Source organism: Miscanthus floridulus, unplaced genomic scaffold, assembly GCF_019320115.1.
Source record: "Miscanthus floridulus cultivar M001 unplaced genomic scaffold, ASM1932011v1 os_2339_1_2, whole genome shotgun sequence".
Classification (NCBI taxonomy): domain Eukaryota; kingdom Viridiplantae; phylum Streptophyta; class Magnoliopsida; order Poales; family Poaceae; genus Miscanthus; species Miscanthus floridulus.
In genome coordinates, this window is record NW_027098244.1 from 1 (window position 1) to 60,000 (window position 60,000).

General features: G+C 45.7%; 5 protein-coding genes, 1 long non-coding RNA gene and 1 pseudogene across 9 annotated transcripts; 3 read left to right on the forward strand and 4 right to left on the reverse strand.

The window, feature by feature from the left end:
• The first annotated feature begins 6 nt into the window (after nucleotides 1–6).
• Nucleotides 7–6,990, forward strand: LOC136534831 (putative 1-phosphatidylinositol-3-phosphate 5-kinase FAB1D). Of its 3 annotated transcripts, XM_066527197.1 has the most exons (9): nucleotides 7–1,285; nucleotides 1,641–2,139; nucleotides 2,653–3,513; nucleotides 3,710–4,044; nucleotides 4,167–4,293; nucleotides 4,385–4,546; nucleotides 4,656–5,912; nucleotides 6,001–6,261; nucleotides 6,357–6,989. In XM_066527197.1, exons 2-9 carry the CDS (start codon nucleotides 1,690–1,692, stop codon nucleotides 6,717–6,719), a joined length of 3,816 nt encoding a protein of 1,271 aa, XP_066383294.1. In that variant the 5' UTR covers nucleotides 7–1,285; nucleotides 1,641–1,689; the 3' UTR covers nucleotides 6,720–6,989. The 3 variants fall into 3 exon arrangements, with proteins under 3 accessions (XP_066383294.1, XP_066383292.1, XP_066383293.1); XM_066527195.1 differs by lacking the exon at nucleotides 7–1,285 and having other exon boundaries at nucleotides 1,458–2,139; nucleotides 6,357–6,990; XM_066527196.1 differs by lacking the exon at nucleotides 7–1,285 and having other exon boundaries at nucleotides 1,458–2,139; nucleotides 4,167–4,284; nucleotides 6,357–6,990.
• Nucleotides 6,991–7,094: 104 nt separating this feature from the next.
• LOC136534832 (UDP-galactose transporter 1-like) lies at nucleotides 7,095–9,628 on the reverse strand. Its single transcript, XM_066527198.1, has 5 exons — nucleotides 9,333–9,628; nucleotides 8,444–8,693; nucleotides 8,135–8,342; nucleotides 7,709–7,940; nucleotides 7,095–7,623 (listed from the first exon to the last, which is right to left on the reverse strand). The coding sequence occupies exons 1-5, from the start codon at nucleotides 9,447–9,449 to the stop codon at nucleotides 7,390–7,392; spliced, it is 1,041 nt and encodes a 346-aa protein (XP_066383295.1). The 5' UTR covers nucleotides 9,450–9,628; the 3' UTR covers nucleotides 7,095–7,389.
• Nucleotides 9,629–10,492: 864 nt separating this feature from the next.
• Nucleotides 10,493–13,355, reverse strand: LOC136534835 (tubulin-folding cofactor B-like). Its single transcript, XM_066527203.1, has 7 exons — nucleotides 13,156–13,355; nucleotides 12,812–13,082; nucleotides 12,625–12,686; nucleotides 12,512–12,553; nucleotides 11,977–12,110; nucleotides 11,447–11,516; nucleotides 10,493–10,786 (listed from the first exon to the last, which is right to left on the reverse strand). Exons 1-7 carry the CDS (start codon nucleotides 13,258–13,260, stop codon nucleotides 10,739–10,741), a joined length of 732 nt encoding a protein of 243 aa, XP_066383300.1. The 5' UTR covers nucleotides 13,261–13,355; the 3' UTR covers nucleotides 10,493–10,738.
• Nucleotides 13,356–13,501: 146 nt separating this feature from the next.
• Nucleotides 13,502–16,227, forward strand: LOC136534834 (uncharacterized). Its single transcript, XM_066527202.1, has 10 exons — nucleotides 13,502–14,020; nucleotides 14,171–14,268; nucleotides 14,352–14,397; nucleotides 14,537–14,619; nucleotides 14,713–14,774; nucleotides 15,147–15,208; nucleotides 15,425–15,484; nucleotides 15,564–15,596; nucleotides 15,698–15,763; nucleotides 15,862–16,227. Exons 1-10 carry the CDS (start codon nucleotides 13,625–13,627, stop codon nucleotides 15,904–15,906), a joined length of 951 nt encoding a protein of 316 aa, XP_066383299.1. The 5' UTR covers nucleotides 13,502–13,624; the 3' UTR covers nucleotides 15,907–16,227.
• Nucleotides 16,228–16,926: 699 nt separating this feature from the next.
• Nucleotides 16,927–19,877, reverse strand: LOC136534833 (uncharacterized). Of its 2 annotated transcripts, none has more exons than XM_066527201.1 (5): nucleotides 19,535–19,877; nucleotides 19,351–19,405; nucleotides 18,246–19,211; nucleotides 17,433–17,507; nucleotides 16,927–17,297 (listed from the first exon to the last, which is right to left on the reverse strand). In XM_066527201.1, exons 3-5 carry the CDS (start codon nucleotides 19,158–19,160, stop codon nucleotides 17,184–17,186), a joined length of 1,104 nt encoding a protein of 367 aa, XP_066383298.1. In that variant the 5' UTR covers nucleotides 19,161–19,211; nucleotides 19,351–19,405; nucleotides 19,535–19,877; the 3' UTR covers nucleotides 16,927–17,183. The 2 variants fall into 2 exon arrangements, with proteins under 2 accessions (XP_066383298.1, XP_066383297.1); XM_066527200.1 differs by having other exon boundaries at nucleotides 19,351–19,419.
• Nucleotides 19,878–24,565: 4,688 nt separating this feature from the next.
• LOC136534836 (uncharacterized) lies at nucleotides 24,566–26,457 on the forward strand. The gene is made up of 3 exons (XR_010778824.1): nucleotides 24,566–24,872; nucleotides 25,807–25,962; nucleotides 26,184–26,457. It is a non-coding gene; the product is annotated as an uncharacterized lncRNA (long non-coding RNA).
• Nucleotides 26,458–26,552: 95 nt separating this feature from the next.
• Nucleotides 26,553–31,923, reverse strand: LOC136534830 (DDB1- and CUL4-associated factor homolog 1-like; annotated as a pseudogene).
• Between the last annotated feature and the right edge of the window lie 28,077 nt (nucleotides 31,924–60,000).

Consider the following 60,000-nt stretch of genomic DNA (forward strand, 5'->3'; position numbering starts at 1 on the left):
GGAATGAGGAACTCATGCTCGGTCAGAGCCCGTATGCCTCCAAGCTGTTGGAGAGGAGCGGCATGGCTGAGTGCAAGCCATGCGTGACTTCGATGGAGGAGCGGCTGAAGCTAACGAAGGCCAGCACCGCGACAAAGGTGGATGCAACACTCTACCGGAGCATTATCGGCGGTCTGCGCTACCTAGTCCACACGAGGCCGGACATTGCGTTCGTCATGGGCTACGTCAGTTGCTTCATGGAGGATCCTAGAGAGGATCACTGGGCTACGGTGAAGCGGCTACTGCGCTACATCAAGGGGACGGTGGATCATGGGATCATCTTCCCAAAGACAGGCGGGAGTAGGCTGCAGCTCACTGTGTTCAGCGATGCAGACATGGCGGTGGACATCAACGGACGACGGAGCACCTCTGGCGTGCTCGTCTTCCTCGGGTCGGCCCAAATCTCATGGCTGTCGCTGAAACAAAAGGTGGTGGCGCTATCTACGTGCGAGGCAGAGTACGTAGCGACGGCCACAGCGGCGTGCCAAGTTGTGTGGCTGCGCCGGCTGCTGGGCGATCTGACCGGCGTGGAAGCTCACCCACCAGCACTTATGGTGGACAACCAGCCTGCCATCGCCCTCGCGAAGAATCCGGTTCTGCATGACCAGAGCAAACACATCGACGTGAAGTTCCACTTCCTCAGGAACTGTGTCGATGGAGGGCAGATCGTCATCGAGTTCGTCGAAACTGGTCGGCAACTCGCGGACGTCCTCACCAAGCCGCTCGGACGTCTTCGACTCACGAAGCTGAAGGAGATTATCGGCATGGAGGGGGTACAAGGGATAACAGTAGGTTTAGGGGAAGAATTGTTAGAATAAACTACTGCTTTCCTTGTGTGAACACAACAAGGAAAGGCGGCGCCAAAAGGCCCCCTGCTATGATACTGTAGCTGCTGCAGGTGCAGGCGTCGCACGGCTCACCTGCAGCACTGTAGCCACATGCAGAGGCTGGCGCAGAGTCAGCCCTGTATGTTATCTAGTTACTGTTACAGCATGTGCACTGTACTAGGATTAGATGGATACAGTTGTATAAATAGACTACCACGACAACTTAGTAAAGAGAGTTCAGATTTGCCATCTTACAAATAGGGCTTTGATCAACGCTGGTGTCTTGTATTGTGCGTGCATGCTCTGTTTTCCCTTCTTCCTCTAGCTCCAGCCATAGCGTGTGGGGACAGACAACGCCTGTTCGTGGTTGCCACGGCTAGTGGGTGCTCGGCAACACTAGCGGGTGCTCGGCAAGACTGGTAAGTGATTCACTCACCTGAGCCGGTGATCCTGTGGACCAACATCTATTATTATTATTATTATTATTATTATTATTATTATTATTATTATTATTGTTATTATTATTGTTATTGTTGTTATTATTATTATTATTATTATTATTATTATTATTATTATTGTTATTGTTATTGTTGTTGTTATTGTTATTGTTATTGTTATTGTTATTGTTATTGTTATTATTGTTATTATTATTGTTATTATTATTGTTATTATTATTGTTATTATTATTATTATTATTATTATTATTAAACACCACATGTCAAGAATATATATAATGTGCATGCATGTCTTGTCTTCCACTGCATCTGCATGCAGTGAGGTCGTCAAGGGCTTAGTCTTCAGGAAGAATGTGGCTCATAAGCACATGCCCACCAAGTGTCACAATCCCAGGCTGCTGCTGCTTAGCGGAGTCCTCGGCCATTCCCATGTTGGCTTCTCATCATTCAGTTCCATAGAGCAGGAGAAAGACCATCTAGACAAGTCTGTCAGCAAAATGATGGAGATTTGCCGCCCAAATGTCATCATGGTCGAGAAAACGGTTTCACGCGACATACAGGAGCTTCTTCTCAAGGAAGGAGTCACTCTAGTGCTTGACATGAAGCTCAGCCGGCTGCAGAGGGTTGCTCTCTGTTCCGGCGCTCCCATACTCTCGTTTTCGGAGGTTCTCAGCAAGCCAAAGCTGAAGCAGTGTGACTACTTCCACATTGAAAAAGTGACGGAGGAGCACAACCTTACCTGCAGCACTGGAGTTGGAAAGAGGCCATCTAAAACATTAATGTTCCTGGAAGGCTTTCAGAAGCCATTGGGATGCACGGTAGGTCTGCTACTTCCTTTCTAATTAATCATACTAAGATTCATGCATGATCATACCTTTCACAGCCCACCACTGATGCTGCATTATACTAAGACAAGATCCATGCATGAGCATGGGCATACCTTTCTAATGAAATCTCTGCTTTATGTATATGTTCACAGCAGAATATATACCTGCCTTGACAGCAGGATGCGTTTTTCTTCTTTATAATTTGACACGCTTTTGCTTCTTTTAAAATAAAGCACTGTCATGCATGATTCTGGCCTAGCTTACACGCATATAGATTAAGACTAATTGATGAACCACTATAATCTATACTATAATGAGATACTAGCAGGAATTAATGATGTAGCTGCATCGAGAAGTATGAAAGTACATAGATGGAATAGATGTCTTCTTCCCTTCTTTGTGCTGACAACACCAAGTGCTAATTTTGTGCAATTATTATAAATCATTAGTAAATTAACAGCTCACTGTGAATGATAGACAATGGTGATTCTTTTCGTCATGCAGATATTGCTAAGGGGAGCAAATACTGAAGAACTGAAGAAAATCAAGCAAGTCATGAACTACACAGTGTTTGCAGCATACCGCCTCGTTCTTGAGACGTCCTTCTTCGAAGATCAGAGACTAATCTTGAACAATAAGAATTCTTCCAAAGAAGTTTCTGTCACTAGGAAGGCGGGACCATCGCCACTAGGATCAGTACAGGAATCTACTGATGGGGTGCCAGTTACCATTTCTTCTACAAATTTCAATGCTCTAAATCCACTCGAGAAGAACTTCCCTAATGAGCTCCAAGAGGGTTCAGTAATCTATTATGATTCTAATCAAGCACTCCCTTCTGAAGGACTAGCATCAGCAGTCCCAGAATCACCGAGAAGATTCATTGATATATTCCATTATCATAACATTTATTTACCGGTCACTGCTTCTCAAGAGGCAACTGATCATCAGATAGAAGACAGGCCTCAATACAATGAAGGCATGGCAAGTAACGGTATCCATGTCAGCCCAAACGTTGGAGTACCAATTGGTTCTGGTGAGAATGTGGATCATTTAAGGGATCCCCGGGAACAAGCATCCTCTGAAACCAATCAACAAATGACATTGGATGACACTTCGGTTAGTGAAAAACATGAGCAGTCATTGGAAAATATTAAACACAGCACCAGTTACAATAACGGAGACAAGACATCTGATATAGATGAGGTGGATGATGTCTTGGAGTCTCAGAGCATACTTATTTTGCTGTCCAGCCAGTGTATCACAAAGCAGGTTATCTGCGAGCAGAGCCGTCTATCCCGTATAAGATACTATGGAAATTTTGATGTTTCCTTAGGACGCTATTTGCAAGACATTTTGCAGAAGCAGGTAACATTGTTATCATTCTAGTTATGTTTACCGATCTACTTCTGTCAGCTGAATATGAATTCGATACCTCCAAGCAAATGAATTCGATACCTCCAAGCAAATGACTTCTTGCTTCCATTCTTTTTGGCTGATACAGAACCTTGCCAAGTCAATTTGAAGAATATGCTCACGACTCATGATTGTGTCTTTTTCGCAGAACCTCAGCTGTTCCTCATGTGGAGAGCCTCCAGAAGCTCACATGTATTCCTACACTCACCGCAACGGGAATCTGACTGTTCTTGTGAAGCGCTTGCTGCCTAAATATCGTTTACCTGGTGAATCAGTAGGAAAGATTTGGATGTGGACTAGATGTCTAAGATGTGAACATGAAAATGGGATCTCCAGATCATCACGAAGGGTGATAATGTCAACTGAAGCACACTACCTTTCATTTGGGAAGTTCCTTGAACTCAGTTTTTCAAGCCACTCAACTGCTAGAAGGCTGTCAATATGCGGGCATTCACTCAATAGGGATTGTCTGCGCTTTTTTGGGTAAGCTCAAGAGTCAAGAACCTTATAACATCAGCTGCATATGATTTCATAAATTATTTTGCTTCCATTGTATATTGGACTGAACCTTTTCTATTCATTTATTTGGGATCTGTCAACTTCAGGTTGGGCTCCAAAGTAGCAATGTTCCAGTATTCCTCGGTCGAAATTTACAATGCCTGCAAACCACAGACTACTCTTGAGTTTCACAATCCCAATATGCATGACTGGTACGGGCAAGAGGTAAGAAATGTATGTATCATTCTCAATTGTCGTTTCCATCTCATGCTTCGTTTGTGAACATCCATAGTGGAGCCTAATGCCTCTGCTGCACTTCTTTAAGGTTCTTGCTACAGGAGTTACACTTTTCTCTGAAGTCACAGGCGTACTACAGAAGCTGAAGGATCAATTTCCTGAGCTGGCAATCTATTGTGGTGCCTTCTTTCCTGTTAAAGACTTTTCTCAACTTGAAGAGATGTTGATTAAAGAGAAGGCTGAGTTCATGGTAAAAATTCCCGTCCTCTTTTAGATGAACCTTCCATCGGTCGCACTGATTAATGTACTCTGCATTTCTGGTAATCATTATTTCATGGCTTATCTTTATCATCATCCAGGATTCTCTAGAAAAGGTTGTTGATCGAAATAGGGAATCAAGCTCTGTGGATGATATCCTTAATGTAAATTGGCTCTATCAGGATCTTCTGCTGGAACTTTATGTGTGGGACCACCGGCTGCATCAACTTCTAGACTGTACATCTGCTGAAAATGCAATAGTCGGAAATGGCATCGCGGAAACCTCTGAATTTACAGGTGACCAAACTGCAGTAGTTGCTCAAGCAGGCGGGATCGGTGAGCGCATGAGCAGCAAAGCATCCTTTGAGAATAGATGTATCGAGCCAGAGAAGTTCAGTGAACCAGGGACGTACAGACATGCATCAACCTTGCTTGATGATGCATGGAATAAGCATTACAATGATCAGCATAGCACAAAAGTGCCATCTTCCGGGACCTCAAATTGCTTGGGCGTTCAGAGCAATATTCCGCAACGGTGTGACGGGGAAAAATGGGTTTGGAACCCACTGAATGAGTCCAGATTGGCTTACAGGCAGGAAGTGAAAGCTGGATGTTTGGAAAGGTTTCAAGTCGTTAACCACTACTGTCCAACTCATTTAGCCCCCTTGCACAAACACAGACAATCTGCCGAGGAGATAAGCTCTCCACAGTTCACAGTAGGTCCAGGTGGCAGTATCCTGTGTGTATCAGAGGATGAGATATCCAGTATAATATCCCGAGCTCTTGCTATATCTGAGGAACGTCGCCACTTACTGATGGATGCTATCGCTGAGACTGAAACAGCAGATATCAGGGGTAGAGAGTATGCTAAAACAATAGAGAAGTCTTACAGCTCGGTATCTGAAAGTTCCTCTGCTTCTTTGTCCTGGTCGTTGTCTTTTGGATCTTCAGATTCTGAGGCAAGCATTTCATCTGACGACCTCTCCAGCTATGATAGCTCACTTCTATCATCCTCTCTCCATCCAGAAATATCTGTCAACGGGAGAATAGCTCTCAAAGGGAAGTACTCAGTCATCTGTGTACACTCTAACCAGTTCTACAACCTCCGAAAGAAATGCTGCCCATCGGAGCTTGCATATATTACTTCCTTGAGCCGTTGCAAGAAGTGGGATGCTCAAGGCGGAAAGAGTAAGGCATTCTTTGCAAAAACAATGGATGACAGGCTCATCATAAAGCAAATAAAGAAGACAGAGTTTGAGTCCTTCATCAAATTTGCGCCTGGTTTCTTCAAACATGTCAACCATTCTCTGGACACGGGAAGCCAAACTTGCCTTGCCAAAATCTTAGGAATCTATCAGGTAGTTATTTCAAATGGTTGTTGCAGGACTTCCTCCTTCCCACTGCTGTCTTACTTTATTAAACCGTGAGCATCATGTTTTGTTTCAGGTCAAGCAAATAAGACATGGCAAGGAGATTAAGATGGATCTGATGGTGATGGAAAACATCCTGTTTGGACACAATGTGTCGCGGACATATGATCTGAAAGGCGCCATATTTTCGCGATATGTCTCCGACTCAAATGACCATGGCACCGTCTACTTGGACCAAAACTTTGTGGATGACATGCGTGTTTCTCCAATCTATATTGGTGGAAGAGCAAAGCATCTCTTGGAGCGGGCAATCTGGAATGATACGTCCTTTCTCACAGTATGTATGACTTCCATTTGTGCTGCCATATCATAATTCATAGATAGATGGAATTGAAGACGTGCTCACAATCACAAAAAAACCTGTGCTTGCAGTCGATCAATGTTATGGACTACTCTTTGCTGGTTGGAGTGGACAGGCAGAAGCATGAGCTCGTATTCGGCATCATCGACTACCTGAGGCAGTATACATGGGACAAGCAGCTGGAGACAATGGTGAAAGCGTCCCTGGTGGTGCCCAGGAATGAATCGCCAACAGTGATTTCCCCCAGGGATTACAAGAAGAGGTTCAGGAAGTTCATGAGCAAGCACTTCCTGACCGTTCCAGATGACTGGAGCACGGAGAATCTGCCGTCGGTGGCCTGCGAGTCCTGTGCCCACGCCGGCAACACCACCAAGTTGCCGGGACTGATCGATGAGAAACCTCAGCATCCAAGCCCAATCCTGGCGTGCGCTTAATTCTCTTCACATCAAAAACCAATTTCTTCTGCCTCATTCTCGAAGGTTGTACATACATAGCAGAAGCTGTCAAAGTTTCCAGCTTATAGATTAGGCAAAAATTGAATGTGCTGACTGCTGAGGTCAACGACCACAATGCATGTCTATCTGTTTATCTAGGAGTGCCGGACCGGGCAACATTGACTCTAGGCGCCTGGCTTTATTCCTTGCATGACAGCATATCGTTCGCAGCCATGGGCCATGGCAACGTTGCACGCAACTTTGGAAAATGCTGTAGCATCTGGCACGCCATCACCCATCAGAGCACGCTGCAGCTTTCGAGCAGAGCACACGCTAAATTCCCAGGTCAGCAGTCCAGTATGTAGGATAAGCATAGACACCACAGCAAATCAACCTTCCTAATAACGAATTGAATTCTGATACTGGAGATTAATATCACAAATGGAAGGAGGAAACGATGCTATAAGAAGTTCCAATTTACTTGTCTCTGACCAACCTCACCACACACACATGAGTACATATATAATTCTCTCTTCAAGAAGTGAAGAAACTACTGCGAGCCCTAGCTTATGCAGAGCCTTGAACCCAGCACTATGTCACCGCTGTCAGTCTTCTCTGGGCATACCATCTGTTTGTATTGTACCTCTTCCACTGCAGAAATGCTAACTTGCTAAACCTTTTCTTGCTTGTCGTCCACAAGGGGAAGCATCTCCATCTGATTTCTTGACAGGTTCGCGTGCGCTGTTCCTGGACTCCCTGGGGCTGCAGCCTGCCGTTGCGAGATCAGATGCCTCACGTAGCCATAGAAAGTGCAACCAACCAGGGTGATTCCACATCCAATTGCATTCATCGCAGAGATTGGATTCCGGAAGATCAACCATGACACTAACACTGCCACCGCGACCTACAGAAGCATGCCCATTAAGATGTCAATGTCGAGCAGAGGGAGTAGGGAGAAGAACATGGCCCAGAATATAGTCATGCCTTACTTTGAGGTTGCCAGCAACGTTGAAAGTCACTGCTGTTGTTGAATGGATGACGTAGAAGATGGAGAAGTTAAGGCAAAACGCAAGCACCCCTGAACCTAGGATGATAATCAGCGCAGAAACGATTGAATCATGTGTGTAGAACCAGTTGATTACACCGCCTCCTTCAAGCAACATTGCTGGTAGAGCCAGTATCATGGTGGCAAAGGGTGCCATGTAGTACACCGTGTTAATGCTGCAGAAAATAGAATAAATCATCTTACTACAGTAAATAATTAGCAGTTCCAACCTCCATTGAGCAGGAAAAATGGTCTCGAAGAACAGATTGATTTCGGAAGAAGATGAAATGTTTTTAACATTGTTATTGGCAGAGCACACAGCTGCTAATAAATAAGCACCAGGGCACCATAGCATAAGACAAGTGTGTACCTGTCAAATTTGTATCCATGGAGCAGGGACTCTGCCAAGATGGTCTTTGTAGATGTAGCCAGGCAGCCAACCATGGCAGCACAAAAACCAAAAATATTGAAGCTAAGCTCTGTCACCGAGGTCAGGAGTATTCCCCCGACTATGGGGACCAGCGAAGCCCATATGCGCCACTCAAAATGCTTATTCCAGACTAGCCACTGCAGAATAACTGCATGGCATGAAACCAGCGTATCATCTTCTCTTCTCATACCACAGCAAGGTAACAAGTGGAAGATTGAACGACCAGCGAGGGTAGCATAATCAAGGTACCTGTGGTTGCAGGAGTGAAAGATTTGATCGTCTGCATGAAGGAGACTGGAATGTAGCGCAGGCTCACATTTCCCAGCACAATGTTTATACAGAAGACGAACGACATTGGGAATATCCGTTTCCAGCGGTCCTCCGGTTCAACTTCAATTAGCGGTTTCGCCTTAAGCACATGGATTGCGATGTAGGCTCCGATTGAAGAGCAGATGAAGTGGACACAGGACACGCTGAGAGGAAACTTGAAATCCAGTTTCTGCAGAGAAGAGCATCTTATATCAAGGGCACAACTTTTGATAGAGGGAGGTTACCACCCACCACCCACCACTCATAAGATGATAGACAGTTGGCTTGCACAGTGAATGGACTGCATTAGTGTAGGCAGTATATGGAAGAAAGGGAGCACGAGGAGCAACTTGGAAAGTCACTGCAATAACCTCCTATTACATGTCTATCACTACCCAATTTTTTACCCAAACATACAAAAGAGAGATTGCTGAATGCATACGAGCAGCAACTCTCCTGGACTAGACAGTAAAATCGAGATAAAACACGGTGTGACTAGGCTGCTGAACCCTGCTTGACTAAGCACCAAAGTAATAAACTAGTAGAGTACTAATAATCCAAGCCCCAATGGCCAAGTCCATTTGACCCTGTCTGTTTCCCACCCAAACTAATCTGGGAGAGGGCGGGGAACCGCAAATAATGAAATGGTAAGCTGTATGGACGAATTCAGTTAGATATTGGAAAGTAGAAGAGTCGTTCTCCTACAAGGCTACAACTAGAATGGGCGGCAGCAGGGCAGTAGAAGCATCTGGCATCCAGATCCGCGGCGGGGGATGGAAGATGGATGGGGAAGCTAGAATCCATAGAATGCGGGTGGGAAGGAGGAAACCTGGAAGATCCACTTGTTCATGATGATGACGGTGACGTTGAAGCCCCACCACTGGAGGATGGCGAGCACCGCGCGCAGGGTGCCCAGGCTGGCCGGCGCCTTGCCGCCGTCCTCCATCTCTTCCACAACTAGTGTATTGTGGACGAGAAAGACGAGATGGCGGGATGGAGCAAGCTGCTCGTCGGCGTCGGCCACGGCCCGGAGAGTAGGCCTCGCCTCGCCTCACCTCATCGTCATGGTGGGTCGGTCGGTGGAAGGGGAGGAGGAGGAATGGGTAAGGAAGGAAGGAAGGGGAAGGCAGCAGGCAAGGCAGGCCACGCCAGGTCTAGTCTAGTCAGTGTAGGCAGGCAGGCGGGCCAGTTTGGTTGCTGAAAAATTTGGCAAAACTCTACTGTACTGTTTTTGTTGTTATTTAATAATTAATGTCTAATCATAATCTAATTAGCCTTAAAAGATTCGTCTCGTGGATTTCGTCTAAACTGTATAATTAGTTTTATTTTTTATTTATATTTAATGTTTCATGTATGCGTCCAAAAATTCGATGTGATGAAAAATCTTAAAAAATTTAGCATTTTGGGAGGGAACTAAACAGGACCTGAGTGAGAGAGATCGGAAATCTTGGACTTGAAAATTCCTTGGACCAGTCAACTGCAAACATTTTTTTGCTTTCTTTTTCTTTGTTTTTTTTTTGTTTGGTTAGCGCCCCTGTTGTTGCTGGAATTGCGGCCTAATGTTGTACTATCTTTCACAAGTGTTTTCTTTTTCCTCTTTATAATGACCCACGTACTCCCTCCATCTTTTAACGTAAATTTCCTTTGTTTGATGAATCAATCAATTAATCTTAAGTTTAATTGATATATATAGATCGATAGATGACTAATTACATTTGTGAATCACTAGATTAATCATAAAATACATTTTTTATGATAAAACTATTTGTAGATACAAATAACTATTCTCAAAATTTTATTTAAAAAAAAAACTTTCTCGAATTCTTTTGGATAAACAATTTCAAAAAGTGTTTTAAAACTTTTATGCATAAGTTGACAAAATTCTCTATCTTTTCCTCCGCTTTTTTGAAGGGGGCAGGGGGCAGGGAACACGGAATAAAAGGTTCTACCATCTACATTTTCTAGTAGAGAAGCACCCACATGTATATGTAATGTAACAGAAGTCGGCAGAGATCAGGCACGCCTGCGCATGGACTGCATGTCTTGCGATGTGACCAGTTAGAATCGCTTAACAAGATAGTAACAGCAAGCGCGCACACTCAAATCTCCAAATTAATTGTACACACGTTTCAAATGCAACTCAACAAGGACCTCCCACCCTTTTCAAATGGAACTCAACAAGGGCCTCCCACCCTTTTCAAATGCACACGCACCCCTCCTCGGTTGCCTATATGGCTATATCTCGTCGTCTTCAAATGGGTCTCTCTCCGGGAAGTCCCCAACCTGCGAAAAAGAAAACGAGAAAAAAAACTGTTGAGAAACATTTTCGTACTCCCTCCATTCCAAATTGTAAGTCGTCCTTACTTTTCTACATACATGGCTTTTACTATATATCTAGATAATAATGTATATCTAGTCGCGTAGCAAAAACTACATATCTAAAGAAACTAGAACGGCTTACAATTTGGAATGGATGGAGTATTAAAGAAAGAGAGAGAGAGAGAGAGACAGAGGAAAGAATCCCATACAAGGCAACCTCTTAGCTCATCTAGGAGATAATAATGGTTGCAAAAACACACACCAGAAATCGCCTGTTATACTATTACAACGACCCATACAGAGCAAAGGCTCTGCCACGGTTAACTGTTTCATCCTTATCAATAGGCAACCCAACTCGAAAAGGTTATGTCACAAAGAAACATGCTCACAATTGTTCCTTTAGAAAAACTCAATACCTTACAATGCAAACACTCACTCATGTCACATGACCCGCTACTACAAAAAGGTTGTGTTACTCCTCATGTTCCCAAACGATATTTGAAGAAACACTAGGCGCCTCTAAATTTCAGCAATCCGCTGCAGAGATAACGTCTAACCAAAACTCGCTCCAAAGTACACAAGGTAAAGAGCTAGGAATCTAGCAACGAAAATACCTTTACTTACCTTTACTTTTTCTGGCCTCACAATTGCCCCATGACCTTGAGGGCACTCAAAGAAGCGAATGCCTTTCACCCTGCAGTATCCACGAAGCACAAGGAAATGTTATCAAGAGCTACTGCCATTTATTAATGAAAATAGCAGGTTACCCATCACAAAATCAAGGGATATGACATAAGCAGCAATTAGCATTACATAACAACAACAACAACAACATAGCTTTTCAGTCCCAAGCAAGTTGGGGTAGGCTAGAGTTGAAACCCACCAAGAGCCCCAAGTCACGGTTTAGGCACTTCAATAGCTGCTTTCCAAGTACTCCTATTCAAACATAGATCTCTAGGTATATCCCAAGCTTTCAAATATCTTTTTATTGCCTCCCCCCATGTCAATTTCGGTCTTCCTCTACCTCTCCTCATATTATTAGCTTGGCTTAGGACTCCACAATGCACTAGCATTACATAACAAAAATGACTAATAACAAAATCTACACAAAAGCTTATCATTTTCTATTTTTCATAGTTTAGGACTCAACATACATGCCATCATGTTTTCCAAGTGGCTCATCATATTGCAGTCCAACCCAGAATCCACGTCCAAGGGCTTCAGCTCTACCAACAAATTTTACAGTGCCCCTCTTGGCACCAGGCTCGACTTCACATCTATCTCCCACCTGTGACACACTTGTTAGATCACTTGCTGCAGTTGGCAACAATGGTCCATGAAGAGTACCAGTTTAAAATCAATCCTAAGGATGTTCACATATTCCTTGGGGAAAAAAGGTTCAGTGGGAAGAGGAAAGTGACATCAGGCAATGAAAGAGGTTAGCATGCTGATTTGGTAATATATTGTTAGCTCAAATTAGGCTATTTGTAATTATAGCAAGGATGGTAATTGGTACATATATATCGTGATTGTGCCAGCCACTAAAGATGTAATTGAAAGGAGGTTCTGACAGGGTGTGTCTTTGGTTGCTAAATCATCAGCACTAAAAATCTGACACTGATTTTGGACCATTTGCCGGTCTTAGTGCAACTTAATGGAATGCACATGGGAAGAACCAAAGTAACTGACCTTGATTTTGGAGCACAGATCCTCCATATGCTTTTCTGATTGCTGAAGAAATAGAGTAAGTGAGATGAAAAATGAAAGAAGACGGTCCAAAACTTCAGTAAGCAGTAATTTACTTCTTTATCCTCTGACGGAGAGTTCTTCGGGACCATATTTTCTTTGAATTTTCGAAAGTTAGCTGTCACCAGAATCATAAAATTAGCATTGGGCCTAATGCACTGCAAGTTGCAAACAGACATATCCAAAAGCATACATTGACTGGGAAAGAAAAAGGGAATGAATAGCCGGGGAACTTAAACTTACTGTCGAGCTTATCGTATGCTTCATCGGACATTTTGTACTTGTCGACAAGGGAAGTGTCTTCCAACCAGCCACCCGAGGTGAGTGAGGAAGGATCGAGATCAACAACATGGATCCGGTAGCCGTTGTAGGGGGCGTAGGCCGCGAGGGGCGCGGCGTCGTCATCGAGGTCGGCGATCTTGGCGCCGGTGTCGTCGCGGAGCTGGAGACGCATGGAGGCGACGGCGGTGCCGGTCTTGCGCCAGAGCTTGTCCTTGAGCGCCTCGACGGTGGTCTGCGATCCGATGCAATTAGCAGAGCAGAGACGATGGAGATCCCGATCCCGGCAAGATGAGAGCCACACCCACCTGTTGGGAGACGCGGATGTCCGCAGCGAAGGTGGAGAGATTGGAGTGGGTGACGAGCAGGAGGACGCTGTCGTCAGCCGGCAGCTGCAGCTTGGACAACGCCATGGTTGTCCGGCGGCGGTGCTGCGGCTGTGAGGCAGTGAGGGGGAAGCTCCTCGTCCGTGCGAGTCGCTAGCGCTAGCAGCGTCTGCCCGCCGCCGGTGCTGGGTTGCAGGGGTTGTGGGCTGCCTCGGTGCTGGCCCATGGGCTGCATTACCGCATGCGGAGGTGGCCCAGAGAGGCCCATAACGATTTCGTCTTCCAACCCACCACCAGTCCATGTCCACCACCATGGCGACTGGGACGGCAGGGCGTGAAAGCTCTCTCTCTCTCAACTGCTGACGGTTGAGAGAGAAGGACGAGCGCGCTATCCATCCACCATCCACTCTTCTCTTCCAAGCTTTCCGGCTCCCCTCCCAGGCAACAAGAAATGGCGGCGGCGGCCGCCGCCGCTCCCGTGCCCCCGGTCTTGTGCAAGCGGGGGCAGCAGCAGCTAGTGCTTGTCCACACCACCAAGCCCCCCCTGCCCCTGCGCCTCACGCGCCGCGCCGTCTCCGTCCGGGCCGCGCCGCCCCGTCAGCAGCAACACCGCGCCCGCCCACGGCCCCCTCCCAGGAATAAGCCCCCCGGACCCGCGCGCCGTCCGCCCAGGGTCCCTCTGGACCAAGATTATGAATACGACGACGGCGGTGGCTATGACGACCGGGAGGAGGGGAGGTTCGCTGGGGGCACCCGGGCCGCCGCCATGCCCAAGCCACCGGCCGGCTTCGTGCTGGATGACCAGGGCAGGTGCATCGCCGCAGCATCCAAGCGCATCGTCACCATCGTACGCCTACCGATCCCATTCCTCTCCTCCTCCTTCCTTTCTTTCGTTCTGCACCTTGGTATGGTTGGATTCAGCTCATATTTCTTTCTTTCATCACAAATGAAATTAAGTACCAGATAACTCAAGCCAAACCAACATTGTGCTCTGCAGATCGACGACGCCAGCAACCGCCCCTTGGAGTGCATTATCCGAAGAGTATTCAGGAGCTCGCAGGACCACGACTGCTTGCTTCTCTGCCCCGTTGACATGTAAAGCTCCACGGCCAACACTTTCGTACCATTTGTCCATTGCCACTCATACTCATGGCAGACTCCAAGTGACACTCTTCCAGGCCTGTGCAGGTTCTCAAGAGCACAAATTTCAGTGGCTGGGTAGCTGTATGTCTTCACCCTCTCTGCCTTATATACATTCCTTCAACTGATTATTCATTTCTTTTTCCATGGTTCCTAATGTAATGGAATAATGCTTTCTTCCTTTCCTAGACGTTTGATGCACAACTTTTACCTGTTTATTTAGGTCGATGACGACCAACTCAAGCAAATCATTCCATCTGTTGCCTATGCCCTTGCCAGAGTACATATGCACTTTGTCGAAAGCGGGTAAGGACCGTGCACACGCCTCAGGATATATCTGTTCATTCCTTTGCTTCTATCGCGATATCCCTGTACAAGCGTCTTTCCTCTCCGTTTCAGATTCTGTTATACAGCAAGGGGTGGCTTCTGCTTTCCAGAAGAGGCCATTCAAGAGTTTCATGGTAACCAAAATCACAGGCATCCATTTTTTTTTAATCTCTGAGGCCAACATATCTTGTCATCTAGTCAAAATGATTAAGAAAAGACAAAAAAAAAATCTGTATTTGCGGATGAATATATTTTTTTAGGCCAACGTTGTAGTCAACATGAAATGTTTTCTAGACAAGCATGTTCGCTTGTTGGTTTGAGCCAAGGCTTATCAGCCATGATACAGTGTTTTTCCTCTCACAACAAACCAACACTAACTGGGCTTATCAGCCCAGAAACCAACCAGCGAACAGGCTGAATATCTCAACAATTTCAGAAACTATTTGCTTACTAGTACAATCTACTATTTGCGATATCCTCTTTGGTATCTCATATAAAGATTGCAGATTCTGGTGATGGTGGTGACGGTGTACCTTTTGAAGGTGTAGAGATTTGTTGCTTCAATTTGGTGAGCAAACTGCCTGGATGTAATATTAAATATGAAATTCTGATTTTTGTCAACTTAGATGTACAGTTGATGTGATTTAGTTAGCTTCATACTTAATAGGATAATTGGCCTATGTAGCATGCCGCTACTGGTACAGTGACAAATAAGTAACTGACAAGTAGTCAGTCTTGGGTCTTCATTGGCATGCTTGTGATTGCTGACACTTTGTATCTGCAGGATGGTGCACACTATATGATTTATACACCAGTTGATCCTCTTCTGTTCGTCGCAGTCAAGGTTAGTAGGTGGTTCTTCAACTTGTGGTGCAATTTAGTTTGTACATGATGTCTGAGAATGTTGTCACATGTTTGTGTAGGGTAAGGATGGTGTGCTACGCATTGCTGAGGATGTAAGCAGTGTTGTGATTAGCATTTTCCTTTATCAACCCAGTCTGTATTTAGAGCAGAGGAAATAGCAACCACTTACACGCGCGCCGTGAACGTTTTTCAGGATCTGATGGAAGACACTGCAGTTCTGGATGCGGTAGATGAAGAGACAGAATTTACAGCTCTAGTGGTATGCGGCCTGGTCTTTACCTTATGTATGTAGTTCATAATACTGTTTTGGTTAAGACGAGGTGGATAAGATCTCTTGAACTTGTGTGTGGTGTGCAGGAGGAGGAGGAGGCCCTTCTTGAAACAGTACTTGGTGAAAGGTGATGGATGCCAGGGAGCAGGAAGGGGGTTCCTACTTGTATAGGACGAGGAGGATGAGGAGACTGATTGTAGTCCACTCAGCCAAGAAGTAGAATAGAATGAATGAAGCTGGCGATAGATACTAGTACCAGTTGGTTTTGAACAAGGGGTCCATTTGCGATTGTAAACAGCTGCAACCTGCAAAGTGTGTATTACTTGGAATGGATTAGATGTGCAGCAAAGTGCATAATATTTGAGCTACCTAGCCTAGGATGGACAATGCAGTTGATCAGTTGATTGTCCTGTTCACTTGAATTTATCAGCCGTACCGTTTTAGCGAAATAATAGTGTTTTTCTCTCACAACAAATCAGCATCAGCCGTTTTTTCAGCTAGCCGTGTCTGTGTAAACTAGTGTAGTATAGATAGCTCAATGGGAAGATCAAAGCTATTTATGTTCTGCTGATGTGTTGAATTAATAAATAAAAAAATACCCCAATCTGATATCTGAATACCTGATGGATGGAGGAAATGAAGCAAAATACCCCCATTGCAACCGATTGGTGTCTTCATTTCTAAGGGGAGGGCCAGAGTGGTGTTTTAAGGTCAAGCTTCTACTACCATCAGCCTAAGTCTATGACATATAGGATTAGACCCCCACATGTCATCGACTAGCCTGATGGTATTGATGAAAACTGCATCTTAAGTGGTGGCATGTGCAAATTCCACTATACATATAGACGACTTGTCAGGCACAGATACATCCATCTCAAGTTCTTGTGAATCTGCCCAAGGATCATTTCCATGGAGGAAGAACAAATATCAGAAACCATAATAGGGCTATGCTTCAAATCACTTCTCATCCCATCCTCTATGAATAAATAAGAAGCAACCCAAGGGGCATGTGCTCAAGGGCAGTGCTACAGCGCTAAACTACATAATACAAACTACCCTATAACTGAAGCTTGACCAACTTCTTCTCTTGTAACATGGTGACTGCTCATTTTAAAAAAAAACAAAAAAAAAAACATGGTGCTGACTACTTATGGGCTAGTTTTATCTGTTTTAGCATTCAATATTACCCTAGTTTGCTTATCTCAAACAAATGGGGGAAATAATCACACCGAGCGCTGCACATGGTTTTCCATCTTTTCTGAATCAAGCATATACATCTTATATAGAACAACTCGGGAAAAGGCAAGCATTATATAGTACACGTGAATATACACAAGGACGCAGTACCTAAAACTGCCATAGTGAAGCAATCGGGTCTGCTGCAATGACTCATGCATACACTATATGCTCATGAGGAGCGTGCGCTGCGTGTTCGTGAAGCCCAAACACCAAACACAAGGAACCAGGACACAAACAAGATTGCCCAATACTGCATGGACCCATACTGGATTCTTGGGAAAACCTGCAATCAGAAAGAATCATTTCGCATTCAGGCAATGGTAAAAGACCATCGCTTTCTAAACACTTACTTAGCCAAAGGTAAAAAATCTGGCTAAAAGGAAATGAAATATATCATGAAAGATCACCGTCTACTTACAAATCTTAGGGATATTACTACAGTCAATACGCATAAACCTCCAAGAAGCATATGAAGACAGATTACAGCAGCTTTCTGCACAGAAGCCCAAAAACAAAATCATACTTCACATCAAATGCTTCATCCATAGGGGAACCTTTCTTTTACATCAACCTAGCTCATTAGTTTTGTTTTCCTCAAGAGAGCAAGAAATCGTTGCTAATTAGCTGAAAATTATATATATACAAAATGCCAGATTTATAGAAGGCAAGAAATAACTATGCATGTGAGCACCCTCAATATGGTCCAAGAACGACCATAGGCTACAAAGGGATAGCTGCATCTAAACTTTCTAATTCAGGCTCACAGTTACTTCTATGGATCAGATGACTGTTATTATCTAACAAACTTCAAATTGCATAACTTAAAATAACACTAATAGTTACTAAACTGCAGTTCCTCAAGGGTAAAAAAGAAAGCCACATGATCAGTAACTTATACAAGTATGTTTCAGCAGATAACAGTGTCCTTCAGTCAATAATACTTAACACGTGCAGCACCTTCACCAGATGGAAAACCTGCTCTATGCATCTATAAAATTATTTCTCATTTTTTTTTTCATATGGCGGATCTAATTCTTTCTCCTTTTTTTCAGGGTTGTGTAGTTATCTTAATGTTTGTCCGCTTTATGATTTGTACAGTTTTTGTAAAGGAGAACTACCGAGCAATTCTCTTTTAACAGTTATAATAAGAAGGGGTATGCAATTGAGTTCAGAAGTTGCAATTTTCACACAAGGATGTGTAAATAAGAAGAGAACCTTCAGCGAAACATACCTTGCCAACATGTGGAGCAACCAACCATGCAAGAATAATGACAACTAGGCAGGTAGCAACAAAAACTCCAGTGCTCTCCAAACTCCATCTTGTACGTACCCATGTCGCTGCCACAACACTATGCTCCAGAACAGAATTATTGGTTGGACTAAGTGGCGGCTGAGGTTGATCAATGTGGCCTTGGGCAACAGCCACGTGAGAGTTGTGAGGATTGAACCAAGATGATATCTCGCTAAGCCGCTGCCTTCGTATCGCCGCGACGGCGTCTGGATCAACACCAGTATCTGCCCCATGCTGCAAGTATGAGATTTCCCCTGTGGATGTCCTTTCCCTGAGAGCTTCATAATCCTTGAGGGAAGCGAGAACCTTATTGAAATCGTCAGGCCTTACATTTGCAGCAACAGTTCCACATATCTCGCACGTGGTGGATCCATGGATGATGAACCACTTCAACGCGCAGGCATAATGCGCGAGGGCAAGGTCGTTGTTGCAAGAACACCCTAGATCCACAAGATGGTCTTGCTGGTGCAGAGGCCCCGATTCGACGTCAGTGGCGCACACGAATATCTCCCCCTCGGGGCTTACGAACTCAACAAATCTGGGAGCACTGGCGGCATCATCCTTTGGCCCAGTGATGGCATCCTTGCTGGTGGACGTCGTGGTGGTGGAGTCAGTGTCAGTCCTCGGAGGGGAAGGCGGCGCGATGCCCAAGAATCCGAGAGCGGACTCGCCTCTCAGATCGGGTTCGACGCAATGACAGACTCGGCAAAGTGGAAGGCCAGAATCGTTGTCGGTGCTGCAGCTTGAGACACGGGGGATGCCCGGTGTGTGGTGGTGGTCGTCAGAAACAGAAGCGGGTGAGTTGATGACATCATCAGTTTGGTCGAGCTGCGGATGCTGCTCCTTGAGGCCCATCCTGGATCAGCTCTGCTCTAAACAAGTGTGCGTGCATTGCCTGCCTGCCTCCTGTCATGAACAACGGAATGAGACGAGATTGATAGCGATAGCAATCCAATGGACTCCAGGAGAGGAGACCGAGGTTGGTGAAAGTGCAGCAGATACGCAGGGCTGTTAATCGACCAAAGCAAAGTAGTACAGTACCAACCTGGTTAGTTTGATGTGCGGAAGGGAATGCTCTGGGTCTGTGCTGCGGCGACCGACTGGAAGCACCGCGCTGCAGCATCAGGCATCAGCATGGTAGAAGAAGAAATGAAATGGAATGAAGTGAAGCCAGCAGGAGGTGGGAGGAAGGACACGGATGATGAATCGATTTGGGGATAGCAGCTAACCTTGTGTGGGGCGGCGGCGGCGGCGCTGGCGGAGGAAGAAGGTGAAATTGGTGATGGAAATCTCGAGTGTCCACCAGGAGGGAGGGTCGTGGTCCAGCATAAGCATAGGGGGGTTGGATTGTATTGGATTTGGAGCTGGAACTGCTCTGCTGGATTCGATCGATCTGAGGACTGAGGCCTGAGCGGAGGGGGGGCAGCCGGAAGGGGAAACCAACTGAAAAAGCAAGGAAGCACCCGGAGCTCTCGCCCGGTCCTCTCTCTATCTGGTACTCACTCGAGGCCCACTGTCCAGCGGCTGATGCCAGCTGCTTCTGCTCCGTCGTCCTCCGCTCGCCAGCCACGCAGCCTTGAATTCTCCTCTCTTCCTCTCAAATACCCTTTTCTCCTTACATACTCCGTTCGGCTGTTGTGAAAAATAATAGCGCTGTATTTTTTTTAAAAAATGAATATTAGTATATTTTAAAGTAATATAGTTTGGCAAATAAGAAGATGTTTGGCACAGCTCATTGGTGTGAGTTGTTTTATTTGTCAAACACTCACTTCTAAAATAGCTTCACCCGTAAAGCTATTTTTCTCCCCCTCTCACAAAGACATAAGTTCGGATAAAGCTAAAAAAAAGTAGCTTATCCTAGTTCTCTCCCTCATTTCTCTCTTCCAACCATGCATGAAGCTGTTGGTGAAGCTGTTTTGCCAAACAGTTTTTCCAAAACAGCTCAGTTTCACATAAAAAGTTGCTCATAAAGCTATTTTTAAAAAAAAAACAGCTTTACTAATGAAGCTAAGCTATGCCAAACAAGCTCTAAATAGAGGCTGCTGGGATCGTACGTACAAACCATTGGTCTTTATGGTTTATTTTTTCTAAAACTTAAATTCCTAGGATTCTGGACTTTTTTTTCCAAAGTGAGTAATTTATTTGATTCTTATTTTAGTAAACCATTTAGTTCTCTACGGAAGCTTTCCATCTCTAGGTCTGCCTCTCTCTTGCATTCAAATTAGACCTAAGAGCATCTCCATCGAATTGGATATCCCATTTCCTTAAAAATCTTGTATGAGATTTTTTTGGAACCTTATGTAAGTGATGATTTAGAAAAACTGAATTGAAGCTTACAGGGGAGCACTGCTGCAGCAGAGTGAGAATACTCAATCTCCTTTATTTACGTGGGACGCAACTGTCAACGACACATCTCGTTTCTTCCTCCTCCTATCTCCTTGCTCCACACACGGTGGCAAAATCGGAGGCGTGGCTAGCCCGAGCACCTACCCCTCGCGACGGTGACTCGATGGCGCGAGGTAGGTGCTCGCCCGGCCCCGCGCACTCGCCTCCCGACACAACGGCTTGCACTTTCTGCCGCCCGGAGCGATGGTGGTTCGGTAGCCACATGCTCACGACAGAGACGTTAGCAACTCCACCATCTTGTGGGCCCGTGACATCAGTGACAGGACTAAGAGGAATGGGGATTGAGAAAAATGGTGGCAGATCCTCCATTTGAGGAATTAAAGGGAGGTTTTGACATTTGAGGGATTAAGAAAAAATAGAGGGAAATGGGATCGAGAAAGGGCATTTGGTGGAGCAATTTTTTCATCTCATTCCCCTGTATGAAGGTCATAAGAAAAGGGAATCTATTTTTTATGCTCTAACTTTGTTTCTCTCCTCTTGCCTCTTCCACTGCATCCTCCCAACCACCGTCATTGGTCAATTCGGCTCAGGTGGCACTCTCATCTCTAAAGATAGACTCAATATGAACTAACATTGTTGTATGCCTTGTGTAAAATCTATAGACCATATATGCAAAGAAGATCTTATGACTTTCATCCGTCATAAAAGAGCGGTGTAGGCTAATGTTTTTTATCAGACTCTTTCGCTATACCTCTTTATCTATTATTTGCGCTAAGACATCTACAACTTTTATCATAACATATGTTCTAGCAAGGTCTTTTAGCCTTTTTATCAAATTAGGCACTAGCTGCTCGTGCAAGCACTTTTGACATTTTGTGAAGCAACTAGCGATTGTGATTTGGACATTGCGGTGTTATGGAAGCTAGAGCTGTCAGCCAGCATGGCAATGGCTACAACAGCATGTCATCATTGTCATGCGAAACATATTGCAGCTATATGCCCTCATCACCTACATCGCTAAACCAGCCTCTTCCACCACCCCTAGAGGTTATGCCTCCACAGCCAGTCGGATAACCTCTTTAGATCCATCATCCATGAAAATAAGATAGCACGAATCCCTAATACCTCAATAAGCATGAGCTTTTTTATTGAAGTTTGAAACTAGAATCATTCGATAAGCTAAGAGCTCGTTTGGGTGGCTCTTGCATCGATTTCTCCACCGGCTCCGAGTGCTGAGTGGATGAAGCCACACCAACACCTTGTACGGAGGAGAATTTCTAGCTAACAAAGCATGAAGCTGAAGCCATTTTTCGCATTTGGGAGAAGTGCCACACAAACTTAGGGCCTATTTGGAGGGGCTCCGGTGACTCTGGCTCCGGGTATTGTAGCAATACTATGGAGGAGCTACCAAATCCCCAAATCCCTGGCCCCTTCCCTTTTGCGTGTTGATTTTGATTGGAGACAGAGCCGTCTGGTTCCTCGCTACAAGGCAATAGAGGGATGCACAGTGCTGTAGGGTAGGGAGCTAGAGCCGAGCTGTGCCAAACACTACCTTACTTCACCAAACAGGCTCTAGCTACCCACGGAGCTTACACGGAGGAGCGATGCGCCGGTGCCAAACGTGTCCTAAATCTGGCAAAACCTTGTGTCTCTAGCTACTTTAAATTAACCATGCCATTATAAATATCTGAAAGTGCATCTAGCCATTTAGTGGGTTTTGGATAATTGAATGACAACGTGATTAAAGATCTAACCGATTTGCTAAGTGTTAGACAGGAAATGGGTCATCTCATAGGTATTTGATAAAAGCCAAAATGATGTGTTGTTGTATAAACAATCTAGTTTAAACATAAGACAACAATATAAATGAACTTCATGCAAGGCGTATTCATTGTGGGATTTCTATTAATAATGTGAAAGCAAGCACGTTGATGAATTTGATTAACGAGACATGAGGGATTGCATATGGAATGGTCTCATTTTTTAAAACTTGCTACATTGAAAGGATGAATTATGAACTTATAGGATGATTCAACATAAAGTATGACTTGATGGCTTGAGATGGTAAAAATAGCAAGGAAAGGCTTCGAGGTACTAAGCAAGGGTGAAGGACAAGCGATGGCTTGGCAATTGAGGAACCGATCTAGGATGAAGAAAGAAGTACTTGCATTTAGTTGATGTACCAATTAAATCATGATGGTCACATTGAAGTGAAGGATCAAATCTTAGATGAATTGATAGAAGTGACTTGATGCTTTTGAAGTTGACTCACATTTGTTGAAAGGAGTCAAGTCACATGCTCAAGATGGCTATGCTCAAGGACAAAATCAAAGATGACATGTTGACACCCTCACTTGATGAAGATTGAAAGCTTTGGCATATAGTTTGAAGAAAATCAACTTAAGTGGCTCAAATTCCATTTTCTTTTTATCTTGAGTAAATATGTATGTCGTACTATTAAGAGGGATGCATCATGTTGATAGATGATTATACATAAGTGCTCAAGCCAACCCATGCGAGGTTCGAGTGAGAGAGAGTGCCTAGAGCTAACTTGATCTAGCTGTGGCTGAAAATACCGGACATGTCCGGTATTGGGTCAGCCACATCAACCTCTTTGTGCTCTGGAGTTTCATTCGTCGAGAGTTCTGGCAATCTTCAGGAGTTTTGACGCCTCACACGCACCACTGACTTAGTGACCGTTGGCGGTGTGCAGGCAATACTGGACGTCGGCTTTATAACGGCTAGTTTTTCAAAGGGGCTATAAATTAAATACCCCTAAGTCTCCATCTTTGGAGGCTGCTGATTCTACTAACTTCTATACACGTTTTGAGCCTTGAGGACGCTCTCCAACCCTCTCTTAGTGAGTGATTGATTCAATTTGCAAAATCCATTTGTGGGTTGAGTGAGATTCTAAATTGAGAGCAAGCCACCCTTGAGCACTTGTGCATATTTGTCGATCTCGTGATTTGCATTTGTTAGTCTTGGACTCTTCGATCCTAAATGGCTAGGAATCACCGGATAGCACTCAAGGGATTGTGGTGTGCCTCGAAAAGTTTGTAACGATTCGATTCCACCGCCGCAAGGGAAGGAATCAACTAGTGGGAGTTGGAAAAGATTCTGGCTAGAGTGACCTTTGTGATCCTCTAGAGCTGATCTTTGTTGGGTCGCTCGCAGTCCCCTCAACGGAGAGCAGGACTCGACGGAGTCCAAACTTCGGTAAAACAAATACCGTGTCTCGATCTCTCTTTTCATTTGGCATTTGTGATCTATTTGTGTTGCTTGAGCTTGTCTACAGGTTACTATTGAGTGCCTGCAACTTGGTGTGAAAGGAGAAATCGGTAGGAGCAAGTTGCGAGCTGGACTGCAGAATTCGTGGATACCGAACGTGTCCGGTATTTTTCCCCAACGCTGCTTTTATCTATTCATTGCACTAATCATTGTGTTGCAGGGTTGTAGCTTATAGGTTGATTCAATATAGTTTATATACTTCTTCGCTAACTCATGAGGGGTTTATTTCTCTGATTTGGAGTCTCCAAGTAATTGGAAACTCCAACACTAATCGTTTCCGCATTTTAAAGGGTTGAATTTTTAGAAACGTCTATTCATCCCCTCTAGGCGGCATCCTCGGTCCTTTCAATATCACAGTTTTGAGATATACCATTACTATTCCTCTATTTGGATTCGTACAATTACAATTCCCTCTCTATCTAAACCATGTCATTTTCTATGTTCTCGACGATGCTGGGCCCACATGTAGACATATGTAGCACTGTAAAATTTTCGTATGGTCCAATATGCCCTTGCCACTCCCCTCTCCATCTCACTTACATTGGACCCATGTGTTATCTTCTTTCTTTCTCCCTCATATTTCTTCCCGTGGCATCCACGGTGGAGAAAGCTGCTACGGGGAGCTCTTCATAGCGGAGACACGGGCAAGGAGGCGCCGCGTGTGGGCTTCGTTTGGCGGGCGTGGCATGAGGGTTGGGGCCACCTGCTGCTATGGCGGCATGGCTAGATCCGCGGGTGGCGGTGTGGACGCCGATGCGGTCGGGTCCATGGGCAACGACGCGAGTACGACAACGCCAACGAGTGACCGCGAGCACGGAGGGAGTCAACATCTGTGAGCACGGGCACGGTTGGAGGCGCGTAGACGAGCGTGAACGACGACGACCATGACCCCCCGAGCACCGACCACTAGGGGGCATGGAGGCGGCGGCGCTGGTGAGCTGTCCCATTCGCTTCACACCTTCCTTCCTCCCAGCGTCGTCGTTTCCTATCTCCGTGGTGGTGCGCCACCATCGGGATCCCGCAGCCTAGGACCACCATTGTTGAGTTCTGAGAAGAAACAAGGAAGAAGAAAAGGGGTATTTTGGGCAATATGAAAATATGATTGTCTGCATGTGGGTCCAATGTCATCGAACCGTAGAAAATGGCATGATTCATGTAAAGAGCGAATTGTAATGACTAAAATCAAATAGACAAATTGTAATCGCAGACATTTGCTATAGTATGGTTCGAATTAACCCTGAAACTAAATAAGAAAAACTAAGGTACCGTTTAGTTCCACTTCATTTTGCAAAATTTTTCAAGATTCTCCGTCACATCGAATCTTTGGACGCATGCATGAAGCATTAAATATAAATAAAAAATAAAACTAATTACACAGTTTAGACGAAATTCACGAGACGAATCTTTTAAGTCTAATTAGACTATGATTGAATACTAATTACTAAATAACAACGAAAATGCTACAATATTATTTCGCCAAAATTTTTACAAACTAAACATGGCTTAAGCCTACTTGGAGCAAACGAAGGAAAATGGGGCGAAGGACAGTTGGTGCCCAGTGCCTGCCGTGATAGCTGATCCGTGCCTCCTCCTTCCCGGTAAGCGCGTGTTCAGTTCTACCTAAAATTCTAAAAAGCGCTATAGTATCTATCACATTGAATATTTACGGTCTGTACATGGAACATTAAATATAGATGAAAAAAACTAATTACACAGTTTAATGGGAAATTACGAGACAAACATTTTGAGCCTAATTAGTCCATATTTAAACACTAATTACCAAATAAAAACGAAAGTACTATATTAACCCAAAATTCCAACCTCCTAGAAGTAAACACGCTCTAAATTATCCGCCACCTGATTACAGCCCATCAGTCCTCTCCGCCAAAAGACGACAAGACCATAAAGTAGAGTTGGACGTCTGCCTGTCCATTTCGGTGTCTGTTCTTGGCGGCCGACACGCGGAATCTGGATCCAGTCCCCTGCTTCAATCCTTCCCCCTCCACCGATTCATTCCCGCAAGGTACGCACCAGATTACTTCTCCTAACTCCTGATGCTCCTGCAATTCGATTTCCTTTTCCTTTTCCTTTTGAGATTCGTTCCCGATTTCTTCTTCTAGCTAGTTCCCCTCCTCGATTCTTACCCTGGAATCGGACCGCCAACAATCAAGTTACTGTTCTTACTGCCTCCCTTCTCTAGAATGCCAGCGATGTATGCAATCTTCTTACCTCCTCTTGTTGTAGGAGGCCAGGCGTGTTGGATGTGAGCATCGGACTGACCGATCAATATGGCGTTCGGCCACACGCGGCTCGATGTCCGGCGTGCGCCGCAGTCCTCCTACTTCTCCTGCTCCACAACCACCGTCGCCGTATTCGTCGCGCTCTGCCTGGTGGCTGTGTGGATGGCATCGTCCATGCTCGTCACCCCTGCCGAGTTCTCTCCATTTGAGCTCAAAGTCCGTCCATTGCCGCCTCATGACTCTCCTCCTGCCACTGGAAGCTTAGGTCAGGGCGATGGCATCCGTAAACAGAGGGAGCACTCAGCTTGCAGTGGAACGTAGTTAACAATAGTATGAGTTGCCACTGTGGTTTATAACACTGGACGTGAGATAACTAATGTTCTGTAGTATGCAATACCTGGAGCTTTGTCAGTATATGTGCAATTGTATCGTCTCTAGCCAGCCAAGCAGGACACGGCAGGCAAGGGCTCGAATAGAATCTATAGCCACAGGATGTGTAACCATCCGAGAACCAAGAAGCTGTAAAAGAATTTTTATGCCATTATTGGCTCTTACAACTTCTCGAGCTTGACGGTATCCTTGTTCCAATTGAGCAGCAAGACCAGGACCACCACCTCCAACTCCTAACGTTATTCTTCGATCACCGACTACTCCAGATGGCACAACAGGTGTGCTAGTTCCTTGATGCAAGGTATTGTTCCTTTCAGCAGGGTTGCCATCACCAGATCTTTCACGAGATTCACCCTGATTTGCAAGTAGATTCCTATCTAAAATACTTTTTTCAAAGTTCTTATCTCTGCTTTCTGAAGCAAGCGCTTGCGTAGCTGCAGGTTGCTGATTGGCAGTCGACAATGGTTTGTTGCTGATAGAAGGAGGTGGGCATACAAGATTGACGACATTCAGTGCTGGACAGATCACCTGATTCACAAAAACAGTGAAAGTAGATTTTCACAACCTTACCAATATCTTGGGTTAATAATCACAGGCCTACCAAATTTTGTGCAAACCTGCCAATACTTGAGTAGTCTTCTCACAAAACTACAAATTTGTGACCATTCATGACCAATCGGGCCCACATCAGTCATAGTTCATCAAATTTGACTTGGGCTCAGCCGGCCTCATGCCACGTACATGTGGGCCCAGCTGACCATGAAAGGAGAATGATCATAAAGTTGTACTTTTGTGAGAATGTACCCCAAGCAGTGGTGGGTTTGTGAAATGGGCACAGAATGACGTAGGTTTTTATATAGCTAAAAAGATAAGCAGATTTGTCAAGTTCACTGAGTGATAATAAGAACTGATATTTAAATAACACTTCAGAAATTATCAGGGAATTGCAAAGGTTATTTAATTCATACTCATATTTTCAAAGTGAAGCTGTACCTCATGATCAATATAGTCGAGACTTTTCACCGTGTCTAATAAGACAGCCATACCAGCACGATTGTTGCTTAATGTTCCCTGCACTATTGATTTGCGGACATGTGGCTGTGGCATAAGTGTTATGATGTGAAGAACTCCAATTGCATATTGAGTTAAGTCACGCAAATACCGATCACCATGTGCCTGAAACTGTGAATCAAATCAGGTTATTAACAAGCCCCACATAACCAAACAATGCATGTGTGCAGTGTGTTTTACCTTACACAGCTCGAGCATAGTCATGTGACCATTTGAGGCAACAAATTTATCCAACACAGGCCAACGAGCTCTCACAAGAGCAAGGCCTAACTTTCTGTCCCGCTGGATCTGACGAAAGACAGCATCCATAGCTTCATTGCTAATGTCAAAAGGTTTGTAACCAGCTCTTGCACTAGAAGTGTTTCGGGCAATACTACGGATGCTTTTGCTTGGCCGAATGGAATCAACAAGCTGAAGGAGATGAGCTCTAAAGTATTGCCGTAGAGCAACACAAGTATGGTATGCAACTTGCTTCTCTGATGCAGTTAAAACTTCAGCAGGCGGCCGATCATTCCCTTGATTTACATTGGAGGATCCTGCTCCTCCAGAATTATGGCCAGACCTTCCAGATGCGCATCCACATAGGATATCGAGAAGCTTTTGCATCCCATCCCGTGCATCAAATAGATCCAGAACAGCTTTGAACACAAAAGCAGCAGCGAAAAAGATGGCCACATTTTTTCTAGCTAAATCTTGTGGGCACTCAAGAAGTTGAAGTGCTAATTCAACAACACTGTCAAGTGTGTCAGAGGAAAGCGCACAAACACGTTCCATGGTAGACTGCAAGCATATCAGAAGATTAGCATGGTAGAGAAGTAGCAGATCAGCATTAATATTGCATGAACAAGTATTGTTGTGTCTACCTGAAGAGACCCGAAAGTGAATAAGCAGGCAGAAAGACCCATATATGTCGGAGTAATTCTAGGAATAGAGAGGATCTTCTGAATACCACCACGATCAACAAAGAGTGCAGCAAATTTTCGATGGGCAGCCAGTGCACAAATTAATTTAAGGACATCAGGGAGTTGAGCAAAGTGGTCACGTCCCTCCTGGTCTTTCATGCTCCTTTGTAATAACGTGAGGCAAACATCAACACCTTTTTCATGGAGAACAGGACCCAAAGCTTCAACATACTCTCCCAAAATCTGTAGACACTGGATGCTATATTTTTCTCTAAGTTGTAAGAGCTGTGCTTTGTCACTGATAACAAAATTTTCCAAATCCTGGTCTTCACTGGTTTGGACAGCTTCTTCCACTGCACGCTGTTCACCAACTTGATTTGCACTTCTGTAACACCAAAGTGAACTCTCAGATAAATAACAGATCAGTGACAGAAAACAATGAGAAACATAATGTGCATGTGTGTAAGCATTTCTCCCCATTACCGTGAGACACTAGTTGACACCGCAGCCTCAACAACAGCAGATGCAGCTTTCTCCGCCGCTTCTACAACTGCATCACTATTATTTTCGCTTTTCCAAACCTGCAGAAGTGTAGCGCTCCAATAATAAGACATAGTCACTAATGATTTACTCCCTACGTTCCAAATTATAATTCCAAATTATCAACTTATAACTTGGAACGGAGGGAGTATGAAAACAGATGCTAACAAGCTATCTGCAAGTTCAAAGATGTTTTTTTTCCATACCTCCAAAGCAGCAGATTTCACAAGCTCGGCAGCAGCATCACCTGCTGCTTTCACAGCTTCATCAGGAGCATTTGCAGATCTGGCCTCAGCCTCAGCAGCTCTCACTGCCTTCAAAACAATGTCAGATATATCCTTCAAGCCAATAATGCAATCCCTGAACCGATCTTCGTATTCTTCTTTGGAAATAGCGCTAAACGACTCGAGGCTTGCAGATCTATTGTTCACATCAGTTGCCTTCTTTGGGTCATCAACCCTCACCACATTCCTATCTCTAGTAGACCGACCTCCTATTCTCAATCCAGAGGTTGGTGATAAAGGTGTCATTTCACACTCAGGCAAGCTGTCTCCTGCTTTTCCCTTCACTCTAAGTCGGGAGGGGGCTCGACCCAGCTTTCTTTTCAACAGTTCACCATTTTCGCTGATCTCTTCATCTTTAAGAAGCCTCGGCACAGAATTCTTTTCCCCATATTTTGACTTTGATTCACAACCACTTGTGCCATAACATCGATCATTGGTGCAATCAGCCTCGGGGGCATCAGAATTATCCAATGAAGCAACAGTGTCATCCAATGACCTTTCTCCATATGCTTGCCTCATTCCAACAGCAGGCTCATTGTCCTTCTCTGCTGCCGGGTTGGTTAATAATGCTGCCGGGTTGGTTAATAATATTCCATACCCAACCCTTGTTCCATCCAATCGAGAACCATCTTGGGCCAGACGTGATTTACCCCTACTATCGTCTCTGCCTCGAGGATACTTGGTGTCTTGTGGATGATTAGCATCTCTCTGAGAAGATGAGGCATCCCCAAGGACTCTTATGCGCAAAAAGCGCATGAGCTTTGCTGATACGCCCAAAGTCAAGACATCCTCTACCAATTGCCCACCGCTGAGGTGAAAAATTGAAACATGCAAAAAAATTAGATGAATATCATAATGAATTCGGTAGTAGAAGGATAGTACTCAGTACCAGATGATAAATCAATGAGACACTAACAGTACCTGCACAACGCCATAGCGAGCAACCCGATCGCATATGTTCTCAGCATCTCAGCATCTGTGGGTTTATTTTTTCCTAGATACTTCCATTCACATTCATTAGACGCTTCAGGATCCTCTGTTACCCACTTTTTAATATTATCTATGATAGAGTCTTCAAAGACGGGTGGATACGGAGGCTGAAGAAAAGGAAGGCAGAATGAAAAGCTTAGCACAGTTTGGAACGGGTGGAATAGATTGAGAGCAGACAACAGAAAGAGTACACGACACAAATGCATAGAGAAGCTAACCGTCCAGGCAGAGTGACAGCTCAGGAGCAGCCTAGCAGCGGCAGCACGTACGGCAACAGAGTAGGAGGTGTCCGACAAGAACTTACAAAACACCAACTCATAAAACTCGTCATTGTCCTGTTGATAGGGTTAAAGTAACAGTGCTTAGTTATAGAATTAATGGGCAAAATGAAATTACGCTGATGCGTACAGAACTCCAGAGTAGGCTACACACCCGGAGCAAATTGGCCAGCTTCCCAATTGTAGATGTGCTCCTTGTGTTTGTGTTATTGAACGTTGGGTCAGCTGCACATAACTCAATATATCTGCAGAGGCAAACAAATGGTTAGGAGGCAATCGAACAAGCAAGTCTGCAACTCCTTGTGTTTGTGCCATTAAACATTGGGTTAGCTGCACATAATAACTGAATTAAAGTGGGAATGGCAGTTTTGCCTCGTAAGCCTGCAAGTCTGCATCCACATGGTAAAAATCGAACTAGTTATTTGCATGAAGCCTCACGAGCAAGATGGCAAGAGTAGCCGATATCCGTCTGTCAGCGTTTCAGTTTAGTATATGAAGTTCCCTTTTAATCCAGTCAATGCGGTTAAGTTGGCCAGACAAGAGTACTTCAAATAAGGATAGGGACGTAGCTTCCCGCCTGGAACTGGGCAGGTAATATGCGTATGCAAAGCAGAGCGAGTTGCTGCCATTCGCACACTAGCGGTGGTGCAACCCGGCCAGGAGGCAGGGATGGGATAGCTAGAAGGCCCTAGTATAGGCTAGAAACCAAGTGAAGCGGGAAGCAGCAATCTAACTAACAGGGAGAATCGGCTCACAGGAATAGAACAGAATTTAAATTAATAAATAAACTGGTAGGGATAGGAATGAAGGGAGGGGGAGGGAGAGGAGCGGACAGTGACTGAGTGAGGCACAGCAACACTGACCTGGCTTCGTGGAGCTCGCACATGGTGGCGAGGGTGTGGAGGAGGCGGGGGTTGGGGTCCAGCTCGCGGTCGAGGATTCTGGAGACGACGGTGTGGGCGCGGGCGAGCAGCGCATCCTCGTCCTCGTGCGGCGGGCCGGACCCGGGCTCGGCGGCGGCGGCGGTGGCCGCGGCGGCCTCCTTTTCCGACTCCGCCATTGGTGGCGCACAGGATTAGGATTAGGGTTAGGGTTTGGCGCTGCCTAGGGTAGGGTAGGAGGCTGCGTTGGTGCGGGTGGTGGGCGATCGCGAATTCGAATCGAATGGAATGGAATCGATGGAGAGGAGGAGGTTGGGGGAGGAAGAAGCGAAGAGGGAAAGAGAGTCCCAACCCAAGTCGCGACTCGCGATGGAAGGGCAAAGGCGGCGCTGGCGAGGAGGGGCGCGCAGCGCAAGCGCAGCCCGCAAGCAACCTGCTCTCGCGAACCTTCTCAGGTTTGGAATCCCTTCTTCGCTCGCCATGGGCTGGACAGAGTACCAGTGGAGTAGGGTTCGGCTCGGCCCACAAGAATTCGGCCCAACTAAGAATACGAACTAGAGGGGTTTTTTTTTCTTCTATTTCTTTCTTTTTTTCCTATCATCATCGTCATCATCGTCAATCGAAATCCCAAATCTCACTTCGGTCACTCCGCTGTGCTTTTGTTGCCCCTACTAGATTAACATCAAAATCAAAATTTAATGGGCAACCGCACACCAATTTACTCGCTTTCTCGCGAGACAACTAATTGAATGGGCAACTTTGTAGCTAGGCTCCTAGCTACGACTAGTTAGACATGTTGTTGGGCTAGAAAGAAATATGATGGTCTCAAAAACTTTAGCAAATTGGTAGTGGCTCGGTTGAAGTAGTGTTGTCTTAGAAATAAGCGCATGTAGTACCTAGTTGCAATGAATGAAGGTACGAATTGAAATCATGGACGGAGGGAGAGAAGGGGGACGGACGTGCAGGGGCTGCCCCCCCCCCCCCCCCCCCCCCCCCCCCCCCCCCCCCCCCCCCCCCCCCCCCCCCCCCCCCCCCCCCCCCCCCCCCCCCTCCCGCGATGACACTACTATTTCCAAAAGAGCATATTATCATGAGTCTGAGCTTAGGAGAGTCCAATTGACTTGGGCATGTTTATGGAGTGATGCACATGTTTGTCAACCTGTGAAAGCACCTTGGCCAACAAACCAACCGAATTAAATCAACAAAATGGTTAATACTACAAAGCATATTTCAGGAAAGAAAATACTGATGCAACACTGTAATGCGTTACCTGAATAAATATAATTGTACAATTGAGCAAAGATCATATATACCCAAGGACATGAACCTAATATATATGTAAAAAACATTGAGACTAAGTATGGACACACATATATGGTACAACATATCTATAAAAACATTTAATGTTAGTAGGGAGATTATTGCGAACGGAGTGAGTCTATGCGCGCGCGTGCATAAATAAGTACACGCGTACGCGTGGGCGCGTCTATAGATCGCATGCGCATACATACGAGTACACGTGCGTACGTGTACACGCAGGCATTTCTTCGAGGAAGAAATCAAGCCTATAATGTTATTAACAAACAGGCGTTGTATCGCCTGTTTGTTAATGCCCTAATGGTATGACACCTGAAGGTCCAAGAAACCCGATTCTTTTCTATAAACCTGAGGCTTCATTCTAAGATGTTCACATGATATTTTTAAAGGGGAACCAAATGAATTCTGAATACATTAGCCATGTAAATTAAATCAACCAAGTCATAGAAAGAGTTTATATATCTATTAGGGTTGGCAAAGGTAACTTGGTTTAGCGACATGTACAAGACATAGAATATCTGTAGTTATCCTGCATAGTTCAAAAGGAATATCTGCAAATAGAGTTATCTAATTAGATTTCTAATGAAGTAAGCACATTACGCTTGACCTACTTTTATACTTAAGTTTTGAAACTAAATTTCATTCACCACAACTTGGAATAGCAAGGAAGAAAAAGGTCAATAAATCCATAATTGTGTAAATCTGAATCTTTTTGGGCGCTATGTATCCAACATCCCCTTACTTAATAAGAATAAAGGCATAAACATCAACTATACTAGAAGCATACCCCGCGCATTGCTATGGGAACTACTGATTTGGAATGAAACTAAACTATTTATACAATTCTTAGGAAGGGATTAACTATTATAAACTAATCTTAGTGGCTAGCGTGGCACGCTGATGTAGACAACTAAATATATATTAGTGGATGATGTGTCTTGCTGACGTGGATATCATAATTGCTTGTGCTAGTGAACTTTAATTGCAAGTGATAGTGGACTACTGGCGTGGACACCATGCATATCAAGATAATAATCTAGTGGGGTTTAGGATTATAGTGATAGTGGACTGCTGATATGAACACCTTGCATGTCAAGATAATATTCTAGTGTGGTTTAGGATTATAAGAGATGTTTAGGATTATAGTGATAGTGGACTGCTGATGTGGACACCTTGCATGTTAAGATAATATTTTAGTGGGGTTTAGGATTATAAGAGATATAGATAAGCCCATGCAGTAAGAAGCAGTAGCAAATTCAAAGAAGAAAATGAACCTTGTAAGTGGAAAGTCTAAGTAATGATGCAAATAATGACAGAATAATAATGCTCAGCAAGATGTAGCATGGCACTATGGCAAGCAGTGGACTCACAAGGAACCATGAAGCTGAATGAATCATAGATTTTTAAATCCTTAGCATCAACACAAGAATCATGTACCAGCTACAGCACCATTCGTGCTAGACATAATAATGGTGCAACAATGCCTTCCTCCAATATAGAAACTCTGGTGCTGTCACCAAGGACACTTTGGTTAAGGCAATGTAGTCCTAGCAGTGACTGTAGAATCATGCTACAGAGAGGTTGCAGGTAATTGTGACAAAAAACAAAAGCGGCGGCAAAACTTTTAGTCGTGCCTAACCAATTAGCAAAAAAGTTCCGTTGAAGCATTGTCAGATGACTATATATATATATATATATATATATATATATATATATATATATATATATATATATATTCCTATGCAAGAATAGAAGGGGATTTGAGTTTATGTGTGATAGATCGGTAGTGATGGCCATCTACCATATCACTGTCTCCGTGAAGAGAGGCCACAAACAACACTCTACTTGTTATGTCATTTGATACTTACACTCTAAAGAAGCGAACCGAAATTAAAAAGAGAAAATATATAATCAAATACCAAAGTTGAACTCAGATATTTCATATAGATATAAACTAAAGCAAGATTCTAACTTGTAGATAGAGAGCATACCATTGTGTTTTCACATCCTGCTACCATGTGAATAGGGACATGATTACTTTGGAAGAAGCGACAAAGAGAATGCCTACAAAAGACATCACTGTTTTTAGTAAGACTGGTAAGCCTAGAAGTAGAATGTCTAAGCCACATTTATCAGTATAGAAGTGCACTACACCTCGATTATTCTAAAGTATCAATGTGCACTACCCCGTCTCATCCCGTACAACGTCAATATGCAGTACTCGATCCTCTTCGCTTCCGGGAGCCGCGAAGCGTGACCCATTGTGCATCAGATGAGCCTAACGACGGCGGCCACCGCGTGCCCATCGGGGTAGCATGCGAGGTTCACCAGGATCATGACGGCCAGCCCCTAGAGCATGGCGGCGTCTACCTCGCTCACTCGGCCCTGCACCTCCGCGTGGCCAGCAACATTCGCACAACGCTTGCGCACGCCCGATCTTGGACCGGTTCAACCCAGAGAGGGAGACATGGTATAGCGCCATCCTAGCTTCTCACCGCGCATGGTACCCCGTGGCACCACTGGCACCCACGAACATCTCCAACGGGCAATAGTGGCGGGATCACGGTGGAACAGCTTCAATGGGCAGCAGTGACAGAGTCGGAGTCATTGTACTGAATGCAAGTCGAACGTTGCCGCTTCCACCGGTTTGGTACCATTAGCCGACCACGAGCATGTGCTATTCGACGGATATAGCTTCTCATCTCCTTGACTCAATCTGATGGACTATTATTGAAAGCAAGCCACTACTTCCCTCTGGCCCTCCCTCCACCTCCATTACCCAAACTGAGACACACTACTACTTCTCTATTTTCCCCTCCCCATCGCTTCTGCTCATTGCCCAAAGCTGTGTACTACAAAACCCAAGAATGCTTCTTCTTGGTTGCCCTCCCTTCCATCATCCGCACCCCACCCATCTCATGGCCAAGAAAACTTTTTTTGTTGGCCACCCTTCCACCCATCACCGTCTTTCTTTCCATTGGCATAAAAAAATTCTTCACCACACTCCCTCCCATGGGCACACACATGAAACCTTTCTCCAAGAATTTTTTTTTCTTGTCCACCATTGGGTCTACGGATCTCGAACAGTTTGAGAGGAAAAGGCTCGGTGTAGAGAGCTCTGTGGAGGAGAAGGTTTGGTGGAGAGGGCTTTGTGGAGAAGGCTTCTTGGTGAAGGATAGGTGGAGAAGGCTCTAAAGGGGACTGTGACGCCTAAGAGGGGGGTGAATTAGGCAACTTAAAATTCTAACTCTAAACTATGGCATCTTTTTCTAACCTTAGCAAAACCTATGCAAAAGATAAACTATCTAAATGTGCAACTATGGTTTTGCTAGTGTGTTGCTATCTACCGCAAAAGAAGTAATACAACCAATATAAATGCGGAAGCTAAAGAGCAAGGTAGAGATATGCAAACTCTCATCGATGACTCCGGTATTTTTACCGAGGTATCGAGAAGCATGCAAGCTTCCCCCTAGTCCTCGTTGGATCCCCTCGTAAGGAATCCCTAGCAAGGGTCAAGCTCCTGGTCGGGTAACTCCGTGGATAGCCTCGGGTCTTCCCCACGTGCAAGTGGGTCTCCGATGTTCCTTCAGGCAAGCCTCTCCTGGATGCTCACCGCCGTCTTCACTATCAAGCTTTCAGTCGAAATGCCATGAGCCTTGTTCCCTCCGATACACGGTGGCAGCCACACCACAAACACGGTTGGTGTGATCTCGCAAGACTACAAGCCCCTCTAATGTACAACAATGGTACGCGCAAGCACCGAGTGGTAAGAGGCATGCAAACCTCACTAAACACTAGGCCTAAACCTAGAGCAAGCGCATAAATGGTAGTCTAATCAACCTAAGCACTTCGCAAAGCACCTACACTAATCACCTAATAAAACACTAAGCACTATGCAAGTGGAGATCACTAAAATGGTGTATCAACACCCTTAGTATGTTTCCTCAACTCCACTCTTCTCAAATGGCCAGTTGGGGTTGTATTTATAAGCCCCACTGAGAAAGTAGCCGTTGGAGACAAAGTCCCGCTTTTCTGCTACTGACCGGACGCTGAAGTCGTCCTGATCGGACGCGTCTGGTTGTCCCGACTATTGGAGCCGTGATCAACTGATCGGCCGCTGCCAGCGTCCGATCACCTGCCATCGGATGTGTCCGGTCGAAGTTTTGCCGCTCTAGAACCTCTCTGTACTCGACTAGACTCTGTTGTCCTACGTCCGGTCGATCTGCCGCCAACGTTCAGTCACTGCTACTGCCGAGCCTCTTGATTGGGCGTCCGATCACTGTGCTACCAGCGTCTGGTCTAGCGTTCGGTCACTTCTGTGAGCTCGTTTCTTCGTGATCTTGCGTACGGCTTGGTTCCTATCTTCATACTTGGACTTTGCTTGATATCGTGGGTCTTCTCTTATGCTTCTAAGGTCTTGCTTATGGTGTTGATCATTGAATCATCTTGTCGCCTTTGTCCAAGCCACGTCTTGCACCCTATTGAACTACAAAACAATCACTTGCAAATTCATTAGTCCAATTTGGTTGTGTTGGTCATCAAACACCAAAATCCAAAGTAAATGGGCTTAGGGTCCATTTTCCTTACAGGCTCCACGACGAAGGCTAGGTGGAGAAGCTTCCTAAATATGGTTTGAGAGTATGGACATGAGTGTGGGTGGTAAAGAGACCCTTGCCCCATACCCTTGGGCACTATATATAGGCAATGGTTATTTACAAATGGCCCCTTGGTTGGGGTGGATTTCACATGCCACCACACTAGCACCTATTGGGCCTCTTCAAGGGGGAGCTTAGCCCATATACTACATGGACTCCCCTAACCCTAGTCTATACAAGTGTTAACTCCAAAGGCTTCTAACTCCAAGTGCCTTGATATTGTCTTTCCCGATATCTTCATCTTTGGGCTTCAACTCCTCCGGTCGCTTCTATGACATGGCTTGTTGACTTTCTCGGCGCATAGGCCTTCGTCTCTAGGACCTTCTTGCACAAAGATCTTTGTCTTTAGTAGGGCCTTTTCACCAAAAGTTTTGCTTGATGACATGTTCTTTCTCTAGGGACCTTCTTGTAATGAGCTTTGCTCGATGATGTGTCCTTTCTCTGGGGACCTTCTCACCGGAAGCTTCACCCGAAGATGCATCTTCTCTTTGGGAACATATGTGGTCATCATAGTCGATATCGTCGAAGTGGCCGATGAAGTTGAAGTAGTCGTAGCCAAAGGTTGTCGTGAGCCTCCAAATCTTCTCTCGCGTGCGTCGAACAAAAGACTTTGCCCTCTAGAGTGGTCTGTCCTCCAGTATGCTCCCCTAGACCCTCTTGGCTAGCGCTCGTGATCGAATCTCTAGTCATTCTTGGTGTAGTCGACGTAGTCATAGTAGTGGAAGTAGATGTCTGAACCGAAGTTGTTGGTGAGCCCCTCGATCCGAAGTGGTCAATGAAGGTGTAGTGGCTCTCTGTGCTGATGGGATTGACATAGCCCCTCAAGCTCGGTGGTGAAGGCAAGTCATCATAGGCGTTAAAGTCGAAGGTGTCGATGAAGGTTCTCGAGCCATTGTAGTGGGCGATGCCACCTTTTTGCCAAAGTGTTGGCGGAGGCGAGTCATAGCGATTCACCAAAAATGTTGGTGAAGCCCCTCTTACCGAAGTGTTGGCAGAGGCGTGTCATTGTGGTTCGTCGAAGATATTGGCGATGACCCTCCTACAAAGATGTTCGTCACCTAGTGACACTAGACATTCGTAAAGACTTTAGAGTTCTCCTCTTTATAATATGACTATTGATTCTAAACCCGATCATGCACTCTATTGCATCTTGGTTGGCAAAAGCAAAGCACTACCTTTGCCTTCGGGCTTGTTTTCCATTTGTTTCTATTCTCCAATGTTGAGCACCTGCATATGGTCATGATCATCATTTCCACCATCTTTTAGCCTTGCCAACACCATCATGTGGGCACTAGCTCAATCATCTCAATAAAAGCGTTAGTTCACTAGTTGTCACTCAATCACTAAAACCAAACTAGGGCTTTTATCTTCTTCATAATAAGGTGGATAAATCTTGCCCCTTTCATCTGTACACCTAAAAGTTTAGACACCCTAGAAATCACCAATTTTGACATAGAGCTTCTTCAACTAGGATAGTTCAATCTTATTTTTTGTAGGCTAATTCAGGTTTAGATTTTATTTTTATTTTTATAAAATATAATTTTTCTCCTAACAAAGCAATGTAGTCCTAGCAGTGACTGCAGAATCATGCTACAGAGAGGTTGCAGGTAATTGTGACAAAAAACAGAAGCGGCGGCAAAAGTTTTAGTCGTGCCTAACCAATTAGCAAAAAAGTTCCGTTGAAGCATTGTCAGATGACTATATATATATATATATATATATATATATATATATATATATATATATTCCTATGCAAGAATAGAAGGGGATTTGAGTTTATGTGTGATAGATCGGTAGTGATGGCCATCTACCATATCACTGTCTCCGTGAAGAGAGGCCACAAACAACACTCTACTTGTTATGTCATTTGATACTTACACTCTAAAGAAGCGAACCGAAATTAAAAAGAGAAAATATATAATCAAATACCAAAGTTGAACTCAGATATTTCATATAGATATAAACTAAAGCAAGATTCTAACTTGTAGATAGAGAGCATACCATTGTGTTTTCACATCCTGCTACCATGTGAATAGGAACATGATTACTTTGGAAGAAGCGATAAAGAGAATGCCTACAAAAGACATCACTGTTTTTAGTAAGACTGGTAAGCCTAGAAGTAGAATGTCTAAGCCACATTTATCAGTATAGAAGTGCACTACACCTCGATTATTCTAAAGTATCAATGTGCACTACCCCGTCTCATCCCGTACAACGTCAATATGCAGTACTCGATCCTCTTCGCTTCCGGGAGCCGCAAAGCGTGACCCATTGTGCATCAGATGAGCCTAACGACGGCGGCCACCGCGTGCCCATCGGGGTAGCATGCGAGGTTCGCCAGGATCATGACGGCCAGCCCCTAGAGCATGGCGGCGTCTACCTCGCTCACTCGGCCCTGCACCTCCGCGCGGCCAGCAACATTCGCACAACGCTTGCGCACGCCCGATCTTGGACCAGTTCAACCTAGAGAGGGAGACATGGTATAGCGCCATCCTAGCTTCTCACCGCGCATGGTACCCCGTGGCACCACTGGCACCCACGAACATCTCCAACGGGCAATAGTGGCGGGATCACGGTGGAACAGCTTCAATGGGCAGCAGTGACAGAGTCGGAGTCATTGTACTGAATGCAAGTCGAACGTTGCCGCTTCCATCGGTTTGGTACCATTAGCCGACCACGAGCATGTGCTATTCGACGGATATAGCTTCTCATCTCCTTGACTCAATCTGATGGACTATTATTGAAAGCAAGCCACTACTTCCCTCTGGTCCTCCCTCCACCTCCATTACCCAAACTGAGACACACTACTACTTCTCTATTTTCCCCTCCCCATCGCTTCTGCTCATTGCCCAAAGCTGTGTACTACAAAACCCAAGAATGCTTCTTCTTGGTTGCCCTCCCTTCCATCATCCGCACCCCACCCATCTCACGGCCAAGAAAACTTTTTTTGTTGGCCACCCTTCCACCCATCACCGTCTTTCTTTCCACTGGCATAAAAAAAATTCTTCACCACACTCCCTCCCATGGGCACACACATGAAACCTTTCTCCAAGAATTTTTTTTTCTTGTCCACCATTGGGTCTACGGATCTCGAACAGTTTGAGAGGAAAAGGCTCGGTGTAGAGAGCTCCGTGGAGGAGAAGGTTTGGTGGAGAGGGCTTTGTGGAGAAGGCTTCTTGGTGAAGGATAGGTGGAGAAGGCTCTGAAGGGGACTGTGACACCTAAGAGGGGGGTGAATTAGGCAACTTAAAATTCTAACTCTAAACTATGGCATCTTTTTCTAACCTTAGCAAAACCTATGCAAAAGATAAACTATCTAAATGTGCAACTATGGTTTTGCTAGTGTGTTGCTATCTACCGCAAAAGAAGTAATACAACCAATATAAATGCGGAAGCTAAAGAGCAAGGTAGAGATATGCAAACTCTCATCGATGACTCCGGTATTTTTACCGAGGTATCGAGAAGCATGCAAGCTTCCCCCTAGTTCTTGTTGGATCCCCTCGTAAGGAATCCCTAGCAAGGGTCAAGCTCCTGGTCGGGTAACTCCGTGGATAGCCTCGGGTCTTCCCCATGCACAAGTGGGTCTCCGATGTTCCTTCAGGCAAGCCTCTCCTGGATGCTCACCGCCGTCTTCACTATCAAGCTTTCGGCCGAAATGCCATGAGCCTTGTTCCCTCCGATACACGGTGGCAGCCACACCACAAACACGGTTGGTGTGATCTCGTAAGACTACAAGCCCCTCTAATGTACAACAATGGTATGCGCAAGCACCGAGTGGTAAGAGGCATGCAAACCTCACTAAACACTAGGCCTAAACCTAGAGCAAGCGCATAAATGGTAGTCTAATCAACCTAAGCACTTCGCAAAGCACCTACACTAATCACCTAATAAAACACTAAGCACTATGCAAGTGGAGATCACTAAAATGGTGTATCAACACCCTTAGTATGTTTCCTCAACTCCACTCTTCTCAAATGGCCAGTTGGGGTTGTATTTATAAGCCCCACTGAGAAAGTAGCCGTTGGAGATGAAGTCCCACTTTTCTGCTACTGACCGGACGCTGAAGTTGTCCTGATCGGACGCGTCTGGTCGTCTCGACTATTAGAGCTGTGATCAACTGATCGGCCGCTGCCAGCGTCTGATCACCTGCCATCGGACGTGTCCGGTCGAAGTTTTGCCGCTCTGGAACCTCTCTGTACTCGACTAGACTCTGTTGTCCTACGTCCGGTCGATCTGCCGCCAACGTTCAGTCACTGCTACTACCGAGCCTCTTGATTGGGCGTCCGATCACTGTGCTACCAGCGTCTGGTCTAGCGTTCGGTCACTTCTGTGAGCTCGTTTCTTCGTGATCTTGCGTACGGCTTTGTTCCTATCTTCATACTTGGACTTTGCTTGATATCGTGGGTCTTCTCTTGTGCTTCTAAGGTCTTGCTTATGGTGTTGATCATCGAATCATCTTGTCGCCTTTGTCCAAGCCACGTCTTGCACCCTATTGAACTATAAAACAATCACTTGCAAATTCATTAGTCCAATTTGGTTGTGTTGGTCATCAAACACCAAAATCCAAAGTAAATGGGCTTAGGGTCCATTTTCCTTACAGGCTCCACGACGAAGGCTAGGTGGAGAAGCTTCCCAAATATGGTTTGAGAGTATGGACATGAGTGTGGGTGGTAGAGAGCCCCTTGCCTCATACCCTTGGGCACTATATATAGGCAATGGTTATTTACAAATGGCCCCTTGGTTGGGGTGGATTTCACATGCCACCACACTAGCACCTATTGGGCCTCTTCAAGGGGGAGTCTTAGCCCATATACTACATGGACTCCCCTAACCCTAGTCTATACAAGTGTTAACTCCAAAGGCTTCTAACTCCAAGTGCCTTGATATTGTCTTTCCCGATATCTTCATCTTTGGGCTTCAACTCCTCCGGTCGCTTCTATGACATGGCTTGTTGACTTTCTTGGCGCGTAGGCCTTCATCTCTAGGACCTTCTTGCACAAAGATCTTTGTCTTCAATAGGGCCTTTTCACCAAAAGTTTTGCTTGATGACATGTTCTTTCTCTAGGGACCTTCTTGTAATGAGCTTTGCTCGATGATGTGTCCTTTCTCTGGGGACCTTCTCACCGGAAGCTTCACCCGAAGATGCATCTTCTCTTTGGGAACATATGTGGTCATCATAGTCGATATCGTCGAAGTGGCCGATGAAGTTGAAGTAGTCGTAGCCAAAGGTTGTCGTGAGCCTCCAAATCTTCTCTCGCGTGCGTCGAACAAAAGACTTTGCCCTCTAGAGTGGTCTGTCCTCCAGTATGCTCCCCTAGACCCTCTTAGCTAGCGCTCGTGATCGAATCTCCAGTCATTCTTGGTGTAGTCGACGTAGTCATAGTAGTGGAAGTAGATGTCTGAACCGAAGTTGTTGGTGAGCCCCTCGATCCAAAGTGGTCAATGAAGGTGTAGTGGCTCTCTGTGCTGATGGGATTGACATAGCCCCTCAAGCTCGGTGGTGAAGGCAAGTCATCATAGGCGTTAAAGTCAAAGGTGTCGATGAAGGTTCTCGAGCCATTGTAGTGGGCGATGCCACCTTTTTGCCAAAGTGTTGGCGGAGGCGAGTCGTAGCGATTCACCAAAAATGTTGGTGAAGCCCCTCTTACCGAAGTGTTGGCAGAGGCGTGTCATTGTGGTTCCTCGAAGATATTGGCGATGACCCTCCTGCAAAGATGTTCGTCACCTAGTGACACTAGACATTTGTAAAGACTTTAGAGTTCTCCTCTTTATAATATGACTATTGATTCTAAACCCGATCATGCACTCTATTGCATCTTGGTTGGCAAAAGCAAAGCACTACCTTTGCCTTCGGGCTTGTTTTCCATTTGTTTCTATTCTCCAATGTTGAGCACCTGCATATGGTCATGATCATCATTTCCACCATCTTTTAGCCTTGCCAACACCATCATGTGGGCACTAGCTCAATCATCTCAATAAAAGCGTTAGTTCACTAGTTGTCACTCAATCACTAAAACCAAACTAGGGCTTTTATCTTCTTCATAATAAGGTGGATAAATCTTGCCCCTTTCATCCGTACACCTAAAAGTTTAGACACCCTAGAAATCACCAATTTTGACATAGAGCTTCTTCAACTAGGATAGTTCAATCTTATTTTTTGTAGGCTAATTCAGGTTTAGATTTTATTTTTATTTTTATAAAATATAATTTTTCTCCTAACAATTAGGCCTTAGCTCTATTTGTTCTAGAAAAATGATTACTGAAAAATGTGAACTTAGAGTGTTGTTGTAGTAATAAATTAGTGCTATTATAGTAATAAATACAACAGTGGCGCTTGTTATTTGGGCTTGCTACTTCATCTCTCCATTCTAATTGATTTGGGATGAGTTGATATAGTAGAAGATAAGACTAAGTGAATGAAGATAGGGCACGAATAAGTCTTTAATAAATATTTAGTTTTGTCTTTTCTCGAATATGCAAAATATTTGTGTATCATTGTATTAAGAAGAGTTTAAACATATAGACAATGCGCTTCTACCGAGTGTCGAAGGAGGTCAACCTAAAACAGTCGTAGCTAGACCATCCTAGCAAGAGACAACAACCAATACTAATGCAATGGTGTGACCAAGGAGGTGGCCTTGCATCTTTGCGACTGCCTGGGTGAGCCCTTTCCACCGTCCGAGAAGAACACGTCTAGCGCTTCGACGTTAGACGTAGTCAGGTTGCCGTCGAAGATCTTGTCAAAGGCCTCCAACTCCAATGTAGATGGCACTGATGGACCTTTGGTGTAGCCCATACGCTACATGATCAGCACCATACTTTGCTTGGAAGTAGGAACTCGAGAGAGGCTCTAAGCCGCCAACCGCCTACTCCGCCACCGTAGCACTGGCTTAGCAGGAGGCTGCTTGGGAGGCTCATGAATAAGCGGAGAGTCGACCTTCTTCAACACGTGCCTAGTGAAGCTCTTGAGGTAGCTTGCGGCGGAGCTATCGCTGACGTCGACTGTGCAGTCCTCTCGAAGCGACATACTGAACATGTCAGCATCCTCCATGACCTTAGGCAGACCAAAGCCAGGTGGACCGCCCTCCTCGTCCTCCGTAGGGGCAACAGCTCCTGAGGGGGTGGTCTGTGCCACCCGAAGTGGCGTGACCTGAGCCTGACTGTGTTCAGGCGGTCGTGGAGCAAAGCCCATTACTGTCTGAGCAGGGATACCAAGGTGTTCACCGGCAGCCATCCAACAGATCATGAGCAAGACTACAATCTCCTCCATCATCGGGTCATGTGCGGTGTGCATGGCGTCTGAGTACTGTGTGAGCAACAGATCGAGCTCGGAAAGGCCCCATACCTCGCTGGTGGGGTCACCATAACCCTCCTGTGTAGCATAGTCAGCTACGACAGTGGTATCCGGTGCCGCGGTGGTGCCGACGGTCTCGCTGCGGTCGGCTGCAGCGTTGGTGGAGGAGTCGATAGTGTCTACCAACAGTTGTCTCTGGCGTCTTGTCCGCCGCCGCCTCGTTCACCACCGCCATGGTCTAGGGGCTTGATATAGTCAGACCTCTCAAGAGGGCGCTTGGGGGCTATACGCACTTGCTTGTCGTCGTAGACAAGTTTACAAAGTGGATAGAGGCTCGACCGATCTCCATGATCAAGTCCGAGCAAGCCATGCTGTTCTTCCTTGACATCGTCCATCGCTTTGGAGTCTCGAACTCCATTATCATGGATAATGGCACGCAGTTCACCAAGAAGAAGTTCCTCCAATTCTACGATGAATACCACATCCATGTCGATTGGAATACCACATCCATGTCGATTGGGCCACTGTGGCGCACCCCTGCACGAATGGGCAGGTCAAGCACACGAACGGCATGGTCCTACAAGGCCTCAAGCCTAGGATCTTCAACCGGTTGAACAAGTTTGGCGGACGATGGGTCGCAGAACTTCTCATAGTGCTTTGGAGTCTGAGGATGACCCCCAGCCGGGCCACCGGCTACACGCCATTCTTCATGGTCTATGGTTCTGAGGCTATCCTTCCAATCGACCTCGACTATGGAGCGCCAAGGGTTAGGGTGTACGACGAACAGGGAGCTAAGGCATCCCTTGAGGATGCCACGGACCAACTAGATGAAGCATGTGATGTTGCCCTCCTTTGCTTGGCCAAGTATCAGCAAACATTACGCTGGTACCATAGCTATCGAGTGTGGGGCTAGGCGTTTAACGTTGGGGACCTAGTGCTTCGCCTTGTCCAGAGCAACAAAAACCACCACAAGCTCTCTCCACCATGGGAGGGATCATACATCATCGTGGAGGTGCTCCAACTAGGCACCTACAAGCTCAGGACCATCGACGGTGAAGTATTCGTCAATGCCTGGAACATTGAATAGCTGTATCACTTTTACCCTTAATTTACGCACGCTCTATCTTATCAGTTTTGCTATCAACTCCTCGATCTTTAGTGACACCTGACCCCAGCAATGGCAGGGGGTTGGGCCTCACTCAAGGGCTGATAAGAGCATATCTATCTAGTAGACATTCTCTAAGCTCGACTCTCTCTCATGTTAAGATCTAGAAGCGAAGGTCACGGTAACAAATGCTGAGTAAAACTGGTCGAATTGCTAGAAACCTACGCCCCAGCGGCTATGGTGGTTTTGCTCACTAGCGTGATCAGAGTTTTTTTTAGCACCCCGAGCTTCTTAAGCCTTAACTGCAGAAAGAGTCAGAATGCATTTAAGAGTATATCCACCTGGCAAACGTTCTCTGTGCCTGACCCTCTCTCACGTTAAGATCTAGAAGCAAGGGTTGCGGAAACGAACATTGAGTAAAACTAGTTGGACTGTAAAAAACCTACGCCCCAACATGATGAGAGTTTGTTTACCTGCACTCTAAGCTTTATGGCCTTAACAACAGAAAGGGTCAGAACGCACTAACCTTTTTATACAAAAAGGGGAGAAGGGCTAAAAATCTGTTTGGCCATAACGAAATCTAAGAGCTTGTTCTCTCATTACGAGTTCGCCGCCTGGCTTATCTTCCTAACTAATTTCTTGGGGGGATGATCTCATCCTCTATCTCCATAGGAAAGTCCTATGCCAGCGGGTCACCCAAGTTGATTGGACGGCTCGGGCCACTGCCGAGAGATGGTTAAGGAGCAGTAGAATGCTCTATGTGGGTTATGCCGACTCCGTCATGAAGGACGGACCCAGATTCCACTCAAACATATCCGGTAAGAGCTCTCCGAACCTGTCACTCGAGCCATCAAGGTAAGTCCTATGCCAGCGGGTCACCCAAGTCGATCGGACAGCTCGAGCCACTGCCGAGAGTCAGGTCATCCTTAATTTATGCATGTTTTCTCTTATTAGTTTTGTTATCGACTCCACGATCTCTAAGTGACACCCGACCTCATCAATGGCAAGGGGTTGGGCCTCACTTTGGGGCTGGTAAGAGTATTTCTATTCAGTAGACATTCTCTATGCCCGACCCATTATCACGTTAAAAACCCTAGAAGCAAGGTTTGTGGAAACAAATGCTAAGTAAAACTGGTCGGCCCGCAAGAAACCTACGCCCCAGCGGCTATGGTGTTTTTGCTCACCAGCGTGATCAGAGTTTGTTGCCCGTACCCCATGCTTTAGCCTCCGCCTTCCCAGGAAGGGTTTGGAGGGACCCATCGGCGGAATCTCCATCGAGGAGAGGCCAGCAGGTCGCCCAGGTCAATCGAACGGCTTGGGCTGCTGTCGAGAGACGGGTAGGGAGCAGTAGGATGCCCCATGCAGGTTGTGCCGACTCCATGACAAACAACGGACCTAGATTCCACTCGAACATATTCGGTAAGAACTCCCCGAACCCGTCACTCGAGCCATCGAGGTAACTTTACCAACCCCCACTTTACTTTTCCAATGCAGCAGCATTCATTCATCCATTCTCATACATCCAAGCATTGCATATGCAATTATTGCATCACAACACTTCGCTTCATGTCACGAAGCGGTAGTCGTCTCATTCGATATGAGCAGCGACCGACCGAGGTTCGAAGGCCGGCCCGCAAAGGGCTCGAGGCTACCTCACATCAAATAGAGCTAGGGGAGAAAACCCAGATAAGCCCCAGCAGCCTTTGCCTGACCCGCTCAGCCAGCTGGCGCACCCAAGCCGTGATCTCAATGGCATGAGCCACGAGCGAGCTAGTCCCCTCCGACCGCACCACCTCAAAGGTCATCGTAGACCACTTCGAGGGTGGTGCTCAGGATACCGAGCTCGTCATTCTCTACCTAAAGATTTCTCCTCACCTCTGTGAGATCCACAGCCAGCCTAGTAGAAACACTCTCAGTCTCTAGCTTCTAGGTCATCTCCCTTTTGAGCTCATCCTAGAGGGAGCCAACCTTCTGCTGCACATTGTTGCGCTCTTGGTTGACCTGGTCACGCTCTCAAAAAGCCTGGTCATGCTCCTCACGAGCCACGCCATGTTTCGAGCGGAGCCTCTCCATGTTTTGGATCAACTCATCCTACTTCTTACGCAGCTGAGCGACCGCCACGACATCTAGGCTCACCCTTTTCTCTAGGGCCATAAGCTTCTCCTTGGCACCTAGCTTCAGATCCCTTTCTTTCTCAACCTTGCCCAGAAGGTGAAGGATCCGCTACCGGGTTTTGGCATCCTTCTAGAGCAACTCATCCCGCTTCTTCCTGGCCCTGGTGGCTTCTTCGTCATCCTTCCACGATCTCACCAATAGGGCCTCGAATGCCTTCTCGGCCTCATCAGCATCCCGATGGGCCTCGGCCACCCGCGGCCGAAGATTGGCCACCCCCTCAGCGAGGGGAGTCAGCTTGACCACCCTCTGCTGGGCGGCAATGAGCTGAGCTATCACCTCCTCGTGTAGCCGCGCCTCCTCGATGAGGCGGTCCCAGGATTCCTTCTGTTGATGAAGCAACCTCGTCCGCCCAGCCATCGGTAGTGGTATCACAGTCGTCACCGACTACTCTGCGACCTTCGAAGGCACCCCTTGAACATCCACGTTCGCCCATCCCACCGAGGGCATAGGCGCCATCATAGGTGGTGCCTGACCAGTCAGCGATGTGGTCACACTAGCACCGCTCCTACCCAAAATGGGCGCCACACCAGCCGACGGCCACCGCCCCGATTGGAGGGCGATGCTCTTCTTCGGCGTCAGCGCCAAAGGATTCCGATGCCTACCGATGCTACAAGGGACGAAAAACATAAGACACGATGAAATCTGAGGAATTGATAACTCACTTCAGCGTCGTTGGGTGATAGATGTGTTTGGGGGACGAACCCCCTGACCTTTGCTCTGCCTCATCGAAACGAGGCCATTTCGAGCCCACCCCCTGCTCCTAGGCAAAGGGGCTCGCTCCTGGCAGCTCCTGGGGCACATTGGCGAAATGCCCCGCTCCACTTGGCTCTTGGGGCACGACGGCGGAGCCGTCCGCCTCTGTTGGCACCTCGGGCCCAATGGTAGAGCTGCCCACCTTTGTTGGCTCCTAGGGTAGGCCGATGGTACATCCTGCCTCTGTTGATTCCTAGGGGGCATCGTCGGAATGACCCACCTCCACCGGCTCCCCAGACGTGCCCTCCCCTCCATGGAACGAGAAGGGTCCTGACGCCTACAAGGATGAACCGGCGGCGCCTATCAACGCATCCTTGTTCTCTAGGTTGTCCCACTCGATATCATCGGCTACCATTTCTTCTTCCTCCATCACCTCATCATCGTCATCACCATCGTCATCGTCATCATCATCATCATCATCATCATCATCATAATCATCATCATCATCATCAGTGTCCTCCCCTCGTTCCCACGCCTATAGCTTTTGCTGCTTCTTCCTCTTCTTGTCCTCCTTCGCCTTCCTCTATAGCTCACCCTCGGCGTGATTCATCGCCCTCATGGCTGAATCCATCAATAGCGGCGTTAGGTGATCCATGAGGATGAGGTCAATCGGCTAGTCCCACCCCTCTCAAAGTTAGTCTCATGAGGTTAGGAAATCAATTGAAGAGAAGACAAGAGAAAGGGAAACTTACGAAGACAACATAGCCTGGCTCTGGCCGCATCAGAGGATGCCCCGGCACCGGGTAGACGAAGTCGAGGGCAGCACCCACGTTGTCCCGCAAAGGCTCCATCGACTCCTAGATGCATTGTGTGATCTCTGAGTTGGGGAGTGTTCCCTCGGTGAGCGCCGTTCCATCGAACGACGCCTCGAGCGCCATCATGTATAGCGGGAGCGCGAGAGTCATCAACGGCGCCACCCTCCTCATGTGGTAAGCCCTGATGATGATCGACCCTTTCAAGCCATTCTCCTTTAGGATGTGGATGGTGGTGATGTGGTCTTGGATCTTCTTCTTATCCTTCTCTGAGACACCCACTTCCTTCACTGCTTTAGGGCCTCTTCGATCAGGCGCCCGATGAACTCTGGCAGAGGGTCGGTGGTGTCATTCTTGAGGTAGAACCACTATGAGTGCCACCCCTTGTTGGATGTCGAGAGCTGCATGGACGGGTACTCGCCGACCCGATTGTTCCAAAGTTGGATGCTAGCGCACCCCATCAGCATGTGTAGCTCCTGCCTGCTGCCCTTATCTCTCTTTTTCTGGAGGTTGACAGTGAAGAAATACCTTCACAAGTTGAAGTGGGGGCTGATCCCTAGGAATCATTCGCACAGCATGACGAACGCCACCATGTGCTGGATCCCGTTGGGATTGAGATGCTGCAGCTCAATTTTGTAGAAGTGCAGCAGCCCCCGGAGGAATTTGTGGGCGGGGATCACAAGCCCATGGTCGTGGAAGTGGGCGAACGACACCATGTAGCCATCGGGCAGCGATGACGAATCATTATCGCCGGGCAGCAGCCACTCCTCGGCTGAGGTCCGCACATAGAGAAGACCACGACGGACGAGGCTCTCCATGCACTGGAAGGTGATGTTAGAACTGCACCATGGATCCATTGGAGGCAGGGGCGGATGGATGTGAGCTCAACGGCGGCGGAGATGCGGAGGCAGGAAACCTAAGCGTTGGTGGCAGTGGCATGGCTACGGAGGTAAGGATGCAGGCGTGCGTTTGAAACATGGAGGGCTAACCCTTTGGTTTTATAGGGGTGATGGGTGCGAGAAAACCAACCGCCCACCTAGATCTCCATGCCTGCCACGACCTATGACCACGTCTCATCGCGGGGCGTGTGCACGCCACCTATGGCCGTCCCCTCGGAAAATGCGTTGAACGTTTCACCTCCCCGAACGAGCCACGATCCATCACAGGTAAGAGGGACACGAAGCTAAAAACGCTCCTATGGCCCATCTAGGCCTAGGAGTTTGAAGGTTGGCCCACCAATGGGTTTGACAACCGCTCTAGGCACCTTTAGAGTGCGGGTGAAAAGGGATGGGCCCGCTAGCGGCTAGTACCCGAGCGCACGAGTGCCGTGGGCACCTCGGCCCATGTTCGAGTCTCAGCCGGATACGATCCATGGTTTTTCCTCAAAGAAAGGCAGAGAGCCCTCAGGACCGATCAAACGGACCCGAGAACTATATGGATTGACCGCTAAGAATCTGTAGTCGGTCACCAGCTAACCCAAGCCAGACCTCCACGAATGGGATACCGGGGCCCCACTCGGACTAGCCCATTAACAGCCCACCGAGCACCATGATTCGTCCATAGAGAAAAATCATGGCACGGCTTAGTCCCTCTGTTTTTTCGAAAAAACACATGAGAGAAGACGATCACAAAGATGAGCCGACCCTCGATTGGACCCCTGCTATGGGCAGGGGCTCGAGGAAAGTTGGGCTCATAAGGAGACCAAATGCGCGGTCGTAGAATGACAGACCCCCGTAGGGGTCAGAATCGGAAAAGACCTTTTCCGACCCACCAAATCTCATGGATATACCCCTGAGGGGTCCGATTACGACGAAAGGGAATCGCCGTCCCTAGGACACGCCGTGGGCGACAAAAGAAGGCCGACGCCCTCAGAGTCCTCCTGTTCGGAAAAACCTCCGAAGGAGTATTATACTCCTCTGAAGGCTTGGGGGCTACTGTTGGGGACCAATACTAGGGTACCCAAAGAGAAGGAGCTAATGGTCATCAACATTGATTTATCCGAGCAGTCAAGAGCGCTACTACAGCTCCAACCGACCCCTAGGTGCGTAGGCTCCGCCTCGCCTGACCCTTGGGGGCGGGCTCCATCTCGCCCGACCCAAGGCCACAGGCTCCGCCTCGCCCGACCCTTAGGGGCGGGCTCCGTCTCTCTCAACCCCGAAGCCGTGGGCTCCGCCTTGCCCGACCCTAAGGCCATGGTCTCTGCCTCGCCTGACCCCTAAGGTGCGACTCCTAATGGAAGCCCATACCGCCGTCAACCACTACGGGCCAAAAAGTACAACCCAAGATCATACTTCTGGCATCGTGCAGAGAGCGGGCACATCTCAACATGACCCGTGCCTACGACATGTCACTCCAGGGAACTCACATCACCAACAATGATGGACGAGTGGTCACTTTGCTGCCTACTACCTATACGGCCGGTGACCAGCACGCTAGTTCACCGCGTCGCTCGCCAGGGCAGAATGGGATGTCTGGCCCGCTGACAACACTAGGGCATGGCATCATCGGCGAACAGGCGCCCGACGTGGAGCCATCCCTGTCACCATCTGCAGTATCGGCGGGACCCACATAAAGGAAAAGAAAGGACTGATGGTCCTGGAAGCCTTCCCCTCCTTGGCTCTTCTCGCTCTTTCTCTCTGTGTAACCTGCTTTTCTCCTTCGTCTATAAAAGGGGAAGCAGGACGTCCTAGGAGGAGGGCGGTTCATCACTCTACACGGCTGTAGACATCAAAACACACGTCCTAACACGCCTTAGGAGCACACGCACATCAGAGATTTGGGACATGTCCCTCTCTCGCTCGTTTGTAACCCCTACTACAAACTTTCAGTGCTAGTAACATGAGCAGTAGCGATGAACTGGACGTAGGGACTTTCTGTCCGAACCAGTATAAACATCATGTCATCTAAGCACATCATCCAAGCCAGACACGCAATACTAGAAATTTACGCGGCGGTGGTAACTTGAAACACCGAGACACACACAGAGACACACACACACACATATATATATATATAGCTGGCTACAAAATAATTTATTCTGTAGCCACTTTGAGTTACGATAATTACTATGTTAATTTACAAGATTATAGTAACTCCTTACTAAATGGTTTACTATAACGTTATGGTAAATATCCCTATGTGTTATACTAACCCAACTATCGTAAATATGTATTGATATTATTGTAAATTAGTATATAAAATTATCGTAAATGGAGGTGGCTATAGAATAACTTATTTTGTAGCTGGCTACTGAATATACTCTCCATATATATATATATACTATCGTAAATATGTATTGATATTATCGTAAGTTAGTATATAAAATTATCGTAAATGGAGGTGGCTATAGAATAACTTATATATATACATAGGGAGAGTATATTCAGTAGCCAGCTATAAAATAACTTATTCTATAGCCATATCCATTTACGATAATTTTATATACTAATTTACGATAATATCAATACATATTTACGATAGTTGGGTTACTATAACACATGGGGATATTTACCATAACGTTATAGTAAACCACTTAGTAAGGAGTTACTGCAATATCGTAAATTAACATAGTAATTATCGTAACTCAAAGTGGCTACAAAATAACTTATTCTGTAGCCACTTTGAGTTACGATGATTACTATGTTAATTTACGAGATTATAGTAACTCTTTACTAAGTGGTTTAATATAACGTTATGGTAAATATCCCCATGTGTTATAGTAACCCAACTATCGTAAATATATATTGATATTATCGTAAATTAGTATATAGAATTATCGTAAATAGAGGTGGCTACAGAATAACTTATTTTGTAGCTGGCTACTGAATATAAGAACTACTATTCTGCAGCTAGCCATAGAATAACTTATTTTGTGGCCACTTTGAGTTACGATAGTTACTATGCTAATTTACGAGACTACAATAACTCCTTATTAAATGATTTACTATAACATTATGGTAAATATCACCGTGAGTTGTAGTAACACGAGTATCGTAAATACATATTCATGTTATCATAAATTGGTACAAGTATTATTATAAATTAAGATGGCTCTAGAATAAGTTATTCTACGAAAGCTGGCTCATGCCGCACAGCATCTTTATCTCGGAAGCACGACAGCATGATGTCTCAGCAATATAGTTATATGCCCCGGCTATTATAATACAGTCCTAATGTAGCGCTGGGAGAAGGATTCGGTAATGGTTGATTACCGATCCTTTTTTTTAAACTATTCTCCTTCGAGAAACACGTGACACGTCCGCGAAAAAAAAAAGGATACACAATGTATGATACGCCTCATTGCCTCATTGGCGGGCAACGACCGTAAACTAGTGCTGCATGTATCCATCGGATCCATCCTGGAGTGGTAGTGCTGACTGCTGACTGATGCTGAACTGAACCTATCGTATAGTATGTATAAGTTCCCTCCCGACAAGGGCGCCTGCAATGAATCGGATCTCGGTGGCGCCGGACATGGGCCGGCGTATATATCGTCCATCCATCCATGGTGGTGGCGCGTGCACTAGCTGGCCCGGCCTGCAGACTGCAGTGTATGTGCCACCACTGCCGTGCGCCCGCGCCGGCGGCGGCCGCCCCAGCAGCTGTTGTTTCGCTCTCTCTCGCCGGCCGGCCGGCCGTCTGTCCGTCCCCATAGGCATGAATGGCCGGATCACGCATGCATTCGATCATTATGAGGCCAGAATGCATCGCGCGCACAATTCAACCACCGTTGCGCCATCACCGGCCGGCCGGACCAGCCGGACGTCGCTGTCCGTCGGAGATAGATCGAGAGGGATGGGATCGGATATAAACACCACGCACGCACGATCGACTTCCTGTCATCATGTCGCGCGACCTTATTAGCTTCCTGCGCAGATCGATGCAGTCCATCCGTCGCCGTGGGACACGGTGATAACTGACAATAATCCTTTTTTTTTTGTTCCATATATACAGCAAGCTTAATATACCTCTTTTGACATATATCGGAGTTCATTTCGATCTTTTCTCTACATATATTAGATATAGAGAATAAAATAATTGATATATATATATATATATATATATATATATATATATATATATATACCATTTGGCACAACTCATAGCTCCGAGATCCATTTTGATTTGTAGTTTGTAGATTAAATCACGATGGTTTGAGTATTTATATTTTGCCCACAAACCATAAACAAAATGAAATATCTAAATACTCTCAACATATCTCCTAACTCATCCAAGATTTCTTCACTACTACTACTACATAAACCTCTCATCACTGCTGGTGGTTTTAGGTCATGGTGGTGAAAGTGGAGGTGATAATAATCTTCACCACTGCAGATTTTAAGTTGACGGTGAAAATGACAATTAACGTCTGCTTGTTATACGAACTGGTGCTTTATAATCAGTAAAAAAAATCCAGCTACCAGTACCAGCCGCTATCCAGCCCTGGCTCGTCGTCGTCCCCTTGCTTAGCCCTGGCTCGTCGTCGTCCCCTTGCTTAGCCCATCACTGTCCCTAGATCTGAGAGAGGGAGATTCGAATAGATCCGAGAGGAAGAAAGAGCGAGAGATGAAAAGGCACCTGCACGCTATTGGGGGGAGGGATGCTGGGGAGGGGAATGGTGCCCACGTCAAAGTCACCATGCCTAGTTGCCCATGCCGTCCCTTAGGATAGAGAGAGGAAGAGAGAGGGAGGCGTGAAGAAGAATGAGGGATAGAGAGAGAGAGAGAGATAGAGGAGTAAAGAACACACAGGGGGCAGTGGGTGCATGGATCTGCCCCCACCCACCCTCACAAGCGCCAATCAAGGGTTGACACACAGGCGAGTGGGCCTTGCCTGCCAGCCACCCTAAGAAGCACAACGTTAGGGCCACCGTTAGCCATTTTCACCGACAATTGATATGATGGACAATCAGTGAAAATGATTTTCACCACCGATTGGTTGAACCATTAGTGAAAATCATTTTTAACACCAGTTAGTCGTATTACAAGCCAGCGATGAAATTCATCACAAATGGTTTTGTTCAAACTGACAGTGAGAATGCCAATGACAAAAACATATCTATAGTAGTGTTTAGAGCTTAAAATATCCAACTCTTCTTGAAGTTGATCTATACCAAACAGGGCCATCATATACATTTTGCTCAACACAAATGCTAGCTAGACCAAGCTTAAGTATAGCTACTTTTCAATTTTTGTTGCTTCAAATAATGTCTTGCTAGTATAATATGTCTATTATTTTAGTATTTGGACAGCATTGCCATTACATATGGTACAATTATCCTAGAAATACGTTTATACTTATATTTGTAAATTTCCCACTATACACATTATGAAAAAAGATTCACGCAAAATGCTCATGTGTGTCCTTCGTTTCACAATACTTATCATTTTAGCATTGACAAAAGAGTCAAGGAGGTTAATAAAATGACCTTCTTACACTTATAGTTAATCATCTCTAAAGTGTGTGCATTCATGATATCAAAAGTACAAGCTCACTCTAAATTATGGATTTATTAAGTAAGGTTAGGTTTAAAAAAATATAAGTCAAATGAAAGTTGTCTTGAAGTTCTAAGTAATTTGAAAAATATATATAGTAGAAGAAGCTAAAACAACAAGCACTATATCTATATCTATATCTATATCTATATCTATATCTATATCTAATACTAAAGAGACAAAATTTCTAGCCACTTTAGATTTTTCGTCCATCTTATCTTAATCCGAGTACAAGTAGAAATTAAAAAAAATACTATGTATCTATATGTATACCCAGCTATCCCAATCACCGACCGGCTCGGAAAGTCCCTCGTATTGTTTTTCTCCCGTTTGGGTGTAAACGCCAGATTTTTCTGTGCAAAACTATTCTGTACATGTCCTTAGCAGTTTTTTTTAGCGTTTGCCTTTTCCGCTCGTTCAGTTTCATGACTTTTTTTGTATTTTATTTTATTTATTTATTATGTCTTCCGTTTATTCCGTAGATTGGCAGGATCTGATTGATTATTCATTATTACTACTAGCGTGTCAATTGTAACCGATCAATATTTCCCGCATCAACCTTTACACGGGCGGCACACTGGAAGCGATAGAGAAGATGGCGGCGGTGCCGCCGCGCAAAGATCTCCCCTAAGAGATCATTGAGGGAATCTTCACGTGCATGCCAGCCAAGTCGGTGCTCTAGTGCCGCCGCTGCCTTTCCCGCGCCTGGGCCACCACGCTGTTTTCGGACGTCTTCGTCGACAGACACTTCAACCCCGCCACAATCGCAACCGCGAAGTTCCTAGACTCTGCTTATTCCTGTCGTGCTCGGCCGTTGCGTCGACGCTGTACGCGTGGTCACCAGATCTCAGGGGGCGTCTTCACGCCGCTCATAGCTATCCCGCACAACAATCGCAACGGAAAACTACATGCCCTCACCCACATGTGCCGTGTCCTCCTCCTCCTATGCACGACGGCCGCGAGGATGTACTACCCTTGCAACCCGTCCGTGGGGCAGATCATCGTGCTCCTCGACGGCCATAGCTCATCTGCATCGCATGCTGCCTTCCAATCGACACCAACCGCGCAGAGGAGCCCATGGCGAGGTGAGGAGAAACCCGGAGCTATGTCAGGCCTTCTCTTTCCCTCTCTTTTGAGTTTGCGTGGCTGTTCAAGAAACGGTCACCACGGTCTTCTTGTTCGCCGTGGAATGCCACCGACGTCGCTTTTCGGCCACCAGCAATAGGCCGTTGAACTCGCGATGCTACGAAGCCCCTTTGCACGCATCGAGGAGATGTCCTGGTTTGTAAGCATCGTACGTGACTACGTGCACGAAATCTTCTGAAATTTTTATCATAGCCTCCACATACGATATCACGACATCTCAACAAGTTTCATGATTTTCGGACTTCGTTTGCTTTTTACAGAATTTAAAAACACTTCGCACGCAAGTTCGCGGTCATGTTTCGTGAACAAGATGTCCGAAATTTCGGGTCCGTTCCTGGATATGGCCTCAAACTACACTCACTAACATGACTATCAATTTTTGAATCATTAAATTCTATTATTCGTACCACGTGCAATTCAAATTTATATTTTTCGAAAAAATTCAATTAAACAAAATAAAGTAACTAAATATATCAAAAAGCCACAAAAAATCCTCAAATTCTAACGAGGAGTTCCTGGTGCTTTAAAAGGGCTGCACAAAAAATTTGGAGGCCAAAAACAAAAAAATAAAAAAACTTTGCCGAGCGCCGGGGCATAGCACTCGGCAAAGGGGATCTTTGCCGAGTGCCAAGAATAAGGCGCTCGACAAAGAGGATTTTTTATTTTTTTTAGAAATTTCCTCTTTGCCGAGTGCCTCCACAGGGGCACTCGGCAAAGACATTTAAAAAAAATTAAATCTTTGCCGAGTGCCGTGTCAGGGGCACTCGGCAAAGTATTTTTCAAAAAAAAATACTTTGCCGAGTGCCAGATCTGGGACACTCGGCAAAGACATTTCAAAAAAATTAAATCTTTGCCGAGTGCCGTGTCAGGGGCACTCGGCAAAGTATTTTGCAAAAAAAAAACTTTGCGGAGTGCCTAACAGCATGCACTTGACAAAGAAGGACGTGGCCGAACACCGGGGCAGCCTATGCCGAGTGCCGCGCTTTTGCCGAGAGTCTGACACTCGGTAAAGAAGTCCTTTGCCGAGTGCCCTTTTTTGCCAAGTGCAATTCTTTATCGAGTGCCCGATTTTTGACACTCGGCAAAGGCTCTGTTTCGAGTAGTGATGTGTACAAGATGATTCAAATTTGAATTTTTAAGATGGAAAAAACAATTGGAAAATTGGTGAGAGACTTAGACGACAGTGATTTTATCGAGTTCACCAAAGAACTTAAGGCTATTTGGATCTGGCCTCCATAGAAATTGCACAGCCAAGCATAGGAGTGGAATAAAAGGGAAGTTTATATTAAAGGTCTTTTGAGCCAAGGAATTTGTCGACAATAGCTATATAGAGTTTGTATAGATGGATAAAGTTGGGGAGCATCGAGAGAGAACGATTACAGTCAAATAATAAATAAATAAATAAAACTTTTTTTTTCAAAAATTGCTTTCAAGTAAAAAACTCAATAGTTACATCGGATTAAAAAAACTACCTACGCTAGCTATTTGCTTGGATCACCTTGCTACACTATGTCAGATTTTCACATTAGAGACACAGTCATTAGTGACACGAAAAAACGCGTCGCTTATATTGTGTTTCTGACGTGAACACATTAGTGACGTGTAAAACTGTGTCACTAATGACCCTGTGTCAGAGACAGTATGGGAAAAACACGTCACATTAGTGAACACATTAGGTAGCTTAATTACGATATATAGAAATTCATTGCACATATGCCACCTATGCATAGAACACAGCAATCTTGCTCGCTTAAACGCGGCAAGTGATAGTTAAGGTGGATAGCGATGTGTGCTCTGGAACTTATTTGTTGCAAGTGATGGATGAAACAGTAGTTGAATTGGCGACGCAAGCCAGCTAGCCTAGCTAGCTTATTAGGGTCGCATATTCACACGCCCAAGAATACGACTGATTTGTACTGCATGCGATTGCCGATTCTCGATTGTGCGTCAGTCGTTGGGGGCAGCTAGCTAGCACGCCATGAGTGGCAACCGAGCTAGTGCGAGTCCCTGTCAATTTTGCTTTGTTTTTAGCCTAGCATGGCGTCAACTGATGACCCATCTTTGCGGCTGACCATACACAACAATTCAGTGTGCTCCACTCGACCCATGCAGTGCATCTAATATATATATATATATATGGAAAATTTTTCCTACTCCTTATAAGTAGTTACTCCCTCCTCCGACTACTGTAATATGCGCTACTACCTTAGCGGGTCATAACCAATTAAACCCGATATAGCGTATCCATTTTCAGAGAAATAGTATCTCTGCATACTTTTTTCATATAAGTGTATCGTTGGATACTTCTTTCACGGATTGGAGTATCACCTGATACTTTCTTTGATTAGAATAGTGTTTTCATATTAAGTGTATTGTTGGATACTTCTTTCATTGGTAAATACTCCATCTGAAGCTGCGAACTTTTACCGCGTGAATCAATGCAAATATTCAAATGGAATTAATTTATCTTTTTTCTTAAAAAAATAACTTGAAGGCTTCAGCAATCTGAAATTAGAGCTACATATATATATGCAGATATCATATCAGTAAGTAATAATAGCTCTATATGTTACATATGTATAAACTGGTGAGAACAAATTATTACATAGCTAGCGCGCTAATGATGATGAGCTCCCACTCCCAGTAAGTCGAGTAAGTGAAACAGTCTGTAACGTGTGTAACTACACAGAACAATGAAGTATGTATGTATGAACACACATCTGAATCTGAATTATTAGCATATATAATATATATGCAACTAATATAATGCCGATCGATGAATGAATAATGTTCT

What these genes read in the sequence shown, in the direction of transcription:
- LOC136534831 (XM_066527195.1), top strand. Translation starts at nt 1,582, where the DNA reads ATGTCAAGAATATATATAATGTGCATGCATGTCTTGTCTTCCACTGCA. An exon ending in AAGACATTTTGCAGAAGCAG is followed by an intron (nt 3,514 to 3,709) that starts GTAACATTGTTA and finishes TCTTTTTCGCAG; the next exon opens with AACCTCAGCTGTTCCTCATG. An exon ending in AAGAGAAGGCTGAGTTCATG is followed by an intron (nt 4,547 to 4,655) that starts GTAAAAATTCCC and finishes ATCATCATCCAG; the next exon opens with GATTCTCTAGAAAAGGTTGT.
- LOC136534832 (XM_066527198.1), bottom strand. Translation starts at nt 9,449, where the DNA reads ATGGAGGACGGCGGCAAGGCGCCGGCCAGCCTGGGCACCCTGCGCGCG. An exon ending in TTTCACTCCTGCAACCACAG is followed by an intron (nt 8,343 to 8,443) that starts GTACCTTGATTA and finishes CATGCCATGCAG; the next exon opens with TTATTCTGCAGTGGCTAGTC. An exon ending in ACGTTGCTGGCAACCTCAAA is followed by an intron (nt 7,624 to 7,708) that starts GTAAGGCATGAC and finishes ATGCTTCTGTAG; the next exon opens with GTCGCGGTGGCAGTGTTAGT.
- LOC136534835 (XM_066527203.1), bottom strand. Translation starts at nt 13,260, where the DNA reads ATGGCGTTGTCCAAGCTGCAGCTGCCGGCTGACGACAGCGTCCTCCTG. An exon ending in ACATCCGCGTCTCCCAACAG is followed by an intron (nt 13,083 to 13,155) that starts GTGGGTGTGGCT and finishes ATCGGATCGCAG; the next exon opens with ACCACCGTCGAGGCGCTCAA. An exon ending in CTTGGAAAACATGATGGCAT is followed by an intron (nt 11,517 to 11,976) that starts GTATGTTGAGTC and finishes TGGATACTGCAG; the next exon opens with GGTGAAAGGCATTCGCTTCT.
- LOC136534834 (XM_066527202.1), top strand. Translation starts at nt 13,625, where the DNA reads ATGGCGGCGGCGGCCGCCGCCGCTCCCGTGCCCCCGGTCTTGTGCAAG. An exon ending in AGATTTGTTGCTTCAATTTG is followed by an intron (nt 15,209 to 15,424) that starts GTGAGCAAACTG and finishes TTGTATCTGCAG; the next exon opens with GATGGTGCACACTATATGAT. An exon ending in TTCTGTTCGTCGCAGTCAAG is followed by an intron (nt 15,485 to 15,563) that starts GTTAGTAGGTGG and finishes ATGTTTGTGTAG; the next exon opens with GGTAAGGATGGTGTGCTACG.
- LOC136534833 (XM_066527201.1), bottom strand. Translation starts at nt 19,160, where the DNA reads ATGGGCCTCAAGGAGCAGCATCCGCAGCTCGACCAAACTGATGATGTC. An exon ending in TTGCTCCACATGTTGGCAAG is followed by an intron (nt 17,508 to 18,245) that starts GTATGTTTCGCT and finishes GCTTCTGTGCAG; the next exon opens with AAAGCTGCTGTAATCTGTCT. An exon ending in TAGTAATATCCCTAAGATTT is followed by an intron (nt 17,298 to 17,432) that starts GTAAGTAGACGG and finishes TTCTGATTGCAG; the next exon opens with GTTTTCCCAAGAATCCAGTA.